The 70,039-nt window shown below is 45.4% G+C and overlaps 3 protein-coding genes and 1 non-coding gene across 10 annotated transcripts; 2 read left to right on the top strand and 2 right to left on the bottom strand.

Annotated features, from left to right (window-relative positions):
- Positions 1 to 21,095: 21,095 nt before the first annotated feature.
- Positions 21,096 to 21,167, bottom strand: TRNAE-UUC (transfer RNA glutamic acid (anticodon UUC)). The gene has a single exon. It is a non-coding gene; the product is annotated as a tRNA-Glu (tRNA).
- Positions 21,168 to 21,865: 698 nt separating this feature from the next.
- VMA22 (vacuolar ATPase assembly factor VMA22) lies at positions 21,866 to 26,160 on the bottom strand. Of its 2 annotated transcripts, none has more exons than XM_027082442.1 (5): positions 25,931 to 26,160; positions 25,756 to 25,859; positions 25,586 to 25,668; positions 24,802 to 24,948; positions 21,866 to 23,273 (listed from the first exon to the last, which is right to left on the bottom strand). In XM_027082442.1, the coding sequence occupies exons 1-5, from the start codon at positions 26,039 to 26,041 to the stop codon at positions 23,161 to 23,163; spliced, it is 558 nt and encodes a 185-aa protein (XP_026938243.1). In that variant the 5' UTR covers positions 26,042 to 26,160; the 3' UTR covers positions 21,866 to 23,160. The 2 variants fall into 2 exon arrangements, with proteins under 2 accessions (XP_026938243.1, XP_026938244.1); XM_027082443.1 differs by having other exon boundaries at positions 24,802 to 24,933.
- Positions 26,161 to 26,228: 68 nt separating this feature from the next.
- Positions 26,229 to 32,719, top strand: IMP4 (IMP U3 small nucleolar ribonucleoprotein 4). Of its 2 annotated transcripts, none has more exons than XM_027082441.1 (11): positions 26,229 to 26,345; positions 26,726 to 26,845; positions 26,991 to 27,099; positions 28,722 to 28,805; positions 29,520 to 29,629; positions 29,708 to 29,840; positions 29,926 to 30,080; positions 30,163 to 30,257; positions 30,377 to 30,450; positions 30,531 to 30,692; positions 32,491 to 32,719. In XM_027082441.1, exons 2-10 carry the CDS (start codon positions 26,843 to 26,845, stop codon positions 30,641 to 30,643), a joined length of 876 nt encoding a protein of 291 aa, XP_026938242.1. In that variant the 5' UTR covers positions 26,229 to 26,345; positions 26,726 to 26,842; the 3' UTR covers positions 30,644 to 30,692; positions 32,491 to 32,719. The 2 variants fall into 2 exon arrangements, with proteins under 2 accessions (XP_026938242.1, XP_026938241.1); XM_027082440.1 differs by having other exon boundaries at positions 26,231 to 26,345; positions 26,729 to 26,845.
- Positions 32,720 to 36,331: 3,612 nt separating this feature from the next.
- PTPN18 (protein tyrosine phosphatase non-receptor type 18) lies at positions 36,332 to 53,462 on the top strand. Of its 5 annotated transcripts, none has more exons than XM_027082436.1 (15): positions 36,332 to 36,493; positions 38,632 to 38,740; positions 39,028 to 39,104; positions 39,184 to 39,279; positions 39,393 to 39,431; positions 49,263 to 49,331; positions 50,068 to 50,130; positions 50,352 to 50,494; positions 50,882 to 50,948; positions 51,026 to 51,103; positions 51,196 to 51,285; positions 51,549 to 51,637; positions 52,310 to 52,518; positions 52,957 to 53,031; positions 53,257 to 53,462. In XM_027082436.1, exons 1-15 carry the CDS (start codon positions 36,401 to 36,403, stop codon positions 53,322 to 53,324), a joined length of 1,365 nt encoding a protein of 454 aa, XP_026938237.1. In that variant the 5' UTR covers positions 36,332 to 36,400; the 3' UTR covers positions 53,325 to 53,462. The 5 variants fall into 5 exon arrangements, with proteins under 5 accessions (XP_026938237.1, XP_026938236.1, XP_026938235.1 ...); XM_027082435.1 differs by having other exon boundaries at positions 36,363 to 36,493; positions 38,905 to 39,104; XM_027082434.1 differs by having other exon boundaries at positions 36,363 to 36,493; positions 38,902 to 39,104.
- The last annotated feature ends 16,577 nt before the right edge of the window (positions 53,463 to 70,039 follow it).

Here is a 70,039-nt window from a genome sequence, read left to right as displayed (position 1 = left end):
TTAAGCAATAGCCTCCCTCCTTTGAGGTTCATACTATTCAGCTCTACCTACCCTCCTGTGGGCTGCTGTCTGCCTCCTTGAGTCAAAAATGATGAGGCGACGTAGGGGTCAGTTATGGATAAGACAATGTACTGATAATGGAAACACAAAGAGTCAAAGTAGAGCCTATCTCCAAACATAATATTGCTGAAGCCAATGTAGTCATGAAAAAGAGTGATCATATGGAAAAGTTTCCATAGGATCATCATTATTTGTCATTAAAATGTTAATATATTATCTATATTTTTTAAATCTTAGAATATAGATGCTCATAACTTTACCAAAATATGAAATATGTTAGGCATTGAGGCTAAGAGATTAAATTTATCCAAGAACATTATCACCCAGAATTCATTGAACAGAGACATCGTAGAAAACTACTTAAAGGGACTGACGCTGACTGATTTCTGAGGGGTCTTCTAATTCTAATGAGGACCTCAGGGAGCAGAGCTGGGTATCCTTCCTCACTGTCCGCACCCAGGGCACAGAGCCACTCAGCAGGATTCTAGTCTACTCAGAAATCTTTCTACTTTGTGATGTTTGATGCTATTACAACAAGGAGAAAACTAGTAGTTTATTAGTATTCACAAGCCAAATAAAATTTGAATTGCTTTTTGTTATATTTTCCTGCCAAATTGCTGGTTCTTTGACTATGACAACCCCATCAAGTCTGGGTTGTGTGAACTCCCTGGTTTATATGTGTTGCATTTTAACACTGGCTTATCATATGAGAATGTGGATCTAAGATATGGTGTCCAAGTGTATCTTGGATTAAAATAATCACCATAGGCCCAATCTAAAAATGCATCTTTATTGCCAGATTGTTGGATTTATAGAGCTCTGGAGTCAAGTGCACCAGACACAAAGCATCATGGATTGGGACAACCACCAGAAAGACAAAGGAATTTTGTACAGATCTCAAGATTGGAATCACAATTTTAAGACATATACATGGTTTGAGAATATCAGCCTTATGTAACATTAGGTGAGTTCATAAAATTGAGAAGGTCTAAAAGTAGAGTGATCACCCATCCTGCTTTGCCTAAGGCTGATGGGTTTCCTGGGATGCAGGAAATTCGATGCTAACTGAGAAAGGGCTAGGCATTGATAATAGAAACACAAAGTATACTCTGAAATATGAGTGGTTACCCTATCTAAAATATGCCCTCATGAATTACCGATTAGAAGTTGACTTCTAACCTAATCTCAAAGGACACATAGTTTCATAAGAAATTAAGATTTTTTTTTTCTAGAATGGGAAAGGAGGTTGGTAGCAGATATGCCAAGAAGAGCTCACAACTTTTCCAGTGTTTTATAAGTTGAAACAAGCTCTCTGGGAACTTGGTTGTTGCTATGAAATTCACAATGAAGCAGGCTTTGAAGTCACTGCTGTAATACTGAATAAACTTGAAGGACTTCCCTGGTGGTCCATTGGTCCATTGGTAAAGAATCCACCTTCCGATGCAGGGGACATGGGTTCGATCCCTGGTCAGGGAACTAAGTTTCCACATGCCGCGGGGCAACTAAGCCCATGCACCACAACTACTGAGCTTGTGCCTCAACTAGAGAGCCTGACTGCGGCAAACTACAGAGCCCATGCACCCTGGAGCCTGTGCACCACAACTAGAGAGAGAAAACCTGCACGCCACACTAGAGAGAAGCCCGCACACCACAAGGAAGAGCCCGCGTGATGCAAATAAGATCTGATGCAGCCAAAAAAAAAGAGAATAAACTTGAGAAATCCCTGAGATGGATTGTGGTAGCTAGTCTCCAAATATGTCTCCCTGCCCTGTCAGTCCACACAACTCTGAGAAATAATAACAGAGTATAATTTTAAGCCAGTAAAAATTTAAAATTGTGGTAAAATATGCATAACATAAAATGTACTATCCTAACCATTTTAAAGTGTACAGTTCAGTGGCATTAAGTACATTCATAATGTTGTGCAGCCATCACCCATCCATCTCCAGAACTCTTTCACCTTGCAAAACTGCAACTTTAGACCCATTCAGCAATAATTTCCCATCCTCCCTCCTGCAAGGCTCTGGCAATCACTGTTCTCCTTTCTGTTTCTATGAATTTGACTCTTCTAGGTCTTCTGGAATCACTGTATTTGTCCTTTTTTTTTTTCTTTTTGTTTTTTGCGGTACGCGGGCCTCTCACCGCTGTGACTTCTCCCGCTGCGGGGCACAGGCTCCGGACGCGCAGGCTCAGCGGCCGTGGCTCACGGGCCCAGCCGCTCCGCGGCACATGGGATCCTCCCGGACGGGGGCATGAACCCGTGTCCCCTGCATCGACAGGCGGACTCTCAACCACTGTGCCACCAGGGAAGCCCTGTATTTGTTCTTTTGTGACTGGCTTATTTCACTTAGCATAATGTCCTCAAGGTTCATGCATGTTGTAGCATGTGTAGAATTTCCTTCCTTGTAAAGGCTCCGTTTTATGGATATACCACATTTTGTTTATCCATCCATCTGCCGATGGACACTTGGGTTGCTTCTAATTTTTGGCTATTGTGAATCATGCAGCTATGAATATGGGTACAGAAATATGTATTTGACACTCTATTTTCAATTCAAGCCACCAAATTTGGAGGTGGTTTGTTACATAACAATAGACAAACAGCATGCTGAGTCATGATTAGATCACACCATTGAAATGGTACAAGGATGATGATTGTTGAAGGAGAGAAATGTGTTTCTGTGTGAGTGGATGGAGGTCAGCCTGAAAACTGTGTGCTGACTTAGTGTCCCTAGGACCTCTGCTTTGGAACCCCTCACTTCCCTGGCTGCCCTGGTGAGAGGGTAAAGCGGGCTGCAAAGTAGCAGCATTTATATACTGTATTGAAAGCTGTGTGTCAACAGTACAGAAAGACTACTCCATGTTTGTACTCAGATTGGACAGTCTGCTAAGGTGCTTCCTCCACCAGGATGGTGCTAGAGCCCAGCTTGGAAGACAAAATAAACAAATTGTGACTGATTGGGTCAGTCAGTGCAGGAGAGGTGAGAACAAAGAATGTTGAATCAATCTTGGATTCCATCACAAGCCAGAGTGGCTAAAATCTCGCTCTTGTCCAGGTTAATCAGGGCTGAGGAAGCAAAAGAAGAAACCATAGGATTTTCCTGGAACAAGTTCGACAAATGAAGGTCAGATCTAGGTACCTAGGTGCACTTGGGGATCCTGATGTGATGCAGGTGAGCCGCACCTTCTTGAAGGTGGACCCCTGACACTGATAATAAAGATAAGTGGTTTTCCAACTGTTAAAAAATACAGTGTATTAGTAGAAAATTTGAGGGTTTTAGTAAGGGCAACAGATCAGGAGACAATTAGCATAGAAAAGATACTTGTTACTCACAGTTCCCAAAAGGAGGGGGCACACCCTGCCACAGGGAGTCACACGGGGAAGCACCAGCTTCAAGAGGCAGAGGGAGTGAGGAGAAAACATTTATTGTGGTTTCCATGGCAAGTAATGGGCAAGGCAGGGGAAGCAGGGTTAAGATTGACTACTTTGAATAATTTCAGTGGGCTCTGGGGCATAGAGGCTGTCCCTAGTTGTCTGGTACCTGGACCTGGGGTGATTAGGACAGGTGGATATTGGTATTGACCCAGATAAAGTAGATGGGCAGTGGTGAGTTGGTTGGTTTGCAAATGAAAGGTACACTTTGAAGAGAAGTCATTTACTATCTCTAGGAATTAGTGAGCCCTGAGAGAGGAGGCCATCCCTCCAGAGTCAGCAAGCCCCCAGATGTCAAAGCATCAGAAAACAGAAAATGAAAAACATGTTTAATACATGCTACAACATAGATGAAACTTAAAAACATTATGCTTAATTCATTTTGATATGAAATTCACAGTGAAGCAGGCTTTGAAATCACTGCCGTTAATAGTGAAGAAATCCGAGAAATTCCTGAGATGGATTCTTGAGCAAACACACAAAAGGCTACATAGTGTATGATTTCCATTTTGTGAAATGTCCATAACAGGGGACTTTACAGAGCCATAAAGTAGATTAGTGGTTGATAGAGGGAAGGGGGAGGGGGGAATGGGGACTGCTGATGGGTACAGAGCTTCTCTTTTGCGTTGATGAAAATGCTCTGGAATTAGATAAGAGTGATGGTTGCACAACATGGTGAAAATACTAAAAAACCACTGAATCAGCCACTTTAAAAGGATATATTGTGGTATGTAGACTATATTTCAATTAAAATAATGTGAAAAGAGAGAGGTGCTCCTACGGCTGCTGGAAACTGGAATAAAGGTACTAATGGTGATGGAGCAGGTTCTAGAACTTTTGAAACAGTGGAATAGAATTTGGTGACAGGTTGGGTATGGGGCAGGAGAGACAGGAGTGGAGGCTGGTTCTCAGGATCCCAGAAGTGGTAGCCTGTGTGGATGGGAGTGGCATTGGGCCAGGCGGGTGAGGAGCAGATTGAGTGGGCACTTCAGGAGGGGGCGCTGCATGTGCAGGGAAGACTCACGGATGCACTGCTTTGAGGTGGAACTTTGATGTGGCGGTGGCCGGTGGACAGAGGCAGCAGTCTGCCTGAAATGTGGATCTGGGTGCTGTTAGCAGGTGAGTGGAACCCAAGCCAGAGAGTCAGGGACATCTCCCAGGCCACCATCCTGTTTGTTCCTTTGTGTCTTAGGCATGTAGCCCCCTCCATCCTGAGCACCTTTCTCACCTTCTTTACTCCAATGCCGTATAATTCTAGCAAGCATGCCTTAAACCACTCTCCTGCCACGCCTCCCCCTCCCAGGCTGTGTCCTGTGCTTATCTTTATCTTTGCTGTGACTACTTGGTATTGAAAGTGAGTATTTTTTAGTCTGTATCCCCCACCAGGACAGGGATCCTTTTTTTTTTTTTAATTTTTGTATCCAGAACCAAGTGTCTCTGACTCCCAGGCTAGAGGTCTCACCCACCATCCTACACTACTCATTTGCCCATGCCAGAAACCTCAGGGTCGTCCTCAGTGCCTCCCTCTCACCACTTTTGCCCAACCCAATGCCAGAACCTGAAGATTTGAGTGGCTCTCATATTAGCTCCTGTTCAAACCTCTGCCCTGACTTACTTCATTAACTCCCATCCTCACCTGGATGCAACCATCTCCTAACCAGTCTTCCTCTTGTCAAGTCAGTCTTACATTTAGCAAAAGTGATTTTTCTACAACACAGGTCATGTCACTCCCATGCTAAAAGCTTTCAGTGACAATCCCCAGCTTTCAAGATAAGAGCAAGCCTTTTCACTGAGCAACAGGCCTCTGTTTCTCTAGCATTATTTTTTTAACATCTTTATTGGAGTATAATTGCTTTACAATGGTGTGTTAGTTTTTGCTGTATAACAAAGTGAAACAGCTATACATATACATATATCCCCATATCTCCTCCCTCTTGCATCTCCCTCCCACCCTCCCTATCCCACCCCTCTATGTGGTCACAAAGCACCGAGCTGATCTCCCTGTGCGATGCAGCTGCTTCCCACTAGCTATTTTACATTTGGTAGTGTATAGATGTCTATGACACTCTCTCACTTCATCCCAGCTTACCCTTCCCCCTCCCCGTGCCCTCAAGTCCATTCTCAACATCTGCGTCTTTATTCCTGTCCTGCCCCTAGGTTTGTCAGAACCATTTTTAGATTCCATATGTATGTGTTAGCATCCGGTATTTGTTTTTCTCTTTCTGACTTACTTCACTCTGTATGACAGACTCTAGGTCCATCTACCTCACTACAAATAACTCAATTTCATTTCTTTTTATGGCTGAGTAATAGTCCATTGTATATATGTGCCACATCTTCTTTATCCATTCATCTGTCGATGGACATTTAGGTTGCTTCCATGTCCTAGCTACTGTAAATAGTGCTGCAGTGAACATTGTGGTACATGACTCTTTTTGAATTATGGTTTTTTCAGGGTTTATGCCCAATAGTGGGATTGCTGCGTCGTATGGTAGTTCTATTTTTAGTTTTTGAAGGAACCTCCATACTGTTCTTCATAGTGGCTGTATCAATTTACATTCCCACCTACAGTGCAAGACGGTTCCCTTTTCTCCACACCCTCTCCAGCATTTATTATTTTATTTTTATTTTTTTTAAATTATTTTATTTCATTTATTTTTGGCTGCATTTGGGTCTTCGTTGCCGCGCGCGGGCTTTCTCTAGTTGTGGCGAGCGGGGGCTACTCTTCGTTGTGGTGCACGGGCTTCTCATTGCAGTGGCTTCTCTTGTTGTGGAGCACAGGCTCCAGGTGCATGGGATTCAGTAGTTGTGGCACATGGGCTCAGTAGTTGTGGCACACGGGCTTAGTTGCTCCACGGCATGTGGGATCTTCTCAGACCAGGGCTTGAACCCGTGTCCCCTGCATTGGCAGGTGGATTCTTAACCACTGCGCCACCAGGGAAGTCCCTCCAGCATTTATTGTTTGTAGATTTTTTGATGATGGCCATTCTGACTGGTGTGAGGTGATACCGCATTGTAGTTTTGATTTGCATTTCTCTAATGATTAGTGATGTTGACCCTTTCATGTATTTGTTGGCAATCTGTATATCATCTTTGGAGAAATGTCTGTTTAGGTCTTCTGCCCATTTTTGGATTGGGTTATTTGCTTTTTGACATTGAGCTGCATGAGCTGGTTGTAAATTTTAGAGATTAATCTTTGTCAGTTGCTTCATTAATGTAGGTATTAATCACTATAAACTTCCCTCTTAGAACTGCTTTTGTGGCATTCTATAGGTTGTGATATTTTTTGTTTCTATTTTTCATTTTTTCACGATATTTGACTTTTCCCTTGGATTTGTTCTTTGACCCATTCAGGGGTGTGTTGTTTAATTTCCAAGTATTTCAGAACTTTCCAGCTTTTGTTCTGTTATTGATTTCTAGTTTTATGCCATTGTGGTTGGAAAAGATACATTGTATGATTTCAATCTTCTTAAATTTTCTGAGACTTCTTTTGTGACCTATCACATGACTATCATAAAGAAGGCTCCATGTGCATTAAGAAGAATGTGTATTCTGGTGCTGTTGGATGGAATGTTCTGTACATGTCTGTTAGGTCCATTTGGTATAAAGTATAGATCACATTCAATGTTTACTTATTGATTTTCTGTCTGGATGACCTATCCATTGTTAAAAGTGAGGAATTGAAATCCCCTACTGTTGTTGTCTATTTCTCCCTTCAGCTCTGTTAGTATTTGTTTAATGTATTTGGGTGCTCTGACGTTGGGTGCACATATATTTACGAATGTTTTATATATATAATGATAAAGAGGTCAATTCATCAAGAATTTGTCTTTCTCTTGTTACTGTTTTTAGTTTAAGATCTATTTTTGTCTACATGTAGCTGCTTCTTCTCTCTTTTGTTTACCATTTGCATGGAATATCTTTTTTTCATCTCTTTAAGTTCTCTTCATCTCTGATAAATTACAATTTGGCCTTGCTGCTTTTAAGATTCTCTCTTTGTCTTTGTTTTTTGAGTTATGTTATAATGTGTCACTGAGAGGAACTCTTTAAGTTGATTTTGTTTGGTGACCTGTGAGCTTCATAAGCTTGGTTATCCAAATCTCTCCCCAGATTTGGGACATTCTCAGCTATTATTTCTTTAAATAAACTTTCTGTCTCCTTTTCCCTCTCCTCTCCCCTTGGAACTCTGATAATTTGCAAATTGGCTCTATTGATGTCATTCCATAGATCAAATAGGCTTTCCTCACTCGTTTTCAGTCTTTTTTTCTTATTTCTCCTCTGACTGGATAATTCCAAAGTTCTAGTCTTCTATCTCACAGATTCTATCTTCTGCTTGATCCATTCTGATGTTAATGTTCTCTATGGCATTTTTCATGTCATTCATTTTATTCTTCAGGTCCAGAATTTGTGTTTTTTTATGATTTCTATCTCTTTGTTAAACTTCTCATTTTGTTAATGTATTATTTTCCCTCTTTTGTTGAATTGTCTTCTGTGTTTTCTTGTAGCTCACTGAATTTCCTTAAAATAACTATTTTGAAATTGTATTTGGTAAATTGCAGATCTCCATGTCTTTGGTGCTGGTTACTGGAAGATTATTGTGTTCCTTTGGTGGTGTCATGTTTCTTTGTTTTTTTAAAATAAATTTATTTATTTATTTATGGCTGCATTGGGTCTTTGCTGCTGCACGCAGTCTTTCTCTAGTTGTGGTGAGCAGGAGCTACTCTTTGTTGTGGTGCTCAGGCTTCTCATTGTGGTGGTTTCTCTTGTTGTGGTGCACAGGTTCTACGCGCGCGGTCTTCAGTAGTTGTGGCACATGGGCTCAGTAATTGTGGCTTGCAGGCTCTAGAGTGCAGGCTCAGTAGTTGTGGCACATGGGCTTAGTTGCTCTGTGGCATGTGGGATCTTCCCAGACCAGGGCTTGACCCGTGTCCCCTGCAGCGGCAGGTGGATTCTTAAACACTGCGCCACCAGGGAAGTCCTGGTGTCATGTTTCTTTGATTTTTCATGTTCCTTGAAGTTTTTCATTGCTGTCTTTGCATTTGAAATAGCAGTCACCTCCTTCAGTCTTTACTGCCTTCAAGAGAGAAATACCTTCTATCAGTGCTGCTAGTGATTCTGAGGCTTTCTCGCACCTTTTGTGGTTACACCTTCACCACCCCTCTTGTTCCCTCTTGGTGGTAGAGGGAGTGTAAAATTCTTAAGATTGTATGCCTGCCCTCAATCCTGCAATGCACCAGCCTGGATTTTGACAGTCTTTGTTTTCCATAAGGTGGCACTAAAACTCAAGTTTGTGGTCTCTTCCTGGCCTGATCTGGTTCCATTATCTGTGCATGCCCACCAGCTGTCTGCCAAATCTCACTCTTGCTGCTGCTGTCTGGAGTGTGCCTGTGTTGGGAGCTAGCCCCAGGGGCGGAGGGGTGAAGGTAGAGGAAAAGTGATGCCTGTGGGCCATTCAGGGTATCTTCAGGTAAGGTGCTCCCAGAAGCTTGTGGGCAGGCTTCTCGATAGAACTTGTGATGCAGTTAGTAGGATCGGTGGCCCTTTAATTCTCTCAGAGAGTGCCATCTGCCACTCTCCTAGTCTTTTCCCACCGTCCATTCTTGCAGCTCATGATTCAGTACTCCTCTCCATTGCACCCAAACTCATATGTTTTTGTTTTTGTTCCAGTGGTGTGCTGGAACTTCTCTTCTGGAAACCTGGCTTTCCACAAAAGCTCTCTCATTCTTGGGTCATTGTCTAAAATATTGTTTTCCAGAGGGTACTGGACCATGGCCAAGAGCGGTTAGAGCTGATCCATGGGCTAGGACCACAGCTAGGACGGAGGTCTGTATGCCTATTACCCGATTCATGGGTGGGTGAGATTCTTCCCAGGTCTCTTGATATATGGTGCTGAATTCCATAGCTCCCTCAAAGGCACTTGCATCCATGGACAGATGCCAAATAATTCTTGTTGAGAGGGGCACAAAAATGAGACATTTTATTCTGCCATGATGCTGACATCACTCCACAGTAGAAATTTCTCAAGGTGCATATGGGTTAAAATGTACCATAGATGATTATACTAGAGTGACTGATCATTCTACTTTGCTTGGGACTTTCCCAGTTTTACTATTAAAATGAAAACTTTTAAATATTTTTATGTTATTTGATTTTTATTCATCTTGAATGGCTCGTAGTTTTAAATGGTAGTTTTCAACTGTACAGAAGGAAAATGTACCAGAATTAATAAGCTAACTTTTTAAAGTGCAGAAGACCCCACTCCCCACCCAACCCGGGTAATCCAATGTTTAGATCTACATGTGTGAAAAGGCTCCCTGTGGTTGTGCATACATTATTCATCCTCCAGCTCTGATCCTGCCCCCTTCCAACTCATACACATACACTCATGTACATTGGAGGTTACTAATAGTTTTGTGAAGGGATAAACTAACTTAAAAAAGTAAATTTGAGGCCCAAAGTGTTCAATCCATAACTATTATCATAATCATTACTATTTTAGTGATTATCTCAATTGGTTTTATTACATTAATGGGATGGAGTTTTGCTCTGAGAGGTCTAAGAGAAGTAAATTATCTTTTCCTTTCTGGTTTCAGATTATTACCATTACTGTCCAGTTCTTAGGGGAGAAAAAGAAAAGAATTGATAAAGTTGTGTTATGCAATTTATCTCCTTCTGTAGTATCCTGTTTTTTAAAAAAAATCAGGAGGGTTTTTTAACTGTAAAAAACTTTTATACATACCATAACTGAAAGATTTGTGTCTACTTTAATCTGAACTACATTGATTTTATTTCCATTAGAAAGTAGTTTTGTAAATTAAGGGAAAAGCATTAGTAAAGTGTATATGCATTGAAAGCCTTTTAGTCTCTAAGGCAATCATTCAGTTGGTCACATCATGTATTTTGAGACCATTTATTGAAATTCCAGAAACAATAAAAAATATCCAGAAAGTAATTCAAATATTGAGGCTTTCATCGTTTTAGACTTTCTTCCAAAGTAGAGGCTAGGCTCATGGTTCTCTACTCTGGCTGCAATGTAAAATACTCAGGGTAAATATTTAAATATGCTGCTATCCAGCCACACTGCTGGAGACTGCTCTAATTGTAATGTGATGTGATGTGATTTGATGGGATGTGATGGGATGGGATGGGATGGAGTCTTATATTAAGCTTTATTTGTTTGTTTGTCTGTTTTTGTTAGTTTCCCCTGGGTGATTCTAATGGGAAGACAGGGATGAGAACTACTAAACTTGGAGCGAGAGGATAAGAAAAGTGTAGCTGATCTCAACTTTTAAAACTATGTTTGTTATCTCTACTTTGTCCCTTCTGTCTCCAAAACATAAACACACAGACACAAACCTCTCCTATCCTCACCAAGAATCCTTCCTCTAGACTTCATTATATTTGAATGGCTGTATTCCAATCAGCAATCCTAGATTCTAATGGGTTTTCCTCTCTTGTCTCTCCCATCCATCTCTTGTTAGACTTTTCCCACTGAACCCCCCTCACAAATGTTTACCAGAGCACAGGGTCTGTGGCCACTCTTTTCAGGATTTCACACAGTGTCTAACAAAGGGACCTGCCCAGACGAAATCATAAATATTTGTTGCACTGAATTATTGAACTGTCTATTTGCAGGGTCTTGCTAGTTGTTTTTTCTCTGTGATGGGATGGCAGAGATATGTTCTCATTTTCTGGTTCACTCTTAACACATCCCTTAGTTTCAGGCACAGAGATGCTATGATCTCTCTTGCATACATACAGATATATATTCTCTTCCCTGTTTATGTTTTCTCTCTGTCTTTCAGCAGTAGAAAATAAATGTCTCTTTTCAAACCAATGCATGGGAAGAATATCATGGGATAAGAGAATGCATTATCCACAAATCCTTGATCATACCCTGCCTGATTTGTATCCTGTCTCTGCATCTCACCTTTTGACCCTCTCTCCATCGTTCACTATCCTCTGATCATGCCAACTTTCTTGCAGCTTCTTGAACACACCAAGTTCTTTCCTATCTCTGGTACTATCCTCTCTGCTTAGAATACTCTTTTTCCTGCTCATCACCTGCACATCCCGCAGGTGTTATCATTCCCTCAAAGAGAACTTCTACATACCCCTTATGTGGAAAGGAGGCTAATTTAAATGGAGAAGTCAGGATGGCCTCTGACCTTTTAGCTGATAGCTGTGCAGGTCCTCCCTCCACCTCAGTGCCTGATACAGTTTAGGTGCTCGACTGATGTTAGTTGAATGGATAAAAGACATGGACATTCTGTTGGAAAATTAGTCCCTATAGACATAGAGGAAAACCTGAACTCAGTGAAAATGTGAGTGTTGATTTTCTTTTTTTTCTTTTTTTTTTTTGTGGTACACGGGCCTCTCACTGTTGTGGCCTCTCCCGTTGCGGAGCACAGGCTCCGTGGCCATGACTCACAGGCAGGCCCGGCTGCTCCGCGGCATGTGGGGTCTTCCTGGACCGGGGTACGAACCCGTGTCGCCTGCATCGGCAGGCGGACTCTCAACCACTGCGCCACCAGGGAAGCCCTAAGTGTTGACTTTATAAGCCTTATCTTTAGTGTTCTAAAAGAGATCAAATGTAAGGGACTCAGCTATCCTTCAATCTAATTTTCAGATATATCAGTAAGCAAAGGGGAAAAAACAAAGTAAAGGCTATCAATATTTTGGATTGAAGGAAGGTCAATATTTTGGATGTAAAACAGTAGTTGGTGAACAATTTATGCTATGTTATTTCTTTTCTTTGAAACTTCATTACTTTATTATTGTTATTTCTTAATAGTAATTAAAAATGCCCTGTTAGAAACACTGACTGACCAAATGAGAAACTGAAATTTCATAAACTTATTATAAAGACTTGGGTTACCTGGAAATAAAAACACTTAGAAGGGAATTGTAATGTTAAAACATTACCTATTTAATGATCACTATGAATTAGTTAATTAATAATTAAGTTGGTTTGGCTACCACCTATATGTATTTATTGAATTTTAATAAGTATTGTTTACAGTTTAAAATTGTTTATGAAATTCCAAAGATGAGTTATATAATTTTAGTGAACTACTAACATGGAATATAAAAGTGTATATTGGAAAAGAAGTTGGAAGAATAAAATATATAATTAAAGTTTGCTGATAGAACATCTACACAAAAAATCAATATGTACATAGAAGGTTTCTGAATGACACTATTAATCTTGACACAATTGACTTTTATCGGCTATTCCACCTAACTACTGTAGAAAAAAATAACATTTTTTCATAGTAAACATGGAAAATTCACTGAGATATTCTGGGTCAATGTATACCAATATATTAAAATATTACAAATTATGTTCTCTGACCACACTGGAATTAAATTAGAAAACAGTAATAATAAGATGTCTAGAAAAGCCCTAAATATTTGGAAATTGAACAATACACTTTATAAAACTCCATGCTTTAGAGAAGAAATAACAAATTATATAATATTTCAAATAATGATAATAAAAAGGTAACATATCAAATTTGGTAAGATGTAGCTACAGTGGTGCTTAGAGGGAAATGTGTAGCTTTAAATACTTACATTAGAAAAAGAAAAAAGGTAAGTTTAAAACCAGTTATCCAAGTTTCCTCTTAAGAAGCTAGAAAAAAAAAGAGCAAATCAAACCCAATTAAGTGAAGTAAATAAAAAGAGCAGAAATTAGTTAAATAGAAAATGAATAACCATAGAGAAAATTAACAAAGCCCAAACTTGATTTATAAAATCAATAAACCCCTAGGAATAATGATCTGAAAAAAGAATGGTTGGTGTAGTGGTCACCTGCTGGAGTGCCCATGTACCAACTCCTTGGTCTCTAAGAACTTTCTCATTCTGACAGACCTTCCTGTTTTTGTAAATAGGTTAAACCAGTTGAACTAGTGATTTTAAGGAAACTATTTCCCCTTGTGTTTTCATATTCACTTGGAACCCAGGATAGTGACAAGGAACCAGAATGTAGACCAGAAAAAAAAGGAGTGTTATGTACTAAGGAACTGTACTTCACTGTTGCAGCAGTAAAGGGTACTTTTTGTGGTACGCGGACCTCTCAATGTCGCGGCCTCTCCCGCTGCAGAGCACAGGCTCCGGACGCGCAGGCCCAGCGGCCATGGCCCATGGGCCCAGCCGCTCCGCGGCATGCGGGCCGCGGAATGTTCCCGGACCGGGGCACGAACCCGTGTCCCCTGCATCGGCAAGCGGACCCTCAACCACTGCGCCACCAGGGAAGCCCTGGAAAGCCCTAAGGGTACTTTTTAAATAAGAATTCAAGTAAGCATCCGAATGTTTCTCGACCACCTCATATATGAGTCAGTGAGGTTGGATTTAAAGTCTAGGTGGACAGTGGTAGCATATCAAGTATCCAAGTGGCTGATGCATGCCTTTGAAAAAACCATAACTAGCTGGTTTCTTATTCTGGATCTGTTGACCTTGGACTCATCTCTCACACTTTCATTTACTCATCTATAAATTGCAGTTCAAATGATCTCTTGAACTGCAGTAATGATACTTAAAGTGTGACACTTCACAAAGTCCTCAGAGACTCATGGAACTGAAACAAAGAGAATCACACAGGGTCATTCTCCTTCATGACTAAATTGCCTGCACTTATCACTGCAATTATATGAGTCACATATGAACCATTTTATTCCCCTTAATTTGAAGATGTGGGATGGAGGTCACTTTCAGCACATGGAAACTACATACTTAATGGTAGTTGTAAGAAGTATTCCAAATTTCACGTCAGCCATTGGTCCATTTTGAGCATACAGTTTGCTAGCATTGAGTACTGTGTTCCAGTTCAGCTCAGACTTGCTCCACCCAATGGAAGCCAGCCAGGAAGTCCAGAGGGCAGTAGCCCAACCTTTCCTGCAAACCCACCATGCAGCCCACCCAGACCAGAACCCTGCCCACAGGTGGCCAAAAGAGGAGAGAGGAGGGGAGAGAGAGAGAGGGAGAGAGGGCAGGCTGTGGGGGAGAGGACAGCTCCCCGAGGGAGGGCTGTCTGCTCTAGCTGGGCCAGGAAGTGTTGTGGCTGCCCCTTACAGGGTGCCTGCCAGCCCCACCTGCTGCTCTGTAAGAACAACATCCATGAGCACGCCAGCGGGGCCTGAGGCCTCAGATAGGTCTTATGTCCTTGGGACCTAAGGGCACACAAAGTTTGTACTATGGGGTCCAGGTGCAAAAGGACATTCGTTCTCTTGGCTTGTCCCTGTCTTGCCAAGGGAACGTCTTTCCCTTGGGAAAGGGAATGACTGTGTTGGAGTCGGCTGTGGCCTGCAGCCCCTGCCTTGTGAATTTCTTGGAGCTCCCAGTATAGGAAGAACTCAAGGACGTAGGGAGCCTGCTGCCCGCACGTTAGGGGTCCCCTCAGTCAGTGCCCCCGCCCACCCCATTGCCCTGAGTCTGGGTGGGGCTGCAAACCAAGTAATAACCAGGTCAGTAACCCTGCTCCTGAGGTCAGGGGAGATTGGGCAGGTTCCAGGTGATATGTTCTGACGCCAGGGCCCCAGAAGCCCATGGCCTGCTCTGGCCACTCTGGCTCCCCACGTGGCTCTGGACCAGGCACAGCGAGGTCCCTGCTTGCCAGGTCTGGGCGCACCACCAGCTGGCCCAGGCGCTAGGCCTCGCTTCTGCTGCCCATGCCTCCTACTAGCTGCGTCTGGAAAGTAGGAGGCAGGCCAGCCTGCTGTGTGCCTGAGACCAGGGCCTCAAGCATTTCGAGGTCCTGGTGTTCTCCGTGCCCTCCCATCATGGGATACTCCAGATCCGGCCCTGCTGGGTTCCGAGAGCTCACGAGGTCCAGCTGCTGGGGCTGAGGGGGTAGGGACTTCAGGGCCTTGGGCCCTTGGTCATATGAGCATCCGCCGGGCCATCATGCAGCCCAGCCAGAGCCCTGACAGCCTCTACTGCAGGGCGCCACTTGCCCCAACCCACCTGGAGCCAGCAGGGCGCAGAGGGCACAGCCCAGCTCTAGGGCCCTTCCCCACTTTTCTTTTTCATTCCCTTCTTCTCTTTCCACCAGAACAGGCAAAAATGAATGATGAAGGAATGAGCAACCCCAGACCTTACATAACCTGGGTTACCTTGTCGACCTGTCCTTGCACAGTGTTCTGAGAGGCTGTTCTTCAAGAACCTTCTCTGCCTGAACTCTCACTCCCCTTCGAGGCTTATTGAAACCTAAGGAGCTCTGTGAACTCTGTCCAGTCCAGGCCTTTCTCTTGCTCTGGAAGCCTGTTTAGCACTTGGTCATTTTCTAGTTGTTCTATGAGTATTTGGCTGGTCTCTCCAGTAATGAAGTAGGACTCTCAGATGCAGGGAGCCCTGGGTATGCTGGTCCAAAATATGCCTCCACCCCAAACTGCTCACTCCTCTCCAAACATATTCAGAACTTTCTTTTTTAACCATATTTCTGATGAGTAGAAATGAAAGTGAAAAGTTATTTCTGGGTAAGCAAGATGTAGATGTACCTTAAAAAAAAAATTTTCCCCCCAGCTGGGTCCAAATTCTACTTTAGAAATTTCAGAGGCTAGTAGAAAACAGGGAGAAAAAGTTTTGAATTTTGAAAAAAATTGGAAACAAGAGTTTCCAGATGCTGGACCAAGGTCTGGTAAGGATTTTGAGGTGCCAAGGGCCACCCTCCAGGAGTTTGCTATGCCTCTATAGAGGATCCCGCTAACTTCACTGCCCACTTAATCTCATTCTCTTGAGCCCGGCATACATTCTCTAGGAGCATAGGCTGGGCTGAAAGTTCTGGCCCACCCAGAACAGCGCCAAACCTCCACAGAAGACAAGCCCACCAGTTCTGGGGACTGGTCCTGAAGATTTCCTGCTAATTATTAAAAAAATTAACATTGAGAGGGGGGCCAAAATGATTTCCTTCCTTTTTATTTAACTGGAATTACAGGCTGTTAGAGCTAGAAAGATCATTAGGGTCCTGGCATCTGTCCTTTCCACTCAAGCAAAGACCCAAGCTGAGGGAACTGAACACAGGCAAAACACTCTTTGACATAAATCATACCAATGTTTTCTTAGGTCAGTCTATGAAGGCAGTAGAAATAAAAGCAGAAATAAACAAATGGGACCTAATCAAACTTATAAGTTTTTGCACAGCAAAGGAAACCATAAACAAAATGAAAAGACAACCTACAGATTGGGAGAAAAATATTTGCAAACAATGTGACTGACAAGGGCTTAATTTCCAAAATATACAAACAGCTCATACAACTCAATAACATAAAACCAAACAACTCAATCAAAAAATGGGCAGAAGACCTAACTAGACATTTCTCCAAAGAAGACATACAGATGGCCAACAGGCACATGAAAAGATGCTCAACATCGTTAATTATTAGAGACATGCAAATCAAAACTACCATGAGGTACCACCTCACACTGGTCAGCATGGCCATCATTAAAAAGTCTACAAATAAATGCTGGAGAGGGTGTTGGAGAAAAGTGAACCCTGCTGCACTGTTGGTGGGAATGTAAACTGGTGCAGCCCCTATGGAAAACAGTATGGAGGTTCCTCAAAAAACTAAAAATAGAGTTACCATGTGATCCAGCAATCCCACTCCTGGGCATATATCTGGACAAGTCCAAACTCTAATTTGAAAAGATACATGCACCCCTATGTTCATAGCAGCACTATTTACAATAGCCAAGACATGGAAACAACCTAAACGTTCATTGACAGATGAATGGATAAAGAAGATGTGGCATACACACACACACACACACACACACACACACACACACACAATGGAATACTACTCAGCCATAAAAAAGAATGAAATAAGGCCATTTGCAGCAACATGGATGGACCCAGAGATTATCATACTAAGTGAAGTAAGTCAGAAAGAGAAAGACAAATACCATGTGATATCACTTATATATGGAATCTAAAATATGACATAAATGAACTTGTCTACAAAACAGAAATAGACTCAGAACAGACTTATGTTTGCCAAGCAGAAGGGGGGTGGGGGAGGGATGGATTGGGAGTTTGGGATTAGCAGATGCAAACTATTAAAATATATATATGTATAACTAGGGACTTCCCTGGTGGTCCAATGTCTAAGACTCTGCACTCCCAATGCAGGGGGCCCAGGTTCAATCCCTAATCAGGGAACTAGATCCCACCTGCCGCACCTAAGAGTTAGCATGCCGCAGCTAAAGATCCTGCACGCCACAACGAAGATCCCGCATGCCACAACTAAAACCTCACACGGCCAAATAAAATATAAATATTTAAAAATATTTTATATATGTATAACTGAATCACTTTGCTGTACACCAGAAACTAACACAACATTTAAAATCAACTATATTTCAATAAATTTTTTTTTTTTTTTTTTTGCGGTACGCGGGCCTCTCACCGCTGCGGCCTCTCCCGTTGCGGAGCGCAGGCTCTGGATGCGCAGGCTCAGCGGCCATGGCTCACGGGCCCAGCCGCTTCGCAGCATGCGGGATCCTCCCGGATCGGGGCACGAACCCGTGTCCCCTGCATCGGCAGGCGGACTCCCAACCACTGTGCCACCAGGGAAGCCCCTCAATAAATTTTTTAAAACAGAAAAAAAAATGGTTATGATAGTAAATTTTATGAAGTATATTTTATCTCAATAAAAATTTTTTTTAGGGCTTCCCTGGTGGCGCAGTGGTTGGGAGTCCGCCTGCCGATGCAGGGGACACGGGTTCGTGCCCTGGACTGGGAAGACCCCACATGCCGCGGAGTGGCTGGGCCCGTGAGCCATGGCGCTCCGCGAGCCATGGCCGCTGAGCCTGCGCGTCCGGAGCCTGTGCTCTGCAACGAGAGAGGCCGCAACAGTGAGAGGCCCGCGTACCGCAAAAAAGAAAATTTTTTGAAAGATTTCATTTCAAATTCTGGAAGGGCAAATACTCCACTGGGCAACACTTGGGGGTGTCATCGTAGCTGGGATGCCCTCACCCTGACCCCATGGAGACACAGTAGTCTCAGAGTAGTCCCTTGCCATCATGTGGAATAAGCCAAAGAAACCAACTCTGTTACAGAATATTATGACTCTGATGGCCCCCCCACTTCTCAGTGTTGCCCAGTGGGCTGCTCAGATCCATCCCATGGCACTTGGAAAGAGTTACCCCTCACTCTCCTTGGAGGAGCCTTTCAACTGTCACAAGTAGCCAATTAATTTGAACTACCCCCAGGTACTCTGTCCTGGACACTTGACACCTTGACCCAGATAGGAACTAGGGGAGGACTTTGTTTACTAGTTCCAAAATTTATGAACAGGATTCACAGCAACATCTGGTAGAGGCAACAAAAAGCAGCTTTGGGGCTTCCCTGGTGGCGCAGTGGTTGAGAGTCTGCCTACCGATGCAGGGGACGCGGGTTCGTGCTCCGGTCCGGGAAGATCCCACATGCCGCGGAGCGGCTGGGCCCGTGAGCCGTGGCCGCTGGGCCTGCGCGGATGGGAGAGGCCACAGCAGTGAGAAGCCCGCGTACCGCAAAAAAAAAAAAAAAGCAGCTTTGGCTACAGCAACAACATGCCAGCCAGCAGCGTGCCTGCTGCTGCTATCTGGAAGACCTGTTAGAAAGTCAAGATCAGTCATTCGGTCTGAGATCAAGCCATTCTGCTTGCTGGACCAATTGTTTCAATGTTTTATTATTATTACTTAGGTATTGTAAGGCCAACAGATCAGGAGACAATTACCACTGAAAACATAGTTTATTGTGCTCAACATTCCCAAGAGAGGGAGTAGGGACGCATGTGGAGGCATGGGACACAGAGAATGACCAAGGGGAAGTCAAGAGGCAGAGGCAGGGCAACGGGATATAGGATTGGCTAGTCTGAATAATTTCAGGGGCTCAAGGACATAGAAACGGTCCCTGTTTTATCATCTGTCTTTTAAATTTTTGTTAAGAGCTACACATGATGTATCAGGTAGAAAGAACTGAGGTAAATAGGCTTTTAGTGTGAGCTTTTGTATTTTTCTGGCTAGGAACCAGGCTGTATTTATTGTTTGCTCTAGTTGTAGGTGTCAGAGGCTAAAATTTCCTCCAGTGTTCTTATTTTTGTGTCTTGTGTTGTCTTTAGCTTTCCCATTAGACCTCTTACACAGATTCTGAGCCTAGCAGTTCCTTCGGCTATAGTCCCCTATTATTGTAACGCAGGAGCTTTAGTTATGTGGTGGTAAGAGCTGGGCGGAGGGGAAGTGTCTAGAATCCTATGGTTAGGGCTTAGTCTTTTACTGAGCATCTGCCCCTGGGCTGTGACCTTCACAAGTGTTTCTGAGCTTCTGTTCCTCCCTTTACGACAAGAGAGGGCTGGAGTTCAGTATCTCCCTTCCCCCAAGTTGGGTATGCTCTGGTAACTGTTTCCCTGAGGATGGGCCTTTGTTAAGGAGGACAGGCTGCGCTGGTTCGTTTCCGAACGGTTCCTTTCCCCCTCCCCTTGCCAGAAGCACCGGGGGCTTTTTCTCCAGTCCTGACCCGGAGCACCTGGTAGGGCTCCTGGAGTAAAACCCACAAGTGTGACGCTCAGTGAGCCTCCAAGTTTTCCTACAAGTTGCTGACTCTGGCAGCCGCTTCTGAGGCTGGTGAGGCCTGGCTCTCTGTCCTCACTCTTCTCTCCAGTTTTCGAGGCAGCAGTTGGCCCCGCGACCTCAATTTCCGCATGATCCAAGACGAGTGGCTAAACTGTAGTTTTCTCAGCTTTTTCCTTATTGTGAGGACAGAAATGGCTTCCAAGCTCTCTGCATGCCAGATCAGAAACCACTGTAACCTACTGTAACTTCCACGCTTAAAATTAATATGATTATAGAGATAATCCCCGCCCCCCCGCGCAGAAGTGCGAATGAATACACGCGTGTGGTGGTGCGCTACTGGGGACAGGGCCTCGGACCTGCGCGTAAGCTCCCTGGATTAACTGATCCGACAGGGTAAAGGGACGGAAAACGGAGGAAGGCGTTCTCTGACTCATGTTTGTGGCTTTGGCTCCCCTTTCGAAGGGAAGTGTGCCCGGTCTGGGATGCAGAGGGCGTGGCGTGCGGGCCCGGCCCGCAAGCCCGCGTTGCCCCCGTGAGAACCCAGGACCCCTAACCACTGGACCACAGGGCAAACACAGCGGCCGCCGGGACAAAGAGAGCTAAAACCGTCGGGGAACGCCCCGGTCCCCTCCGCAGCCTGCCGCTCGCCCCTCCGCGGACACAGCTCCGCAGCGGCGGCCCCACCCTCCCCGCAGGCCCGGGAGCCAGGCTGCGGCGGTACCGCCCTCGAGGGAGGGGCCGGGCCCGGGGCGCCCTTCACGGCGGTGGTCTAATACATACTGGAGTAAACATTTAACCTGTAACTACTACTATTACTCACACCTGTAGTGGATATGGTACCGCATGTAACTCACTGGTAGAACTAGTCAATGACGTGATGCAAAATCGACACTTCCGATTAATACGCTGACGGATGGGGCCCAGAGCTTCCCGGGCCTCAATTTCTCCAGGTTTAAATGGAGAGAGACATTTAATTTGACGTGAGGTGTGCTAGTGGAAAAAAACCAAACTGTGGCAAGTTGAAAGAGTAAGTAAGAAAAACAACTCAACGTTCCCATACCGGGAGTCGAACCCGGGCCGCCTGGGTGAAAACCAGGAATCCTAACCGCTAGACCATATGGGAACTTCCGAAAGTCTATCTTCCTCGATGCGACATATATTATTTGCGTCAGCTTGTCGTCACCACCACCACACCACATCAGCGCACCTCAGGCCTTACCCCGGCTGGTAGAAATCTGTGCTGACTGCGGCTGCGCGAGCCCGGACTTCACGGACCCGCCCGCCTACGCAGCGCCGGCCGGCACATCCGGGCCCCTCCCAGGAGCGGGAACTCCTCCTCCCGGAAGTGTTCCCAAGAACCGAAGCGAGGGTGGCGCTAGTCGTAGTCACCGTCCGCACTAGCACACCTCGCTGGGACCCTGGCCGCGCCGCCACCGAAACCCAACTTCAACAGTAAATAACGGAGGGCTATTGCTTGTCCTTCGATGTCAACTGACATCTAAAACAAAAGACACCTCTTCTCCCCCCGCCCCAATACCGGGTTCCCCGTGAAAAATCTTTTCCTCAAAAAGCAAAAACGGGGTGTTATCTTTAACTCATTTAAGCTTGAAGATCTCACAGGTTGGCACTTTGTCGGTAACAGGTTTTGGCCTGAAATTCAACCTTTTGTGTGGATGGAGGGATGCCCTTTTTTCCTCCGGTCACATCGTTTCCTTTTCAGTGCTTCGATTAGGCTGTTTCACAGACAACTCAAGCTCAATGTAGTGCCCCGCCCAGCCCCGGCCCGGCCAAAAAAAAAAAATTCCCTCCAACCAGAAAATGTGCGCTTACAGCGGTTAAAGTATGTATTAAAGGCTCAAGAATTGAAACGGTGTGGTTCCTGTGTCTGACATTAAGATCAATGAAACAGAATGGAACCGCCAGAACATGGTACGGGTATACAACATTGGGATTAATCGAAAGAAAAAGGTGGCATCACAAATCAGCGATAAGGGTGGTCCCCTGTATGTGGATCTGTGGTAGAAAATAGGAAGTTGAGTGCAGGACTCACCCCGTACCTCACCTGAAAACACAAAAGTTCTTGAGGAAAACACTGGCGAATTCCCTTACCGTCACATCAACTACAATCCCAAAGCAGGAAATCATAAAATAGCTGAGTGATAAATTCAACTGTACTAAGAAAACTGACATAAAAACACAAGAGCTGAGAGATGCTCATGATAGTTTTCACCTTGCTCTTTGAGCTATTCATTTGGTCTGTGCAGTTTAATGTAATGTGTTTTATTTTATAATAAAAAGTTTGCTTTTTTTTTTTTTAAACCACCATAAGCAAAATTAAAAGACAAACTGGGGAAAAAAATTTACATCTCATATTATGAACAAAAAACTAACATCCACCAAACATAACAATTAGCTCCTAGAAACTGCTAAAAATATCAACAAGCCAGTAGGAATATGAATTGACACAGAGTTCCTGGCCCTTCAACAAATTAAAAGACTCACTCTTGGAAAGATAAAGGCAAGTTTTTAAAAACCTGAATGGTCTCTTGAAAGATTTCCCTTGAAAATCTAGGTCCGATCCTTTTTACTTTCTGGCTTAAAACCTGCCAAGTGCTGCCCATCTACTTGGGTGTGTGTGTGTTTTATCGATGAGGAATCATTCTGTCCTCATCTGTTAGCTGTGTATGGTTTATTCCTCCACCAAAATCACTTTTAAGGATCTAGTGAAACCGAAGCACCTACTTCTTGTCCTTCCCTGCCATTAACTGTTCAATATTTCATCCTTTAATGAAAAACCACAGCTGATTTATGCATCAGGTTGTTACAGTTGTTCAGTGATACGAACTAACCTAACAGGTGTTTGTGCCTGCCCCACATGAATACATCCTGAGACAACAGAAGTCTAGAAGTGGTTTCAGAGTAGTGGCTTTCAACATTACTCACTTTGTCCCTTCAAACTTCCCCACCTAACAAAGTTGGAAACATGCAGACCAGAGAAGTATTAAGGAGGGAGGAATAGCTGGGGTGGGGGGCAATCTGTGAAGGAAGAAGGCCTGAGATAATGCAGCCACATCGAAGAACAGCTGTGCTCACTGCCTTGCTTCTGTGGTGGCAGGTCAGGGAGCCCCGGGCTCCAGCTGCTTGAGTTTCTCCTGCAGCCCCTGGAGCTGGCTTCGACCCCAGTCGATGCGGATCTGAAGGTTGGCCATGTCTGCAGCCAGCTGCAGACCTAGAAGAAGAGGAGAGACTGTCACCATGGTATCTGTGGTGACAAATGACTCAGGGGGCTCTGGACATCCCCAGGCCTCTCTGGCCTTCACACTCTTCCTAAAACATTCCAGGTATAGCCTTGCATTGGCTCCTCGAGAACCTCACTGGACCCATACCCTCATGTCCTTCAGGTCGTTGCTAAAATGTCACCTCCTCAGGATACTTCCTTGACCCCCTTATATCACCCACCAGGAACTAAAAATTCACAGATCATAATATAGTCTCATGCCCTTATTTCCTTCCTTGTTTTCTCCATTATCACAGCCCCTCACTGCTCTTGTCCTCTCTCCTTCTACCTGTTTTCTCTGCCCCCAAGATTGGTCCACACTCTGGATCCACCTCTACGTTGCTTTCACCTGATGCTTCTCCTGGAACAGCTGCTGTCAAGTCCTCTGGGCCATCCACACCACCCAGTCCACTGGCCAGTCCTGTCTTCAGCCTAACTGCCTGGCAGCAGAGCTGGCCACACACCTGATCACCTCCCTCCAGGGCACATCTTACCCTCTTGGTGTTGCTCCTGCCTCACTGTTGCTTCTAAGTCTCCTCGACTGGTTTCTTCCCTTCTTTTTTCTCTTACTTCCTGTCCACATTCCCAGGACCTCTGCTGATCTTATCTCATTTCAACTTTAATGCTGTGTCTGTTAGCAACTTGGGAATTTAAAACCAGTGTTATGCAGTGGGTTCCCAAATCTCTCTCTTCAGCCCAGTCCTCTTCCAAACTCCAGATGCATGCGGCCAACCATCTGATCAGAATCTCCACCACACAGTACCAGGAACACACCCCACACCACTCCTGACTTCCCCTCGGCTGTTGCTGCTCCGCAGCCCTCCCACTCCACCCTTTCAAGCATTCTGGCTAGAAACTGTGGGCTCATCCTTCACTCCACTCCTTCCCTTACTGCCCAGTTGATCTGTCAGCAAATCCTGTGGCTTTTACTTGAAAAAACATGCAGCTTTCCACCACTTACCCGATCCTCCACTGCCCTCCCCCCGCCCCCCTCCACTAGACCACTGGCCTCCTCTCTGCTATTCCAGATACAACCTTGCCTCAGAGCTCTGCCCTGGCTGGTCCCTGCACCTAGAACACTGTCCCCCAGATCACCAAAGCTCTCTCCTTCATCTCTTCAGAGGCCTTTCCAGGCTACCATTCAAAAAACAGCTTTCCCAGCCCACTCCATACTCTACCTTATTTTTTCATAGCAAGTCTCATTACCTGGTATTATATTTAGGGCCTACTTATTTGTTTGCATGTTGTTTTTCTGCCCTCAATAAAATAAACATCCCATGAAGCTGTCTGTCCCTTTTGTTTACTGCCAGCACCTAATATGAACCTGGAACTCTGCCAACAGCGAATAAACGCTCTTTGAAAAAACAGAAGGTGTGCAACTAAAGTCTGCAATGGAGAAAACCTGCAAAGCCCTTTGCAGACTAATCCCAGCCCTGGCATTAGTGCTCAAGTGCTCCCTGTAGATAGGGGGTCCACTCACCCTCCCGGAAGCTGGCTTGAGCTTGCCGTAGACTGTGAGGAACCAGGATTCCAAACCAGTTCAGAGGGTCCTGGGGAGCTGGGGAGGGGTCTGGCTCCGGGGTCCTCGTGAGACCCTTGCGCCTGCGCAGAACTGTAAAAAGAAAGGCTGGAGGTTGGGGGGATTGTTACCTGGCCTTTGTTTTCTCAGTGACACAATGTTAAACTTCATTTGAGCTCATGATCCTAGAAAATACCGATAGTTGGAATATCCTCTCAACCTTTTATGTTCTGGAAAACAGCGTACTACAAAGAACCACCCTTCCCCTTGTGGTTCATGTGAATCTGTCCACTCTTTCTCTTGACTATCATAAAACCAGCAAATGACACCCCTTGTTTACCCGTGAAAAAGCCACACACTGACTTTTCCCATTTCGCCTGAACATGCTGAAAGGCCAAACAGACCCTTCAACTCCCTGTTCTTTGTCTTACGAATGATTAACTGAGATTAGAAGCTTGTCCCGCTGAAACTAGCTAGACAAAAATATCTTCTGCGCAACTGAGACTTCCTCTGATTGCAAAACAATCCCAACTGTAAAGGACCTCACCTATAACTTTCTCTCTCTCCCTGTAAAAGTCTAAGGCAAAAAACCACTCTGCTGAGACATTCTACATTCTGATCTTCAGGTCTGGGGTGCCCTCTCTATCGTTAACAGCCTAAATAAAATCATCTCCTCTGTTGTCCCATGCCTTTTGTCTTTGACATCGGAAGGGGCCCTACGGGAAGAAGGGGCGGGGGGACTCACCTGCCTCGCGGGGTCCCACCTCCTCTGGAGTCTGGGTGCCGCCTCTCACCATCCAGAACTTCTGGGGTCCGTCCTGGGCCTCGCTAAAGAACGAGAAGGGAGGCTAGACCTTTGGCGGCCCCGACCTGGCCCCTGCCTGCCCACCCGCTGCAGCGTGAAAGGGACCTCACCTGGTGCAGACGCGGACCTGGGGCTCCATGCGGGAGGCATACTGCAGAGGCCCTACCGACTTCGCACCCATGGCGTAGCGAGCTTTGGAGAGCGAGAGCCAGCCCTGGGAAGAGAGAGGAGAGCGGTGAAACTCAGTAACCTTCACGTGCCGGCCCGCCCGCCCCAGGCTCCCACCTCCTCCACCCGGGCGTTCAGCGCCGCCCGCTTCGCCTCCAGTTCCTCCAGGTCCCCGAGCAGCTGCAGGAGAAGGGAGTCCAACTCGGCTCGCGGGTCCCGCGCCGCCATGGGCTCCACACACAGTCAGTAGCCGGCTCCCCAGGTCGCCCAATCAGCGTCCGCCGTGCCAGAAGGACAACCAGTAGGCGCGTGAGGTCCGTCCCCGAGGGGGCGTTCCCAACCTTGGGCCGAGACGCCCACTGGGTGGAGGCGACTCGCTGAGTTCCTTTCAGGATAAGCACCCTCAGAGCAGCGGCCCGGGGAGGTGATTAGCGCCTCGTCACGCGAGCACCGGAAGGGGATCAGCCACCCGGACAGTCGGCGAGAGCTGTGGGTGTCTCCGAATCGCTTTTGGAATCGGCCGTTTTTTAAAGTACGGCTGTCGCAGTGGCGATGGAAGGAGGCATAGCTGTTCGGCAACCATTTTAAGGGAGGAGCGGCTTTAAATTCAATTCTAGAACCGGCCGCTAGGCGATCATCCGGTCAATCGCTGTGCAGCTTTTACAGTTGCTGCACTATTTCGAGCCTACAATTATGATTATTTTAGCTGTTCGTCGTCTTCTAATTAACATCCCGTTCCGCACGTTAGGTAGTGAAACCACGGCCAACGCCTTTATTAACGGCCGTTCTAAGCCACGTGACAGCACCTTGACAACCCCCCCCCCCCCCCCCCCGCCTAGTGGTTGCTCCAGCTTCGGGCTGGCCAATCGCCTTGCGACTCCCAGCCATTTTAACTTTGGGCATTCTCGGCAGCAGCAGAGTCTAGTGAGGCCTCTAGCGGCCTTCTCGGTTGAGGGCGGAAGGGACGACTGCGTGGTGCCGGCGGCGCCAGAAGAGAACTCCTGGACTCACGTGGAAGTTGCGCCCAGCATGGTAGGAGGAATGTTGAAGCTCCTGTTTTGGAGGTCGGGGGCTCGCGGAGGCTGGGGATGTGGCCTGTGGGCTCGGGGCGGGTGTTTCCCGGGCCCGGTCTTGCGCGGCGAAAAAGGTTTGCCTGAGCGGATCTGCTGTTTCCCAGCTGCGCCGCGAGGCCCGCCTTCGCCGCGAGTACCTGTATCGCAAGGCCTGTGAGGAGGCTCGGCGAACAGCCCAGGAGAGGAAGGACAAGGTTCGGCGTGCGCTCGAGGGTACGTCTGTTCCCCCCTCCCCCAGTCACGGTAAAGACCCTTGGGCTTTCCTGTTAAAACCCAACGGGAAAAAGGCCAGTGGTGTCAAACGCTTTTAATTAGCATTTACTTGTGTTAGTATGGTGAGTATCTTTTCAAGTATTTACTGGTCATTTTCCTTTCCTGTTGGATCTTCCTGATGGGTTGCAAATGTCGCTTGCATGATGGTGTGAATTACTTGTCATTTATGCTGCAGTATCCAGATTTTACAACTTGCGTAGTGATTTTTATTTACAGTGTCTAGGTCTTCCCAAATTTAAACATTTCACGTGGTCCTATATTTATTTCCCCTCTGTCGTTTTTATTCTTGCTACTTTTTTTCACTACAAGATAACAAGAATATCTTATTGTCTTTTAGTGCTGTTATGACTGCCTTGTATTTTAAAACTGTTCACTCGTGTAGAACTGAATTTTATTTGCGTTGTAAATTAGGAATTTAACTTTGCAATATTTTCCCCGCTTTCCATTTGCCGTACTAATGAAGAGCCTGTCACACATGCCTGATTGGAAATGCCGTATTTATCTGTATTTTGTTGGTTCTCATGTTGGTGGAGCTCTGTTTCCTATCTGATAGTACATCAACTCCATATCTCTATTTTAGATTCACTTTGAATTTTTTAGGTTTTAGACATATAAAGTATATGAGGTATGTGTATGTAGTACTTATGTCAAGCATAAAGTTAAACACCTGTGACCTATCTGCCCGTGTAAAGAAATGAAAAATGATCAATATATTTAAATTCAGAAGGATTTCCCCCAATTTAGATAAACGCAGTATTGAGTATTGATTAAAAATGAACCATTTCCTTGCTGTTCTTTTTGAGGATTATCATGCTTGTTTGTATTCTTAAATCATATGGGTCGATTTTTAGTTGTAAAGGTAGTATTAGGTTGCGTGTATTCTTTTGCAGCTTTCTGTTTTGGTTCAGTGTTGTTTCTAAGATCCATTGAGTGTAGGTGGGGCTCCTGCAGGTTAATATTCCACGGGGTCTTCATCCATTTCCCTGTGGGTGGTGTTGAGCTTATTTTTAGTTTGGGGCAGGCCGGCTGCTGTGAACATTCTCTTCCATGTGCAAGAGTTAGTCCAGGGCATGTTGGAGGGACCTGCTGGGTTCAAGGGCATGCTCCAAAGTGGGCATGCCCACAGCCTAGCTCCTCTGCCAAGTCTAGCATTAGTTCACAGAGGAAACCTCTGACCCAGAGCATCACGATTAATGATTTTATTGTAAGAGGGTTTCAGGGTTTCTGGTCTACCTTTGTATAGAAAGAGCAGTTTCCATTTATTCTTTAAAAATTGTTAGTTTTTTTCTAACTACGAAGGGAGTGCATACTTGTGATTAAGTATTTTAGAAACCCTTCAAGTCTTGAGACTCAGGAACCATAGTAAATGAAATCTCCTATAACCACTGTTAGCAGGTTGGCATGTAGCCAAAAATAGTTTCATCCCTCTCCATCAGTTACGTATCACCTCTCTGCTCAGAAAGGAGTGAAAGGGGGTATTTTTCCATCAAGTTTGTTCAGTGTTGTATAAACTGAAGGCTCCATGCATGTGTCTCACTAGGCCCTCTGTCTTCCCTCTGCAGAGAACCGCCTGATTCCCACCGAGTTACGCAGGGAGGCTCTGGCCTTACAGGGTTCCCTGGAGTTTGACGATGCCGGCGGTGAAGGTGACCTTCCCTGACCCTGTGAGCCAGCCTCACTCCCTGCCGCTGAGCCCACTGGCTTCCATGTCATTCCTCAGACACCTTGAAGAAAGGTTGTGCAGCTCCCACTCCTGAAACTGTCCCCCAGGTGCCCTCGTGGCTCTGTACAGATGACACCTCAGGGGACCTCTCCCTGAGTGCTTCCAATTCCATTTACATGACACAGTATTACCCCACTTTCTGCATTGCTTTGTCTGTTGATTGTCTCCCTTACTAGGACGGTGGGCTCTGCTGGGGCAGAACAGTGTCCATTTTGTTGATTGCTGTGTCCTCAGCTGTCAGCACTTCATTGGCACTCAGGTGTCTCATTCACTGCATCATTCAACAAATACGAAAGGAATCACAAACATTATAAATATTTGTTATGAGAGAATGGAGCCTGATACCTTTGGCCTTAACAGAATCTGGACTTGTGCTAACGTGGTAGCTACTAGCTCCATGTGATTACTACAGCTTCAATGAACTAAAATTAAATCAAATATAAAGATTCAGTTCCTTGGTCACACCTGTGTTTGTAGCCAGTGTGGCTGGGGGCCACCCTGTTGGCCCAGAGCAGGTAGAGAGCCTTTCCATCCTTGAAGGTATCGTCAGTGCTGTTCTAGGTGGATTTGGCCACCCCAAGTTAGCATTTCACTTCTCTAGACAACGTCATGTTCTTGCGCCTCACACTCCTAACAGGTGTGACCAGCCACATGGATGATGAGTATCGATGGGCAGGGGTTGAGGATCCCAAGATCATGATCACTACTTCCCGAGATCCCAGTTCCCGCCTCAAGATGTTTGCAAAGGTACCAGTAGGTGGGAGTTAGTGGGAGATGCCCAGGCCCCAGAAGCCCCAATCCTAACCAGAGGGAGTTCATATGCAGGAGCTAAAGTTGGTGTTCCCAGGCGCCCAGCGCATGAACCGTGGCCGGCATGAGGTAGGGGCGCTGGTGCGAGCCTGCAAAGCCAACGGGGTCACTGACCTGCTGGTTGTCCATGAGCATCGAGGCACACCTGGTAAGACTGAAGGGAGGGAGCAGGGTGCTGCCATGATGGCTGGCTGGGAGCAGAGGGTCTCTGACGGCTTACCTGGCCCTGCCAGTGGGGCTCATTGTCAGCCACCTGCCCTTTGGCCCAACCGCGTACTTCACGCTGTGCAACGTGGTCATGCGGCATGACATCCCCGACCTGGGCACCGCGTCGGAGGCCAAGCCTCACCTGATTATGCATGGCTTCTCCTCCCGCCTGGGTAAGCGGGTGAGTCTGAGGCCGTGGGGTGAGGACTGGGGGCCTGGAGTGCCAGGCTGGGCATTTGCCACTTTTCTTCCTTCTGCCCCAGGTCTCTGACATACTCCGCTACCTGTTCCCTGTGCCCAAAGATGACAGCCGCCGGGTCATCACCTTCGCCAACCAGGACGACTACATCTCCTTCCGGTGGGTCAGTGGGCTGGGCCCGAATGGGGTCTTGACCTTTGTGTCCCTGTGCTGTTTGTTGTTGACCCCGAAGCTGCTCCCTGCCTCCCCTCACTCCTGCCCTGCCCCCCTTGCCCCAGGCACCATGTGTACAAGAAGACAGACCACCGCAATGTGGAGCTGACCGAGGTTGGGCCTCGCTTTGAGCTGAAGTGTGAGTTTGCGGCTTTATCCCACATCTGGTGAGGGGCATGCTGGCTGTGTAAGTGACCATATCTCATCCCCTTTCGCCAGTGTACATGATCCGTCTGGGCACGCTGGAGCAGGAGGCCACAGCAGACGTGGAGTGGCGCTGGCACCCCTACACCAACACTGCGCGCAAGAGGGTCTTCCTGAGTGCTGAGTGAGCCCACTCACCAGTCAGGATGTGGACCTGGACCCGGGAGCTGGGGAGAGGTCAGAATAAAGTCTGCTTGCCACAGCACCCTGCTAGCCTCTGAGTGGCCAGGACAGGGCTGTCAGGCTGAGCGTGAAGGATGCGGGGTCCCCTCAGCTGGGGACCTGATAGCTCTGGGACATTCTCAGGCCTGGTGGTGACATCGTGTCTAGGACAAGGCAGGCCTGATGTGCTTTCTTGCCCCTGGGCCACAGAGGGTTTGGTGCTGCCCTGGGAGATTTGGTGCTGCTCTCTGTCACTCAGGAGTCGGGGGCCTGTGACTTCATCATCTGGGAGTGGGGATAATAATGTGAGCACGGAAGTCTCACTTAGAGCAGGGCTTGGCGCTGGGGCCAGCTCTCAGCCAGAGACAGACAGAAAATAAACAAGAGGCAAACCATTTATTCACTTCATTGTGGCCTCCTTTGAGTGTAATTAAAGTTCCTCAGAGAACTCAGTGCACTTGGACTCACTAGCAGTGGAAAGCTTTATAATGACCATCTTTCCCTTTAAGGATCTCCTTAGGCTCTCCCTGGATTACCGAGGATATTTCTAGGTTATCTAGGATGTCTGGTATGTGTGGATTCACCACTCTTTGATGGTCGCACACTCAAGTTGTTTCCTATTTTTACTACCACAAACGTTGCTTCAAGAACATTGAACATACCTCTGTGCATATTTATGCGAGTATATCTGATGAGTAAACTACTGCAAGTGGAATTGTGTCTTGAAAATGATTATAGATGCTGCAGAATTGTCCTCCAGGAGGCTGTCTCTCCCAGCCACTATCATCAGATCTGAGTGTTTCCTGTGTCCTTGTAGGCACTGTGAACTGTCAGACTTTGCATCTTGCCCGAGCTCTAGGTGCAAAATGGGTCCTCAGTTGAATTTGCATTTCTTTAATTATGACAGAGGTTATGCATCTTCAAATACTCACTGACTATTAGTGTATGTGTATTCTCTGTGACCTGTTAGCTCTTTATAGAAACAGTTGTTCACCTCTATGTTGATTGATTGTTTTAAGTCTTTTAATTGTGGAGAATTCCAAACATAAGAGCTGAGAGGACTGTACAGTGAGTCCATGAGCTCATCTCAATGTTGACCAGTCTGGTTTCCTTCATAGCTCCACCCACTCCCTTTATCCACTCCATTCATTTATTTTGAAGCAAATCCCAGACACCATATCATTTCATCCATAAATATTTCCATATATCTCTGAAAGATAAGACTCAACAGGAATAATAATACCACTGTCGCACCTAAAAAATCAACAATTATTCCGAATTCTACATGTTAATGTTCAGTTTTCCCTGACTATGTTATGTTTGTTTGAACTAGGATCCAACTTGGGTCCATTCATTGCAAATGATTGACAAGTCTCTTGTCTTTTTAAAAACAGCTTTATTGAGATATAATGCACATGTCCCACACAGTTCACCTGTTTAAGGTGTACAATTAAATATTTTTTTTATCATATTCACAGGGTTGTATAACCATCACCACAGTCTAACTTTAGAGCATTTTTGTCCCTCCTAAAAGAAACTCCGTACTCTTTAGCTGTCACTTCCCATTCCTCTCCAACCATCTCCCAACTCCCAGCCCCCAGCCCCTTGTAGCCACTAATCTACTTTTGGTTTCTATAGACTTGCCTATTCTGGACATTCCATAGGAACTGTAATAGGAAAGAACCTTTTGTATTCTATTACAAGCTAATCACTAAAGGGATGTTGCCTATAAGCTTGAGTTATACATAATGGCTCATCTCTGGGAACCCTGCTTCCCAGGTAATGAGCTAAAATACCTTTGTTTAACCTACAGGAAACATCCTGACCAGGTCCACCTGTAAATGACTGCAGGGAAGAAGAAATTAACGCATCCTCTCCAGAGGCTGATGGGAACCAGGAAGTGTTTGATTTTACTTCCTCCTCTTTTAGTATAAAAGGAGCCTGAATTCTAACTCAGGCAAGATGTTTCTTTGGGGCATGAGCCCACCATCTTCTCGGTTTGCTGGCTTTCCAAATAAAGTCTTATTTCTTGTCCCAACAACTCGTCTCTCGATTATTGGCCTGTTGTGCGGCGAGCAGTATGAGCTTCAACTTGGAACGGAATCATACGATATGTGGTGTTACTTAGCATTGTTTTCAAAATTTATCCATGTTGTAGCATGTGTCAGTACTTCATTCCTTTTTTTATTGCTAAACAGTATTCTATTGCATGTGTATACCTTATTTATCCATCAGTTTATGAAATTTGGTTTGCTTTTCACTTTTGGGCTATTTTGATAATGCTGTTATGAGCATCTGTGTATAAGTTCTAAGTCTCTTTTATCCTATAGAATTCTCTCCTTTTAATTTTTTTTCTTTGTAATTTATTCAGTTAGGAAATTGGTTTGTCTTGTGGAGCTTCCAGAGTCTGGAACAAAAGCCCTCCCAAAGGCAGCTACCTCCAATCGCTGGTGGATGCAAGCTGCCACTTGTAACTGGAGAGACTGGCATTTTTCCTTTTTTGCCAAATGCCAGACTTGTAGGTGGGCCAACAGGTCAGCCCACACCCAATCCAAAAGTTTGTAAGAGTGGAGCAGTGGGAGAATTTTTTCAAATTTTTTGTTCCCTTTTGTGGCCTAGCAAAAAAGGAAGTCAGAAGAACTGTTCAATAGGGATGTCAGTAGTCTCAGACTATCTCCGCATAGGCCTTCTTGGTGAGGGTGGTGTCGGCCAGGTTTCTCCACTGTTTAAAAGTTACTATTTCCCCTTTGCAACATCAGCGCAGGCTGGGTTCTTCACAGTATTGCAAAAGCTTCTCCGAGTACCTTCCAGCACCCTGTCCACTTGGCTCTGTTGGGTGGCCTAGCACTCTGAGCTGGGAAGCAGGTGGCAGACTGGCATGTGGCATGTGGGCGCTGGGGTGCTCAGGATCTTCAGGACAGTGCCAGCTGCTCCCACTGCTTGGGACTGCCGCCAGTAGGGTGCGCAAGAGGGCCAGCAGCAGCAGTGAGTCCCACTGCAGGAACACAGCTTGCAGTTCTCTGGGACAATGGAGAGGGGTGAGCCAGGGCTGCTGGTGGAGGTCTTGGGGGGTCTTTCCATCCCCTACACCCAGCCTGAGCTGAGCAGAGGGAAAGCCAGGAGAATTTGGATGTTGGAGAGACATGGAGGGATGGTCAGTGTCAGGATGGTGGTCCGGTTAAACAAGAGGAGGGTGTGTAGTAGGAGGTGGACGTGCAGCTAGAAAGACAGACACCCAACCCTGGTGGAAGCATGGCAGGTGGACTAAAGTCTCAGCCACTCTGTTCACAGGCCAGATAGGCAGAAAGATTCCTAAACAGGCAGGCAAACAGACACATAGATCCCTGGCAAGACAGACTTCTAGAGTCCCAGGGAGAGAGAGACTACAGCAGGACAGCCAGACAAATGGACAGATTATTGGACAGGTGGGAAGGTGCTCAGCCAGGCATCCAGAAAGACCTGTGTCCAGACACATGGACACCCCTCCCTCCCCACTTCCAGCCAACCAAAAGACAGAATTCCTCAAGGGTAGACAGAGCCCCACAATTGTACAGAGAGACCATTAACTCAATGGAGAGACATTCCACTACCCAGTCAACTAGCCAGCCAGACCTTCAGCTTGACAGACTTACTCTTTGCCAGTAGGTCCCAGCCTATGAGAAAGGCAGGTGGGTCCTCAGGATAGACAGATATCTCCTAAGCCAGGGGGACAGATAGACATATACACCCCACCCTGTCAGACAAATAGACCCTCAGCCCCTAGTGGAACAGAAGATCCCAGAGTGCCAGAACCCAGTTGCTGGGTTAGTTGCCCTGCCTCCCAGTCATCACCATAGGTGATATGGATGGCTCACTGACCCTCAATGTTGCCTCTGCTCCCCAGGTAGCACTGGTTTCCAGTGATCATTGACATCCAATGACATTCACTACCAGCAGGGTCCATAAAGCCCTTTCTTGATCCCACAGTGGCTGTTCCCCCTTTACTCTGGTATCCACTATACCCAAATGACTGCCATTAGTATCCATGATTACTCAGGGACTTGAGTCTCTGTGACTCCTCCAGTGGGCCTCCATATTTTCTCAAAGTTCACTGATACTTCTGTATCCTGCCACCCTGAGTCTCCAAGAACCCATGACCATCCAAGAAATCTCAGTGATTCCACTGACATTCACTATTGAGCCCTGGTTAGGGGTCCTCAATGACCTTCCCTGACTCTTTTGACCCCTCAGTTATTTAGTAAACTAACACTCCAAGTCCCAATGGCTCCTCAGTTACTTTCAGTCTCTCACTGACCTCCCAGTGACTGCCATTGACGTCTACTGACAGTCTCCATGAACATCCAAGGAACTCTCACTGGCCTCCAATGAATTCACTATCAATGTCCATCCTCAGTGATCACTGCTGACCACCTTTGAACTCTCAAAGATGACAGTGATAAACACTGAGTCAACAGTGACTCCTACTGACCCCTCAATAAGTGAAACATCCCCACTAACTGGCTTTTTGACCTCTCAGTCACTTAAACTGGGGTCAGCAACCCACAGCCTGCAGGAAACACACACACAAATCGTGACACATGAAATTAAAATTTAAAGTCCACGAAGTTTGGGACAAAGCCATGCTCATTCCTTTACATGTTGCCTATGGTTGCTTTCACCCTGCATAGCGGAACTGAGTAGCTGGGACAAGGACCAGAGACCCAAGCCCTTTAAGAAACAGTTTGCCTGTTCTTGACTTAACTCTGATGAATTAGGTCCACATTCCTCACCCCCGAGGTGAAGGATGGGCTAGCCCATCTACACTGGCCAATCCTTGGCAGGGACCGTAGGCTTCTCTCTGCTCTCTCCAGCCTCCCCTTGGTAGCCCTGGGAGCTGGGACAGCAGCTGTCCTCCAGTCTTCTCCACATTTTCTGAAGACAAGGGACGAAAGAAAATAAGCCCCTTAAAAGCACTGAGAACACCTAGTCCCTTGGAACCCACTCCCAGAGCCTCGATTCTCAGTTTCCCAGAAGGTTTATGCGGGTTGAAATCCTCAAATTAGGACTGGATGCTGGCGCCCCCAGTTCATCCTAGCCCGACCCAGAAAAAGAAGGAGCCTCAGGAAATACACGGATTCAGTCTTTCTCACAGCCCAGGTGCCCGGGTGTCATTTTCCCCCGCGGCTACCTCCCCCGACCTCCCTCGGACCCCGCCGAAGCGCAAAGCGCGGGATGGTCCCCACCCGGGGTCCCCCAGGCAGGAGTTGCAGCTCGGTCTCGGCGACCGTCTTTACTCACAGCTGCCACGCCACCCCGGCTCGGATCCGGACACAGCCTAGCTCCCAGAAGACAGAGCCGGGGAGGCCGGGCGAGGGCATGCAGCCATCCGCCCTGCCCGGGCGCGGACCCCGGGTCCAAGAGAGAGGAAGTGGCCATGGGACCGTGCGGACTCAGCCAGCTCACGCGGAGGCCATAAAAAAGGGAAGAGCCAGAGCAAGATCCACGTCCCTGGCCCACCCCGGGTGAACCAAGCGCTCAGGCAGCCGCCCCGGTCCGGGAGCCTGTAGGCGAGGCTGGGGCGGGCTCTGAGTGTCATTGGCCGAGGGGAGCGCCCTGTCCGCCGCTGCGCACTTCCATTGGCTGGCGAGATCTGAGGCGGGGCCTCGGCAGCCTCCCACGGAGTCTACACTAGGTGGGAGCGCGGAGTGCCACAGGTGGACTGGGCATCGCTAGCCGGCAGCGCCATGAGCTGCAGCTTGGACGCGGCGAGGAGCTTCTTGAAGCAACTGGAGGCACGGGGAGTCCGGGAGGGGGCGGTCCTCGCCTACGAGTTCAGCGTGAGTGGCCGAGTTGGCCGGCAGCGCGCCGCGCTTCGGCTCCTTGCCCAGGATGGTCCAGACGTCTGTTCTCCTGTGCGCCCTGCTGCGCTTTGCCTCTCTCTCTCTGTCTCTCTCTCTGTCTCTCTCTGTCTCTCTGTCTCTCTCTCGACCTCCAGGGGCATCTCCTCGCCTAGAGATCTCTCTGTTTTTCTCTCCCCAGCACCTCTCTCTGTCGCCCTCTCTCCCTGTCTGTCTTCACCCTCTGCCAGTAGGTCCCAGAGGGCTATGTCCACGGCCGGGTCGGGCGGGGCCGCACACGCCCTCGGGTCCCTGCGCCCTTGCCGCGCTCCCAGAATCGTCCGGTTGCTGAGCAGGGCAGGCGCTCACCTGCGCTGGACACGCGACGCCCGGCCGCTCCAGGCGACCAGGCAGTCACTCCTGTGGTCCTGGGGAGGAAGGGGCTGGGGAAAGAGGAACCAAGAGGCCCCGCTGCGGCGAGTGTGTGGACGCCGGCTCTAATAGGCGCTGTGGCCTGTGGCGCTTTATCCGGTCCCTCTGGCCTCAGTTTCTCCTTGGGTGAAATGCGGACATTGATGACTCAACTGGCCTGAGGATTAAAACAACCGGTGTGGGTAAAAAGTGCTTAGCACATCTTGAGCTCTCACTTTGTAGGCGCCTTTGTCACTAGTTATAAATATTCTAAACTTTACAATGGGGTAGTGCAAGCTGTATGTAAAGAATGCTAACGCAGCAGCGTCGTAGGCATCGCATCTACATGTACTGAGGTATTTTAAATATAATAACATGGAAACGTGCTATGCAAATACAATATATGGTGACATCTCAAATTTAGAAATAAGTTTGGTAAATATATGTATGTATCTAATAAATGACTATATATCGTTGAGTATAATAAAAATAGATAACAAACATTTATGAAATAATTTTATTAATAAATAGAAAATATATAGTGAATATGTATAAATATGATTGTAAACTATAATATACACAATAACATTAGTTAACTTCTTAAAACAGTAGAATACACATAAATACAACATAGAATTATAATTTATCAAATAAGCAGTTATTGAAGTTCCTAAGTAATAAAATATGTAATAAATAGATAAAAGAAGTTTAAGATAAATCTAAATTTACACAAATATAAAAATAAATATCATATATAAGAAATGCATAATAAATGCAAAATATATAATTTATTCTATATGAAAATGTACATAATAAATGTAAACATAATATCCAGGTAGTACATGACATCATGTCCATCCGGGTCTGGGTCCAGTCTGGGACAGTAAGAAGTGCCAGCTGCTGGAGGCCACCCTCCTGCAGGCAGCCTCCTGTACTCACAGGAGTCTTTGGGTCTCTCTAGGCCTTGGTTTCCTCATCTATATAGTAAAAATATTAATAGTGGTACGAACTACACTAGTGTGTCCACGAGGATGTAAATGACTTGATGGGCATAGAACACTTAGAATAGTGGCTTGCACTCATCAGGGGGCTTGGTAGGTGTTACTTATTATCATCATGATTATGAATACTTGATGATGGTAATGCTATTCACTAATTATAATAATGGAACAGTAGTAAAGCACCTATAGTATCTAGTTACATAAGTAGTGTTATTCATTATAATTCATATGCATTGTATATTGTCTTATATATTGTGTATCACCATGTTTGTTATTTTAAATGCATAATATATTACAATTATTGTTCACAATACAATGTAAATACACATTGAGTGTACAGGGGGTAGATGCTCAGAGGTCTGAGTTCAATACTCACTCACTCACTGTGCCACTTCCTGGGTGGGACTTTCAGCAAGTCACTCAAACATGTGGTGCCTCAGCTTTCTCACCGGCATGATGGGGACGTCAATAATAGTACCCACTTTGGAGGGACCTTGCAGGTGGTTCAATGCCCTCACACAGAGCCTGGCACAGAGAAGGCACTCTGAGTCGCTACTATTATGGAATCATAATTAGCAGGCCCTGTGCTGTCTGGGCACTGCACTCACCTCTCACAGGCCACGTGCTGTGTATCCCTGTGAGAGTCTCAGTGTCCCAGGACCCTAACCTGTCTCCTCTCTTGCTCTCTCCTCCCTCTCCCGGGTCTTCTTTCTGTCCTCCCACCAGGACATCCGGGCCCGCTCAGCCTCCTGGAAGACAGACAGCGTGTGTTCCACTGAGGCTGGCAGTCGACCAGAAAATGTGAGGAAGAACCGCTACAAAGATGTGCTGCCGTGTAAGTTGGGGGTGGGAGTGGGGACCTTCTGGAGGGAGTCGGTGCTGCTTTGCATGCCCGCACCCCGAGGCAGTGCAGGTGTTAGCCCGGATCCCCGTGCCACCACTGGGCCCCCAGAACTCTCCCTCCCAGGGCCTTGCTGTGGCTGCATTTCTCTCCAGCAGTCTGCGAGTGCACCTCGATGGGATCCCTGCTAGGTATGCTGTCCCCTGCTGGCTTTCATCTGGGAGGCCGCCAAGGCCCCTGTCACCCACAAACTCCACGTTTCTCACCTCTCCCGCTGGCAGACGATAAGACACGAGTGATCCTTTCCCTGCTCCAGGAAGAGGGACATGGAGACTACATCAATGGCAACTTCATCAGGGTCAGGCTGGGCGTTAGGGAAGGGGCAGAGGTGGTGGAGGGGACAGCGGGATCTCCATAGTGAACTTAGCCTTTACCAGGGCACAGATGGAAGCCAGGCCTACATCGCCACGCAAGGACCCCTGCCTCACACCTTGCTAGACTTCTGGCGCCTGATCTGGGAGTTTGGGGTCAAGGTCAGCTTTGGGGGGGTGTGAGGTATGTCCAACATTCTGGGTCCTCCCTTGGCCCTGATAACCACACCCCCTAAACCAAATCTCCTCCCTTTCCCCTTACCCCTCTTGTCTAGGTGATCCTGATGGCCTGTCAGGAGATTGAAAATGGGCAGGTAGGTGTCCTCAGCCCCTAGAATGCATATCCTTGTGCAGAGAGGAGACAGGAGAAATCTTGCTAGCTCCTCTTCCCTGATGCCATGACTCAATGGCCCAGTTCTTGGTGTGACCCTCACTGTACCTCTGCTAAGCCCACTATTACTATCTTTAATTTTTTTGTTGATCTTTTACCTTTTATTCATGGGGCTCAACCCCTCTCCTGCTGATCTTCCCGCCCCATTCCATACCATAGACCATAAGGCCCTATAACTGTGGCTTCCCCAGTACAGCTCTGATCTCTCTTTCCACCTTTCTCCCCTTTATTCACTCCACTCCAACCACCCTGGCCTTTGTTCTGCCTCGGGTCCTATGCTTTGTTCCCACTGCCTGGGACATTTTCCCCTTGGCCTGCTCCATCACCACCTTCAGGTCTTGGCTCAAATGCTACTTCCTCAATGAGATCTTCCTGGATCTCACCCATTTGGAACTCCAAGCACTCTCACTCTCCTTCCCTTGTCCTACTTTCATTTTTTTCTTCACAGTTCTTACCAACTTCTAACATACAAGATAATCTACAAATGTGTTATGTATATTGTTTATTCTGTCTTCCTGATAAGAAGAAAAGTTCCATGAGGGCAGGGATCTTTGTTTTGCCCATTAGCATAAATTAGTTACTCAAAGAATGTATGTCAACATTGAAGGCACATGGTTTCTGCATCCTGGCGTGCTCCATGGACAGGGCTGGGGGTGGCGTAAGTACTGCCCCGGGATGGCTGGCTGATCATGGAGTCTGTACAATCTGTAGTGATGTACCTTCTTCATTCCTAATTTTGAGGGTTGGTCGTCTGTCTGTCTCTCTCTCCTACATTGGTCTGGCAAGAATAAAGACAAGCAAACTTTAGTTGTTGTACTAAATCTGTCCTGCTGCCTGTTTTTGTAAATAAAAATGTATAAGAACATAGCCACACTCATTTGTTTACATAGTGTGTATACCTGCTTTCATGCTACAATGGCCAAGTTCAGTAGTTGCAAGTTAAGTACATTGTATGGCTCACAAAGTCTAAACTATTATTATCTGGCCATTTATAGAAAGTTAGCCAATCTCTGGGCTAGAGGCTTATCAATTTTATTATTTTTTCAAAGAAGCAGCTTTGAGTTTTATTCATTTTCTCTATTTTTTCATGTTTATTTCATTAATTTCTTCCCTTTATCATTTCCTTCCTTCTGGTTTAGGTTTAACTTGCTCTTTTTTTTTCTAGTTCCTTAAGCTTAGATAATAGATTTGTGATTTTTTTTCACATATAAGTATTTTAAAAAATATTTATTTACTTTTTGGCTGCATGGGGTCTTAGTTGCGGCATTGGGGATCTTTTTGTTGCGGTGCGTGGGCTCTTAGTTGCGGTGCGCAAGCTTCTCTCTAGTTGTGGTGCGCGGGCTCAGTAGTTGCGGCATGCGGGCTCTGGAGCATGTGGGCTCTGTAGCTGTGGCACACGGGCTCCAAAGTGCGTGGGCTGTAGTTGTGGCACATGGGCTCTCTAGTTGCAGTACATGGGCTCTCTAGTTGCGGCATGTGGGCTTAGTTGCCCTGTGGTATGTGGGATTTTAGTTCCCCGACCAGGGATCAAACCGGCATCCCCTGCATTGCAAAATGGATTCTTAACCACTGGACCACCAGGGAAGTCCCCACATATAAGTATTTAATATCATTCATTTTTTTCTATGCAGTGCTCTAGCTACATCTCACAAACTGGTATGTAGTGTCTTTTTTTTCAGTTAGCTCAAAATATTTTCTACTTTCTCTTGTGATTTCTTCTTTGACCAATGGTATTTGACCATGGCTGTGCTTAAATTCCAAATATTTGGGGGCTTTTCCATATATCTTCCTGTTATTAATTTTCAGTTCCATTGTGGTCAAAGAACAACTTTATATGATTCAAATGTACTGAAACTTGTTTTGTGGCCATGAATGTGATCTATCTTGGTACATGTTTTGTGTGCACTTGAAAAGAATGTGTATTCTGCTTTGTTGAGTGGAGTGTTCTATAAATATCAGTTAGGTCAAATTGATTGTGTCTTTTTGAAAGACACTTTAATATCTTCTATATCTTTACTGTATCTTCTATATCCTTACTGATTTCTTTTCTCTAAATGTTCCATCAATTGCCAAGAGAGGAGTGTTGAAACTTCCAGCTGTTCTATAACTGTGAATTAGGACAAGTTTCTCAATAGTATTATTCAAATCTTATTATTCTTACCTTTTTTTTTTTTCTTTTTGGCCATGTGGCATGTGGGATCATAGTTCCCCTGACCAGGGACCGAACCTGTGCCCACTGCACTGGAAGGGTGCCCCCTGCAGTGGAAGGGCAGAGTCTTAACCACTGGACTACCAGGGAAGTCCCTATTCTTACTTTTTTTCATCTACTTGTCCTATTATTTGCTGAAAGAGGAGTGTTGAAATCTCTAACTCTGATTTTAGATTTATCTACTTCTCCTTTCAGTTCTGTCAGTTTTTGCTTCAGATATTTTACAACTCTATAATTGAGTGCTTATACAGTTAGGATTATGTCATCCTGATGAATCAATCCTGTTTTCAATATGTAATGTCCCTTTTATCTCTAAAAGGAAAAGGGTAATATCCCTTTCTCTAAAGTGTACTTTGATATTAATATAGCCATTTAAACTTCTTTAGATTAGAGTGTGCATGATATCTCTATTTTAATTCTTTTACTTTTTATCTGTGTTCATTTTTATTTATTTTATTTATTTTTTTGGCTGCACCACGGGGCTTGCAGCCTCTTAGTTCCCTGAGCAGGGATTGAACCCATGCCCCCTGCAATGGAAGTGCAGAGTCCTAACCACTGGACTTCCAGGGAATTCCCCATTTTTATTTTTAAACTGTGTTTGTTATAGCTGGCATATTGTGGGTACTTACTTTTTTATCCAGTCTGACAACCTCTGCCTTTAATTGGAGTATTTAGTCTTTAATGTGCCAATAATGTGTCTAAATCTATGATTTTGCTATTTGTTTTCTATTTGTTCCATCGGTTCTTTGTTCCTTTCTTATTTTCTGTCTTCTTTTTTACTGCGAATTTTTATGACTCTGTCTCACAGTCATTATTCACTTATTAGTTATACCTCTTTGTATTATGTGCTTGTGTTCTTAGTGGAATGTGTACTTATCACAGTCTATATTCAAATAATATTATATCATTTCATGTAAAATGTGAGAACTTTACAATAGCATATTTCAATTTTCTCTTTCCATGCTTCAAGCTATTGTTGCCCTAGGTTTGATTCCAAATTTAAAATATACTACACAACACACTGCTATTATTTTTCCTACAGATTATCTTTAAAAAAAACAACTTTATTGAGATACAATTCATCCATCTAAAGTGTGCAATTCAATTGTTGTTAATATATTCCTGAGTTATACAGTCATCACCACAATGAATTTCAGAACCTTTTCATTACCCCATAAAGAAGCCTTGTATCTATTAGCAGTCATGCTGCATTTCCTACCAAACTCCACCCTAGGCAACTACTAATCTATTTTTAGTCTCTGTAGATTTGCCCACTCTGGACTTTTCCTATAACTGGAATCATATGATATGTTGTCTTTCATGACTGGCTTCTTTCACTAAGGTTGTGTTTTAAGGCTAATATATATTGTAGCATGTATCAATACTTCACCCATTCTTATTGCTGAATAACATTCCATTGAATGGATCTACCACATTTTATATATCCATTAATCACTTCATAGAATTTGAGCTGTTTCCACTTTTTGGTGATTATGAATATTGCTGCTATAAACATTCATGTGAAAGTTTTTGTGTAGAAGTATGCTTTCATTTCTCTTGGATATATACCTAGAAGTGGAATTGCTGGGTCATATGGTAAACTCTATTTTTAACATTTTGAGGAACTACCAAACTGTTTTCCACAGTGGCTATATCATTTTACATTTCAACCAGCAATGTATGAAGGTTCCAATTTCTCCACATTCTTACCAACACTTGTTATTGTCTGTCTTTTTCATTTTTGCTATCCTGTTTGATGTGAAGTTGTACTCATTGGGTCTTTTTTTTTTTTCAGTTGTGGTAAAATATACATAACATAAATTTTGCCATTTTAATGATCTCAAGTGTACAATTTGGGAACATTAAGTACACTCACAGTGTTGCAAACCGTTACCACTGTCCAATTCCAGAACTTGTTCATCATCCCAAACAGAAACTCTGTATCCATTTAACAGTTTCTTCCCATTTCCCCTTCCTGCAGCTGTTGGTAGCCTTTATTCTACTTTCTGTCTCTATTAATTTGCCTCTTCTAGGTACCTCATATCAGTGGAGTCATACAATACTTGTTCTTTTGTGTCTGACTTATTTCATTTATCAGGTTTTCAAGGTTCATCCATGTTGTAGAGTGTATCAGAATTTCATTCTTTTTAAGGCTGAATAACATTTCATTGTATGTATGTACCACATTTTGTTTATCCATTCACCTATTGATGGACATTTGGGTTGTTTCTACCTTTTGGTTACTGTGATAGTGCTGCTATGAACATTAGTACATAAGTATCTGTTTTGAGTCCTTGTTTTCAATTCTTTTGGGTAGTAGAATTAATTACTGGATCATATGGCAATTCTGTGTTTAATTTTGTTGTTGTTGCTTTCCACAGTGGCTGGACCACCTTATATTCTCACCAGCAATGCACAAGTGTTCCATTTTTCCAAACACTCACCAAGACATGTTATTTTCTGTTTTCACTTTTGTTTTTATTAGCCATCCTAATGGATGGGAAGTGGTATCTCATTGCAGTTTTGGTTTGCATTTGCCTAATGAGGTGGATTTGTGGTTTACATTTACCAAACATCTTTTCATGTGCTTATTTTTCCATTTGTATGTCTTCTTTGGAGAAAATTTGTTTCGGTCCTTTGCCCATTTTTTAATTGGGTTATTTGTCTTTTTATTATTGGGTTGTAAGAATTCTTCTGAATACAAGTCCCTTATCAGTATATGATTTAGAAATATTTTTTTCCATTGTGTGGGTGTGTCTTTTCATTTTCTTTATAGTGTCCTTTGAAGCACAAACAATTTTTAATTTTGAAGACTTCCAATCTATTGTTTTGATGTGCTTTTGATGTTGTATCTAACAAGTCATTGTCTAACGAAAGGTCAAAAAGATTTACTCCTATGTTTTCTTCTAAGTGTTTTATAGTTTTCTCTCTTATGTTTAGGTCTCCGATTCATTTTGAGTTAATTTTTGTATATGGTGTAAGACAGCGGTCCAAATTCATTCTTTTGTTTATAGATACCCAGTTGTCCTAGCACCATTTGTTAAAAAGACTGTGCTTTCCCCATTGAATGGTCTTGGTACTTTGTTGAAAATCAATTGAGTGTACACGTAAAGGTTTATTTCTGGACTCTCAATTCTATTCCATTGATCGACATGTCTATCTTTGTGCCAGTACTACTCGGTATTGTAGGTTTGTGGTAAGTTTTGAAATCAGGAAGTGTGAGTCCTCCAAATTTGTTCTTCTTTTTGCAAGATTGTTTTGGCTATTCTGGGTCACTTGCCATGCAGAAAAGAGTTAACATATCAGGCATAAATGATTATGCTTAAAAAGAACTTCCTGCAAGGTTGGCTCTTGACTGGAAATTGGATTTCTAATAAGAGTGGCTCACCATGCCTAAACTGTTTATACAAACAACATGTCTATGTGACAGTAGGTTTATGTGAACATCTGCTTTCCCTCTGGGAGTCTGAAGTTTTGTCACATGCTAGTCAGAGGTGCCTACCTACCACATAGAGTCCCCCAGTAAAAACCCTGGGCACTGAATTCCTAAATGTCCCTGTGGACATTTCACATGTGTGGTCACAACTCATTCTGGAGGAATTAAGCACATTCTATGTGACTCCACTGGGAGAAGAACCTTGGAAGCTGGCACCCTGTTTCCTGCAGACTTCACCCTGTGCGCCTTCTCCCTTTGCTGTTTTATCCTGTAACCTTTCATTGCGATAAATTGTAGCCACAAGTACAACTCTATGCTGAGTCCTGTGAGCCCTCCTATTGAGTCATCAAACCTGAGGGCAGTCTTGGGAATCCATAACACATTTATTAATGTTAACATATTGTTTATATATTAATGTTAAGATCAGCTTGCCCATATCTTCAAAAAGCCTTCTAGGATTCTGATAAGGATTTCATTGAATCTATCAATTCTGGGGGTGGGTGGGAGGTATTGCAAATAATAGTTTTTTAAATATGAAAATACAGTTGATTTTTCTATATTGACTTTGTATCCTGCAACCTTGCCGAACTCGCTTATTAGTTCTAATAGTGTGTGTGTGTGTGTGTGTGTGCGCGCATTCTTTAGGGTTTTCTATATATAATATCATGCTATCTGCAAGTTGACATACTTTTGCTTCTTCCTTTCCAATCTGGGTAACCTCCCTTCCTTTCTTTCTTCTTCCTTCTCTCCCTATCTTTTTTTTTCTTTTCTTTCCTTTCCTTTCCTTTTCTTTTTTCTCTCTCTTGCTTCCTCCCTCCTACCTTCCCTCCTTTCCTTCCTTCATTTCTTTTTTCCTAATTGCACTGTCTACAACTTCCAGTACAAAAAAGTGCAAACATTCTTGTCTTGTTCCTGATCTTAAGCACAAAACATTCAGTCTTTCACCATTAAGTATTAGGTTAGTTGTAGGTTTTGGTAGATATTTTTTGTTGTTGTTGGTTTTGCTTTGTAAATCAAGATGGGGAATTTCCTTTCTATGTCTAGTTCCTTTCATATTTTTATATGAAAATGTATTGGATTTTGTTCAGATTTTTTTTCTGCATCTATTAAGTTGATCATGTGTTTTTGTTTCATTTTCTATTATTATGGTATATGATATTGATTGACCTTCATGTATTGATTTTCATATATGTGTTCCTGGGATTAATCCCACCTGATCCTGTGTAAAATCCTTTGTTAATATTGTGTTGAGGATTCTTCTGTCTATATTCTTGAGACGCTGCTTAGTAGTTTTCTTTTCTTGTGATATCTGTCTGGTTTTGGTAGCAGAGTAATACTGGTCTCATAAAATATGTTGGCAAATGTTCCTTCAATTTTTTGGAAAAGTTTGTGAAGGATTGCTATTAATTCCTCCTTTTTTGGTAAAATTCACTAGATTATCTTTTAAAGATGTTAAAAATGAGAAATACCTTTTACATTTAGCTACATATTTACCTTTTTCTTTACTTTTCATCCCTTTGTGTGGGTCTGTATTCCACCTGGTTCCTTTTGTATGAAAAGCTTATTATAATATTTCTCATAGTGCAGTTTTGCTTGTGACAAAGTCTCTCAGCTTTTGTCTGAAAGTTTTTTTAATTTCAGCATTTTTAGGGTGTCACAGCATTGATCTCTGGCTTGCAGAGTTTCTAACAAAATTCTGCTGTCATCCTTATTCCTCAGTATGTAATGTGTCTTTTTTATGTGTGATGCTTTTAAGATTTTTTTCTTTATCATTGTTTTTCAGCAATTTGATCATGAGCTACCTTGGTGTGGCTTTCTTTATGATTATTCTCCCTCTGGTTCATTGACCTTCTTGGATCTGTGGGTTCATAGTTTCATCAAATTTGGAAAATTTTCCAGCTATTGTTTATTCAAAAATAGCTTCTATTCTCCCCTCTCCTCTCCTTCTGGACTCCAGGTACACATACATTAGGCCACTTGATATATATTTCCACAGGTATCTGATTCTCTCTCTTAGTTTTTTTCCCCAGTTTTTCTCTCTCTTTTTCATTTTGAATAGTTTCTATTGCTATGCCTTTGTGTTCACTGATCTTCTGGTGTCTAATCTGCTATTAGAGAGTGAATTTTTTTTCATATTCTTTTCCATTATGGTTTATCACAGGATATTGAATACAGTTCCCTGTGCTATACAGTAGGACCTCGTTGTTTATCCATTCTATATATAATAGTTTGCATTTGCTAATCCCAAACTTCCAGTCCATCCCTCCCCACCCCCTTGCCCACAGCAACTACAAGTCTGTTCTGTATCTCTGTGAGTCTGTTTCTGTTTTGTAGATAAATTTATTTGTGTCATATGTTAGATATTTAGTGATATCCTATGGTATTTGTCTTTCTCTTTCTGACTTACTTCCCTTAGTATGATAATCTCTAGGTCCATCCATGTTGCTGCAAATGGCATTATTTCATTCTTTTTTATGGCTGAGTATATTGTATATATATACCTCATCTTCTTTACCCATTCATCTGTCGATAGACATTTAGGTTGTTTCCATGTCTTAGCTATTTTGAGTAGTGCTGCTATGAACACAGGGGTGCATGTATCTCTTCAAATTATAGCTTTGTCCGGATGTATGCCCAGGAGTGAGATTGCTGGATCATATGGTAACTCTATTTTTAGTTTTTTGAGGAACCTCCATACTGTTTTCCATAGTGGCTGCATCAATTTACATTCCCACCAGCAATGTGGGAGGTTCTCTTTTCTCCACACCCTCTCCAGCATTTGTTATTTGTAGACATTTTCATGATGGCCATTCTGACCAGTGTGAGGCGGTACCTCATTGTAGTTTTGATTTGCATTTCTCTAGTAATTACTGATGTTGAACATCTTTTCATGGGTCTTAGTGAATTTTTTATTTCATATATTTTATTTTTCCTCTCTAGAAGTTCCATTTAGGTCTTTTTTATATCTTTTATTTCACTTCCATCCCTTTTGTGGTTCCCTTTTCATTTTTGAACATATTTATAATATTTATAAAGGCTGTTTCAAAGTCTTTGTCTGCTTGTTTCCTCATCTCTATTGGGTCTTTTTCTGCTGCTTTTTCTCCTGGGTATAGGTTATATTTTCTTGCTTCTTTGTATGTCTAGTAAATTTTTATTGGATGCTCAATATTTTAAATTTTACAAAAGTAAATTTTGGATTTTTTACCTTCCTTTAAAAAGTGTTAGACTTTTTGTGGAAGGCAGTTTTAGATATTTTAGATATTTTAGATATTTGATCATTTTAAGGTTTGTTTCTAAGCTTTTGTAGGGCGAGTCTAGAGAAGCCTTTATTCTAGAACTAAGTTCTTTTACTTTCAATGTTTGATCCTTCAGGTTCCCTACTGAATGCCCCTTTTAATCACTCAGGTCTCTCCACTGTGGCTGGAGGAAATGTAAATTATTTCTGTCCCACTGTGAGCCCTAGGAAATGTTCATCTTATAGTTCCCTAGCTATTATTCCTTCAAGGGAAGTTATTCCTTCCTAGCTTCATGGGGTTTCGTGTCATATGTGCCCAGATCATTATTCAGCTAAAGACTTAAGGGGACCCCTATGCAGACTTCTGGAGTTCTTTGCTTTTGTTTGCATAGTGCTGTTCTCTCAAGACCTCTGCCTTGGCCTCCCCGAGCCAAGATCTCTGGTTCCTCAACTCAGTGGGCTCATCAAACTCTCCAGGTTCTGCAGCCTGGTTACTGCCTCTTGGCAGTAAGCTGGGGAGGTCATAAGGTTTGACTCATGTGTTTCCCGTTGTTCAGTGATCACAGTCCTGCAAGACTGTGGACCAGTGTCTGAAAATAGTGGCTCATATATTTTGTCCAGGTTTTCAGTTGCTTACAGAAGTAGAATATTCTGGACTGTCTTCCTCCTGCACAGTCAGAAGCTCACATCTCCATTGAGTCTGTCTGTGTTTACTCTGATAAGGTTCTGCTGCCTGGCCTCCTTTGAAGTTTCAGTTGTCTGTGCTTCCACCAGCAACCTGAGCTGTCCCATGCGGGGTGTGCACGTGTTGATCTGAACTTTGAGGCAGACTCCCCCTCTTCACTCTCTGCCCTTTTCCCCTTGCCTTTTGCAGAAAAAGTGTGAGCGTTATTGGGCCCAAGAACAGGAGCCACTGCAGATTGGGCTTTTCTGCATCACTCTGGTGAGCTGGGGCAGAGGTGGGAACAGCACTTTATGAAGTCTCGGATGTTGTGGAAGATTTCACAGATGATTCTGAGTGGAAAGCTTTTGGGCTGGGCCTGAACAGTTTTCCCACAGTCCCACTCACACTGCAGGGAGCGCTCTGGTATTAGCATTGCAAATAGTCAGAACTCATTATATACTGTTTTTGCATTTTAACTACTATCATGGTTATCTCTGTAAATGTTCATGTGCCTGGTTAGGTTCTTAAAATTCTTATTTCCCTTACCCTTTCAAAAGAACTCAGGAAAATCTCTCATAAGTCATAAATACAATTGGTATTGAATAAATACAATGAAACTTGTTTTAGAACAAAAGACGTTTCTTTGTTTCACTGTAAATGAGCTTGTTGGATATTTAATCATAGTTCCTCTTTCTCCCCTTTGTGAAATGTTTCCTTCACAAAAGCCATGGGAGATATTCGGGCTAAATTAATTTTTAAAAATATGTTGTTTGTATTTGATTTTTCTTTTGTTTTTTTGGGGGGGCCATGCTGCATGGCTTGCAGGATCTCAGTTCCCTGACCAGGGATTGAACCCAGGCCATGGCAGTGAAAGCCCAGAATTCTAACCACTAGGGCACCAGGGAACTCCCTGTATTTGATTTTTAATCAGAAATGCTTTGTTTTTTGTAAATATGTCTTTTGGCACCTGTGATCTTTGTTCTCTGCCCTCTTCTCACATGCCCCATATCCACAGACAAGGGAGACATGGCTGAATGCAGACATTACGCTCAGGACTCTTCAGGTCACCTTCCAGAAGGTACTGAAAGGGGAGGAGGAGACTCCTACATAGGGAGAGCTGTTTCCTGTCTCTGTTTTCTCATCTGTAAAATGTGCATTAACAATAGTACCCATCTCTTCAGTTATTATCTGTTGCATTTAAACGGAGGATGTAGAGAACTAGGGCTGACATGTAACAGGGGCTCAATAAATGCATTTCTTTCTTTTTTTATTCTTTGCCCCTCATTTCCTATGTTTCAGGAATCCCGCTCTGTGTACCAGCTGCAGTATATGTCCTGGCCAGACAGAGGGGTCCCTAGCAATCCCGACCACGTGCTCGCCATGGTGGAGGAAGCCCGGCGCCTCCAGGGATCTGGCCCCAGCCCCCTCTGTGTCCACTGCAGGTTTAGGAAAATGGGCTTTATGGGGGTCTGGTGAGACAGAGGGGATGGTGGTGGAGAGGGGACAGGGAGGATAGTGCAGGGCTTGGAGCCAGTCTTACAGTCTGAGTGCCTGTTTCAAGAAACCTGAGGCCACACTTGCTCAAGTTGCAGCTGAAATGGTTAGTATTTATTGAGCACAGACTGCTAGGGAGTAAGTACACAGTTGATGCTCAACAAATATAAGCAATTAGAAAGGTTTTCCTTTCAAATTATAATCTGGGATTCTGGGAATCAAAAAGTGCTGCAGGGGACACTCCATTAAGGCCCTCACCCCCAGCCCCAAATGCCCCCTTTAAAAGGGGTTGCAGGCAGGCCCTGACCAAGCTCACTCTGATTCTCACTTGTCAGCGCGGGCTGTGGGCGAACAGGTGTCCTGTGCACCCTGGATTATGTGAGACAGCTGCTTCTGACCCAGGTATGAAGAGGGCATACAGCGCAGTGTGGGTCCTGTGCCTATGAGGTCCTGCTCAAGTGCCCATCTCTCTGCCCTAGATGATCCCACCTAACTTCAGCCTCTTCAATGTGGTCCTCGAGATTCGGAGGCAGCGGCCTGCAGCCATACAGACAGAGGTGGGAGCCGGGTCTCCTCGTTCCAAGGACATATCCCTCCTGTTCTGGTCTTTCCTTCTCGATGACCCCTCTTCCCTCCCCCACCCCTTCAGGAGCAGTACAGGTTCCTGTACCACACAGTGGCTCAGATGTTCTTCTCAGCGCTCCAAAATGCCAGCCCTCACTACCAGAACCTCAAGGAGGTACCAAGGTCCCCTTCCAATCCTCAGAGACCAGGACCCAGAGCAGAGGTCTATGGCCACCACCAGCGCCAGCATCCAGCCCTTGGACTCCCTCCGGGAGCAGGGACTGACGCACTATGATATCTACCTTTGTCCTCCTCCTTGCTCCCTTATCACTGTCCCCTCTTAAGCTTCCCCCACAGAGCCCACAGTGACCTTGCACCACTAGGAGCCTGGATAGCGTCCTCCGAAGCCTCATGCCTTTCCCTCCTGCCTTTCCCCAGAATTGTGCCCCACTCTACGATGATGCCTTCTCCCTCCGGACTTCCCACACCCTTCCTGCCACAGCCCGCCCATCCGGCAGGGTTCTCAGGTACCCAGCCCCCTCCCCTCAGTCTTCCATTTTCACTTTCTCGTCCTTGGAGGCTGGCCCTTTCCTCACCCTTGAAACACCAGCCCCTTCCTTGCCGTTCAGTTCACCAAATATTCACTGGCCCTTTCTTGCAGCTGACCTCTGGGAACCCTCCACAAGATGATTCTTTAATCCCAGAGATCCATTGCCTCTGCCTCTCAGGCTAGCTCCCGATGTTAGTTCTCTCCTCGCTTTTCCACTCGTTAATTCAGCAGATATTTTTTGAGGCCACCCAACTGTAAGGCCTCATGTCGGGTGCAGCAGAGACTTCAGCCCTTGGTCCCTGAGACCAGCCCTCCATTTTGAGACTCTCCCTTGCTTCTCTTTAGATGTCACTTCCTCATTCATTTATTCAACAGACAACTACACAGAAATGACCAATCCTCAATACCAATATCTTGCCCCATTCACCTGCCAGGCTGGCCCCTTCCTTCCTTCATCCACCCAACCTGCTGGGCGCTAGGGACACAGAGACGAGACCCCTTTCCCCAGAGACGCTGCCACCTCCACCTCCTCGCTCCGTAACTGCGCGCCGCCTCGGGCGGGAAGGAAGCCGGTGGTTTGCGCGCCGAGCGCGCTGCCCCCTCCCTCCCCAGCCTCGGCGCCGCCGCTTCACTTCCTCCCCACCCGCAGGAGCATCTCGGTACCCGGGCCCCCGGGCCTCGCCATGGCCGACACGTACGCTGTGGTGCAGAAGCGCGCGGCCCCCGCGGGCACCGGGACAGGGGCGGGCGCGCGGGCGCGCGGCGCGGAGGAGACGCCCCTCTACAGCCAGGTGACGCCGCGCGCCCGGCGGCCCCAGGCGCACGCGGAGGACGGGCGCGGGCCGCTGCCCGGCCGCGGTAAGTCGACGCGGCCCGGGCGCGGGGCTGGGGAGGGCTGGCCCCGACCTGCTCCGTCTCCCGACCCCCTGTGGCTGCGGTCTGGAGGGTCTGGAGGCCACGAGGACCCCCACCCCCCCTCCACCGAGTCCGGCCCGGTCACGCCCCGGAGGCTGACGTCCTGGCTTCCCCGGCCACGCCTCTGGGACAACCGCCCGTCCTCTGGTCACGCCCGGAAGCGTCCCGGGCCAAACCGCGGTCTCTGGCCCGACCACCTAGTCTGGGCGGAGGTCTCCGATTTGGTCACGCCCCTGGCCACGCACCCTCCTGCTGGGCCCCGGCGCCCGGTCCCCAGCCTGCCTTCTCTGGCCTGGGAGGATGCGCATTTGCCTCCGAGTGGCTCTCCGGAACTTCGAGGGGCGGCCTGAGCCGATCTGTTAGGTGGTTTTCTGCCCGCAGTTCCTGTTGACCAAAGCCCAGCAGGGCCTGGCGCCTACGAGGACGTGGTAGATGGAGCTCAGACTGGTGGGCTAGGTAAGTCAGACAGCCTGGGTCGCTGGGACTCTCTACAGTTTTAACTGAATCCCAGGCATTTGGGGCTTTAAGATGGTGTTAGGAAAACACACGCCCTCGGAGTCCTGTGGATGTGTCAGCAGCAAACCGTGAGGGCCTGGAGGCTTGGGGGTGACTTTCCACGAGTTGCCTACCTCTCTGCACCTCAGCTTCTCCGTGATCCCTACGGTGCCCTTCCTTTTCCAGGCTTCAACCTGCGCATTGGAAGGCCTAAAGGACCCCGGGACCCGCCTGCCGAGTGGACCCGCGTGTGAGTGCAGCGCCCTTGCCTGCCTGTTGGGTGCCTGGTCCACGTGGGTTCCTGGACTGCTGAGGGCCGTGCTCTACTCTGTGACGTGCTGGGAATGGGGTTGCTGGGCTGAATCAAAATAAAAGTTTCTCAGTGTGGAAAATATGGGGGCTTTGCCTCAGTGATCATAACGTTCAAGGCGTGAGGCTTGGGGAGGTAGTTGGTTGACGATGGCTGGTGAGGTTACACTGAGCATATTCAAGAATAAATTCAACCCCAAGAGTCTGGGCAGGGCTCCCGGCTGTGAAGGGAAGGATGGACAGATACGCTTCTGGAGACTGTCCCCTTCACCACTTGAAGGACTGGTTCATCTCAGTATCTGAGCCTCCCTCACTCAGACACTCAGCTTATAACACAGGGAGATGGATGGACCCCCGTTGACCTCCACCATTCAGACAGATGGAAGCCAGGCATAACAACAGCCAAGCAGACTGATTTCAGACAGGTGAAAAGATCCCCAGATGGGCAGGCAGACAGATGGAATCCCAACCTGGACAGGCATATAGCAATTCCCTTAGACAGCCAGACCTTCAGAGGGACAGTCCATGGGTGGACCTCCAGCCAGAGAGAGTGACCCACTGACAGCCTAACAGACCACTCCATGCAAAACAGACCACCCAAAAGACAGACCACTTCCCCCAGCTAAGCAGCTAGACGGACATCAGCCAGATAAACCCTTGGCTAGACAGACTCCCAGGCAGATGTAAAGAGATACCCAGCTGAATAGACACAGATGTCCTCTCAGCTAGACAGACCTCCCAGCTACACAGACCCACTCCCATGGCAGACAGGCCTGACAGACCTGGTCACACAGACTCCCAACTAGCCAACTGGACTCCAGCCAGGCAGATACTAGCCACACGGACCCTTGATTACACAGACACCCCACCCAGCCAGCCAGACTTCCAACTAGGCAGACAGGTGGGCAGACCCCCCATTTTGGCAGAGAAATTGATATATCTTCTGCTGGGAAGACACCCAGGTGGACACTCAGGCAGTCAACTGGTCACATAGGCAGATGGACCCTCATATAGAAAAAGCATCATGAGCCAGACAGATCCTCCACTACCCAGACCATCTGCCAGTTGGACACACACTGCAAATCTTCAGGTAGATGGAATCCCTGCTAGCCAGATGGGCTCCTAGCCCTCAGATACATAGGACCCCATTGGATGGGTGGACTCCTAGTCGGACAGATAGATTCCTAGCCACAATGACACACCATCCTCAGCCAGAGAAATAAATGGACCCCAAGCCAACTGGCCAGCTAGATCCCAAGTTGGATGAACAGACCCCCAAACCAGATGAACGCGTAGACCCCCATCTGGACAGATGACTGGACCCCAACAAGTCAGACCCCTAGCTGTTCACACAGGCTTCTAGCCAGACAAGCCTCCAGCCCTTGAGCTGGACAGCAGATGCACACAGACCACCAGCTTGGCAGACAAATCTGCAGCCAGCAAGACAGCCCTCTAGCCTCACAGTCACGTGGACTGACCTCATACTGATAGACTGGTAAACCTCCAAGTAGACTCAGCTGGAAAAATAAACTCCGGACAGACCGACTCCTAACTTGAAAAGATCCTCAGACAAACCCATGACTGGACAGACATGCAGACCCCCAGCCAGAAAGCAGCCAGACAGACCCCATCTAGACAGGTAGATACTCAGTGAGCCACACAGATCTCCAGCTGGACAGACAGACACTGGGCCACCTAGCCATATAACCTTCAAATGAGATGGAACGCCAGGTAGACAAAAAGATGAGTAAATTTACACTTGATGCTTCAAAATCCTGATCCTGCTCTGTAAGCCTCCCTCCCGACGTGATCTTCCTTCTGGCAGTGTCTGTCTGACAATGTCAGGTTTATCTAGGAGGACTCCCAGTCATTCCTCCCCAACACAGTGCCTTCTCCAGGCTGTTGGAAAGCTGGCCTGTGCCTGTGACGAGCGTGGACCACCAAGGCCTCCACCTGCTCAGCCAGGCCACATCCCTCACACAGTTACTGTGAGAATTCAGTGAAAGAGAATATAAAGAGCCTACCATCTGCTCAATAAGTGTTTGGCCATAATTAGCTCCAGGGCCCTGCATTCAATACAGGTCCTGAGACAAATCATTTGCCCTTTGAATGTTGGTAGAAGGAGGGTGAAACTTGCCTTCCCTGACCACAAAGTGCTTGGTGACAGTGACTTAATTTTTCAAGTATGTAAAGTCTCTGCACAAGAAGCAGTTCGACCAGCAGAAACCAGGAATTGCAGAGAAACTAGAGATTCCCCAGTTCAATGGGAAACAGGTGAAAGTTGGAGCAGATCTTGATGGAAAGAGGCAGGAAGGAGGCCCCGGGGCTGCTGATAGCAGAGGAGGCTGGAGGTGTCATTGAGAGTGTAAACCAACCTGAAAGCCAGAAATATTAAGTCATTGCACTCCGGAGACCAGAGGGGAAAAGCAGTAGTGTCTCAGAGTAGAGGGGGCTAATGGTAGAAGGAAGAGGCAACTTTCCATCATTTGATGTTTCTTTAAGCAGGTCTGTATCATAATGGTGAATAGCTTGGACTCAGTCACTTACTAGTGTGATATTGAGCAACTTTCTTAATTTCTCACTGCTTCAGTTTTCCAGTCTATAAAATGGGACAATAAAGTTATATTTATCATAGCGTTGCCACATATATGACTGTGAATCTGGATTTTTACAATGGACATAGAAAGGAAGATTTCTTATTTTTTCAGGGCTTATCCCCAGAATAAAACAGAATTCCGTATAGTTGAAATAATTATATCAAAAGCTCTAACTAAGACATGGGACTTCCCTGGTTGTCCAGAGGATAGGACTCCATGTTTCCACTGCAGTGGGCACAGGTTTGATCCCTGGTGGGGGAACTAAGATTCCAGAAAAAAAACCTGAAAGCCAACCAGACAAACAAAAAAACCACAAAAAACAAAACAATAAAGCACCCTTTACCCAAGACAAAAATAAATGAAAGCAAATTTAATTATACATTCTCCTGCTTAAAATCTAGTGGCTCCAGTCTTTGATTACTGTTGCATTTTAAATCAGTGGGCAGAAAAATGTTTTATTCAACATAGGTTATTGAGATGATAAGTAGTCATTTAGGAAAAAAGAAGTTTGAGCCATATACCTTACAGCAAGATAAATTCCAAATGCATCAAAGATTTAAATGTAAAATATTAACCCATGTTACACCATGTTATTCACTGTAGTAGCAGAAGACTGGAAACATTAAATTAAATCAATTAATTAATTAATTAATTAATGGATGCATTGTGTCTTTATTTCTGTGCGAGTTTTCTCTAGTTGCGGCGAGTGGGGGCTACTTTTCGTTGTGGTGCGCAGGCTTCTCATTGCGGTGGCTTCTTTTCAGGCTCTAGGCGTGCAGGCCTTAGTAGTTGTGGCATGTGGGCTCAGTAGTTGTGGCACACGAGCTTAGTTGCTCCTTGGCAGATGGGATCTTCCCAGACCAGGGCTCGAACCCATGTTCCCTGCATTGGCAGGTGGATTCTTAACCACTGCGCCACCAGAGAAGTCCTGGAAACATTTTAAATGTTCTCCTTGGGATCCTGGTTAAATAAATGCTGTGATGGAATCTTATGCAGCTGTTTAAAAAAGGAAGAACTCCTCTATGCACTGGTGTGGACGAATCTCCAAATCACATGGAAAAATGAAAAAAAAGGGACTTACCTGGTGGCACAGTGGTTAAGAATCCCCCTGCCAATGCAAGGGACATGGGTTCAATCCCTGGTCCAGGAAGATCCCACATGCCATGGAGCAACTAAGCTCGTGCACCACAACTGCTGAGCCTGCGCTCTAGAGCCCGCAAGCCACAACTGCTGATCCCACGCACCATAACTACTGAAGCCTGTGCATCTAGAGCTGGTGCTCCGCAACAAGAGAAGCCACCAAAATGAGAAGCCCGTGCACCAGAACGAAGAGTAGACCCCACTCACCGCAACTAGAGAAAAAGCCTGTGCACAGCAATGAAAACCCAAAGCAGCTAAAAAATAAATAAATATATATTTTTTGAATTTTATTTTATTTATTTTTTAGACAGCAGGTTCTTATTAGTTATCTATTTTATACATGTTAGTATATATATGTCAATCCCAATCTCCCAGTTCATCACACACACACACACACACACACACACACACACACACACCCCTGCCGTTTTCCCCCCTTGGTGCCCATACATTTGTTCTCTACATCTGTGTCTCAGTTTCTGCCCTGCAAACCAGTTCATTTGTACCATTTATCTAGGTTCCACATATATGCATTGATATACGATATTTGTTTTTCTCTTTCTGACTTACTTCACTCTGTATGACAGTCTCTAGATCCATCCATGTCTCTACAAATGACCCAGTTTTGTTCCTTTTTATGGCTGAGTAATATTCCATAGTATATATGTGCCACATCTTCTTTATCCATTCGTCTGTCGATGGGCATTTAGGTTGCTTCCACGACCTGGCTATTGTAAATAGTGCTGCACTGACCACTGGGGTGCATGTGTCTTTTTGAATTATGGTTTTCTCTGGGTATATGCCCAGTAGTGGGATTGCTGGGTCATATGGTAATTCTATTTTTAGTTTGTTTTTTTTTTTTTTTTTTGCGGTAGGCGGGCCTCTCACTGTTGTGGCCTCTCCCGTTGTGGAGCACAGGCTCCGGACACGCAGGCTCAGCGGCCATGGCTCACGGGCCCAGCCGCTCCACGGCATGTGGGATCTTCCTGGACTGGGGCATGAACCCGTGTCCCCTGCATCGGCAGGCGGACTCTCAACCACTGCGCCACCAGGGAAGCCCTGTTGGAAGATTTTAAATCACAGTTTCAATTTCTTTACTTGTGATTGGTCTGTGCATATTTTCTATTTCTTCCTGGTTCAGTCTTGGAAGGTTATATCTTTCTAAGAATTTGTCCATTTCTTCCACGTTGTCCATTTCATTGGCATAGAGTTGCTTGTAGTAGTCTCTTAGGATGCTTTGTATTTCTGCAGTGTCTGTTGTAACTTCTCCTTTTTAATTTCTAATTTTATTGATTTGAGTCCTCTCCCTCCTTTTCTTGATGAGTCTGGCTAATGGTTTATCAATTTTGTTTATCTTCTCAAAGAACCAGCTTTTAGTTTTATTGATCTTTGCTATTGTTTTCTTTGTTTCTATTTCATTTATTTCTGCTCTGATCTTTATGATTTCTTTCCTTCTACTAACTTTGAGTTTTGTTTGTTCTTCTTTCTCTAGTTCCTTTAGGTGTAAGGTTAGATTGTTTATTTGAGATGTTTGTTGTTTCATGAGGTACGATTGTATTGCTATAAACTTCCCTCTTAGTTCTGCTTTTGCTGCATTCCATAGGTTTTGGATTATCGTGTTTTCGTTGTCATTTGTCTCTAGGTATTTTTTGATTTCCTCTTTGATTTCTTCAGTGATCTCTTGGTTATTTAGTAACATATTGTTTAGCTTCCATGTGTTTGTCTTTCTTACATTTTTTTCCCTGTAATTCATTTCTAATCTCATAGCGTTGTGGTCAGGAAAGATGCTTGATATGATTTCAATTTTCTTAAATTTACTGAGGCTTGATTTGTGACCCAGGATGTGATCTATCCTGCAGAATGTTCCATGCGCACTTGAGAAGAAAGTGTAATCTGCTGTTTTTGGATGGAATGTTCTATAAATATCAATTAAATCTATCTGGTCTATTATGTCATTTAAAGATTCTGTTTCCTTATTTATTTTCATTTTGGATGATCTGTCCATTGGTGTAAGTGAGGTGTTAAAGTCCCCCACTATTATTGTGTTACTGTCGATTTCCTCTTTTATAGCTGTTAGCAGTTGCCTTATGTATTGTGGTGCTCCTCTGTTGGGTGCATACATATTTGTAATTGTTATATCTTCTTCTTGGATTGATCCCTTGATCATTATGTAGTGTCCTTCCTTGTCTCTTGTAACATTATTTTAAAGTGTATTTTATCAGCTATGAGTATTGCTACTCCAGCTTTCTTTTGATTTCCATTTGCATGGAATATCTTTTTCCATCCCCTCACTTTCAGTCTGTATGTGTCCCTAGGTCTGAAGTGGGTCTCTTGTAGACAGCATATATATGGGTCTTGTTTTTGTATCCATTCAGTGAGCCTGTGTCTTTTGATTGGAGCATTTAATCCATTCATGTTTAAGGTAATTATTGATATGTATGTTCCTGTTACCATTTTCTTAATTGTTTCAGGTTTGTTTTTGTAGGTCCTTTTCTTCTCTTGTGTTTTCCACTTAGAGAAGTTCCTTTAGCATTTGTTGTAGAGCTGGTTTGGTGGTGCTGAATTCTCTTAGCTTTTGCTTGTCTGTAAAGCTTTTAATTTCTCCATCAAATCTGAATGAGATCCTTGCTGGGTAGAGTAATCTTGGTTGCAGGTTTTTCTCCTTCATCACTTTAAATATGTCATGCAACTCCATTCTGGCTTGTAGGGTTTCTGCTGAGAAATCAGCTCTTAACCTTATGGGTTATGTCATTTGTCATATGTCATTTGTCATTTTTCCCTTGCTGCTTTCAATAATTTTTCTTTGTCTTTAATTTTTGCCAGTTTGATTATTATGTGTATTGGTGTGTTTCTCCTTGGGTTTGTCCTGTATGGGACTCTCTGCGCTTCCTGGACTTGAGTGGCTATTTCCTTTCCCATGTTAGGGAAGTTTTCGACTATAATCTCTTCAAATATTTTCTCGGGTCCTTTCTCTCTCTCTTCTCCTTCTGGGACCCCTATAATGTGAGTGTTGTTGCGTTTAATATTGTCCCAGAGGTCTCTTAGTCTGTCTTCATTTCTTTTCATTCTTTTTTCTTTATTCTTTTCCACAGTAGTGAATTCCACCATTCTGTCTTCCAGGTCACTTATCCGTTCTTCTGCCTCAGTTATTCTGCTATTGAGTCCTTTTAGTGTATTTTTCATTTCAGTTATTGTATTGTTCATCTCTGTTTGTTTGTTCTTTAATTCTTCTAGGTCTTTGTTAAACATTTCTTGCATCTTCTCGATCTTTGCCTCTATTCGTTTTCCGAGGTCCTGGGTCATCTTCATTATCATTATTCTTTATTCTTTTCCTGGAAAGTTTCCTATCTCCACTTCATTTAGTTGTTTTTCCTGGGTTTTATCTTGTTCCTTCATCTGGTACATAGCCCTCTTCCTTTTCATCTTGTCTATCTTTCTGTGAATGTGTTTTTTGTTCCACAGGCTGCAGGATTGTAGTTCTTCTTGCTTCTGCTGTCTGCCCTCTGGTGGATGAGGCTGTCTAAGAGACTTGTGCAAGTTTCCTGATGGGAGGGACTGGTGGTGGGTAGAGCTGACTGCTGCTCTCGTGGGCAGAGCTCAGTAAAAGTTTAATCCATTTATCTGCTGATGGGTGGGGCTGGGTTCCCTCCCTGTTGGTTGTTTGGCCTGAGGCAACGCAACACTGGAGCCTACTCCAGCTCTTTGGTGGAGCTAATGGCAGACTCTGGGAGGGCTCACACCAAGGAGTACTTCCCAGAACTTCTGCTGCCACTGTCCTTGTCCTCATGGTGAGACACAGCCACCTCCGCCTCTACAGGAGACCCTCCAGCACTAGCAGGTAGGTCTGGTTCAGTGTGCTGTGTGGTCACTCCTCCTTCCCCTTGGTCCCAATGCACTCACTACTTTGTGTGTGCCCTCCAAGAGTGGAGTCTCTGTTTCCCCCAGTCCTGTTGAAGTCCTGCAATCAAATCCCACAAGCTTCAAAGTCTGATTCTCTAGGAATTCCTCCTCCCGTTGCCGGACCCCCAGGTTGAGAAGCCTGACATGGGGCTCAGAACCTTCACTCCAGTCGGTGGACTTCTGTGGTATAAGTGTTCTTCAGTTTGTGAGTCACCCACCCAGCAGTTATGGGATTTGATTTTATTGTGATTGCGCCCCTCCTACCGTCTCATTGTGGCTTCTCCTTTGTCTTTGGATGTGGGGTAGCTTTTTTGGTGAGTTCCAGTGTCTTCCTGTCAATGAATGTTCAGCATTTAGTTGTGATAGAGGGAGTGAGAGCATGTCCTTCTACTCCGCCATCTTGAACGAATCTCGATAATTTTTTTTAAAATAAAGAAAAGCGTATGCAATTTAACTTACATTAAAAAAAGAAAAAAATACTTGTATATTTTTATATATAGATATGTTTTCCTTGGATATGCAAAAAGTGTGATTGAAAAAAAGCACAAGAAACTTGACAGAGGACTGACTATCTGGGGGCCAGGTGCTCCCACCCACCACTCTGCCTTCCTTTCACGTTCTCAGACCTTCCACGCTTAGGTATTTGTGTATGGTGGGCTCAGGTCCTACTGGCACTGCTGTGGTGCCCCAGGGTCCCACATCCAGCACAGTTATGCCCTGTTCTGAGTGAGGGCTGGCCTTCCTGCCTCCACCTGCCCACATCCTTGGGGAGAAAAAGTGCCTTGGAGTGAATCCCCACCCTGCCACCTTCCACCCAGCTGTCCAGGAGGGAAGTCCTCTTTCCTTGGGTAATATATATGTATCCCAGTGTAATATGCTGAGAGACCCTTTTCTCTCTTTCCCAAAGATACTTACATCACAGGACAGTGAATGAGTTCTTTTTGGGGGAGAGGATGGGCAGGTCAGCAGCAGCCCTCTTGATAAAATCTCAAAGCCTCCTTAGTTCAGGGTTTCTGTCCTGTGATGCAAACCCCTGGCATGCACAGATGACACCGGCATCCCCTTGTGGGGAGCAGGGGCGTGGGAAACTGACTCAAGATGCTTATTCAGGCTGCTGTTTTTACTGCGAGTGATAAGATGTTTCTCTGATTCAGAGGTCTGATGTCACATATAGATGAAACTGGGGCAGCTAACCTGATAGCTCGCAAGGAAGGGCCACCCTCAGAGGCTTCATGGATTCACCACTGGCCTCCTTCCTTGTCTGTTCACAAGCGCACTCCTGTCTCAGGTGTTTGCACTGGCTATTCTCTTTGCCAGGGAAGATTTTCTCTCACATTCCACTTTTAGTATTTTAGAAATTTTACCTCTTTTTGTTGTTTTCTATCTGTCTCTCCTGACCAGAATGTAAACTCCATGAGGACAGGAATTTTTGTTTTGTTAACAGCTCTATGCCTGGTTCCTAGAACAGTGTGTAGCACTCAGTAGGTGTGCAAGTTAATTTATGTCACACTATTCCTAGGCTTCCCAATTTCTAGGAAAATATCACACTTTGTTTCAAATGTGCCCTTAGCCTTTCCATGTTAGTGACTGCCTCAGGCTGACACACAGCCCTCCTCTTGTTGAGAAGGTACTCAGCATTGGGAGAGCCATCCTCTGTGGGCCTCTTCCTTTCCTGAACATCTTTGCTAGCTGTGAGTGGAATATTGCCCCTCCCCTGTCCCAGATGTCTAAATCCTAACTCTGGGAACGTGTGAAGGTGACCTTATTTGGAAAAAGGGTCTTTGCAGGTGTAATTAAGTTAAGTGCCCTGAGATCATCCTGGATTTAGGATGCGCCCTAAACCCACTGACTGATGTCTTTACAAGAGAAAGGGGAGGGAGATTTGAGACACAGAGACAGAGAGAAAAGGCTATTGAAGATGGAGACAGATTGAACTGAGGCATCTACAAGCCAAGCAACACCAAAGAAAACAGCAGGAGCTGGCAGAGAGGCCTGGAACAGATTCTCCCATGGAGCCTCCAGAAGAAACCAGCCCTGCTGACACCTCCAGTAAAGACCTCTGGACCCCAGACCTGTTGTTTTAAACCACCGGTTTATGGTCATGTGTTATGGCAGCCACAGGAAACTCATATATTGGGTGTGCCAAGAATAGCCCTTCTCAGAGCTATGTTTGCAGCAGGAAAATTTCAGGGAGGCAGTGGCTCCCACTGAGCTCAGTGTTCCTCAGCTGGGATACAGCCCTTTGTGTGAGTGGTACCTGTCTCTCACATGCCTCAGTGGGATCTGGGGTCAGGGGATGCAAGCATGATGGGGGCCCCTTGGTCTCTCATCGGTAGTCTCATGTCTTCTGCCAGCACCCATGAAACAGGGATGCACTGTGGTCAGTGTATAAGTAGGGTGGTATCAGGTGACACCTCCTCCACACACCCCGCGGTGATTCCTCCCTCCTTTCTGTGTTCAACATCTTCTGACTTGACTTCTTCTCTATATAAGGTGTTTGTTTCTTATTTTAGATTGTGACGTCTCTGAGAAAAAAAACGAGGCCCTATCTGTGGCTACACGTGTTGTTTTTAATCCCAGTGGTGCAGAGGTGTTTTACACAGTGTTGGAAACTTTGTTTTGGTTTCCTAACTCTTAATTCAATGCTCTTTTCAGTCACCCCCTATGCACATGTATCTCATTACCTTCAGAAGCAAAACATGGTACTAAAAGATGCTGCCAGACTTTGGGCAGTGGATATCTGATCTCATGCAGCCAAAAGAAAGAGGTGAAGAATTTCTGTTTAGCCCTTGGGTCCTCAGCGAACTTCTCAAATCTTAACATAGAAGGGGGTTGCTGAGGTCTGGAGCTGCTGAGAGTCTAAAAGTCTCTCGTAACTGGGCTGGCCTGGGCCCGGTCCCACTTCCTCTTCTCACCTTCTACTCACCCTCACACGCAAAGCCAGCACTTCCGGCAAAATGCACTGTCTCCCCAGGGCTCCCTACTCTCCTCCTTCAGTCACAGTTTCTCTCATCCCATAGGACCCAGCTCCCATTTCACCTGCCCAGTGAAGGATGGAGCATTCTCTCACCCTACCCCTCGGCTTCTATCCCCCAGAGCACCTGGTGTCAGCCCTTGTCATATCCCTCCCTGGGCTGGCAGGATCCTGGGGATGCAGGACAGTTCTGTGTGTCAGGGATGTGTCTTGCTCCTCTTTGCTGCCTACGTGTTTGGAGCATACCCTGCACAGAGCAGTGCTCAGTAAGTGTGGATTTCTATTCAGTAAGTGGAATTGCTCAATCATGTTCCTGCAAATTGGCCTTGTTGGAAAGCTTGCAGAATGCCAATAGCAGCCTCAGTGAAAGTCATGGAAGAAATCACTAGGCAGCTATTGTTCATTGGTCAGTGTTTGATAATAGCTAAATTTAGTCCAAAAACAAGGTCAACATATGAATAAATTATCTAGTAAGTGGGAATTGTTCTATTTACTTACTTTACGGCACATTTCTTTTAAAATATACAAACTGGTCCAGGGGACATGAATCCCTAAGAAAATATGAGAAAGACAAGTGTTTGTGAAGCCACACCAGCATTCTGATCAATTTCATAGGCTTTAAGAGCTAAGAAGAGTGTCCAAACATAAATACAAAATGCACTTGAAAAGGGATTGCAATGGATTCCACAGGTCTCAAGCAAACCTATGGCCCTGCAGCCTTCCTTCTGAGGACGACTTCTCCAAGAAGTCTATCTATCTGGCTGGCTATCTGGGGATTGATGACTACTGACAACGTTAACAGGCTGACTACCATGACTTTTTTCCGAGTGGCAGACATAGGAATTTTACTTTATCTTGTTAAACTTATTGTGGTGAGCAAGACCCCGGTTTTAAAAGTCTTTGGGTTCCCCCACAGGTTTAGCAGAGTTTGGGGTCAATAAATATTTACTGAATTTAGTAAGAGCTGTTGGTGAGGAAGAACTCTACAGTGTAGTCATGCCTAAAAACCTAAAGTTGAACTTTCTCCACCCTGACCTTGGAATAGGTCAAGGGCCCCAGTGAGAGTGTGGGATCAGCAGCTCTACAGCTACCAAAAAATGGTTCAAGTTTGCATTGTCACGTGTACACTGGATGCTTTAAAATCAAGGAACATCAAAATGATCAACAGTGTGACATTGTGATTTGTAATAAATATTTATTTTGGACTTCTCTATTGTTTCTGGCTCCCAGCTCCCCAAACTCTTGGAATTTCCTAAGCAATAAGAGCAAGGGAAGCACCTTTTATTATAACATTTGGTCTTTTGCCCTCAGTTCCTGAAAGTGCTTCAGGGCCATAAAGGTGAAATAGGTGTCATGTTACTCATAGCAAGCCCCTTTCTACTACACCTGAGTTTAGATTAATGAGGTGACTTTTGGAAAACCCCTAGGTAACTAAGGTTGGAGGCTGGTTGCCATGGAAACCAATCAGATGATTAGAGGGTTGGGACATTCAGCACCAACCTCTCACCTGGGAAGGCGGTGTGGGGGGATAGGGGGTGACTGGAAATTGAGTTCAATCGTTAGTGGTCAATGATATAACCAATTATGCCCACATAATGAAGCCTCCATAAAAATCCCTGAACTTCTGGCTTTGGAGAGCTTCCAGACTGGTTACCCAGAATGCATCCCCATGCTGGGAGAGTGGCACACCTCAAACTCCACAGGGACAGAAGCTCCTGTGTTCAGGACCCTTTCAGATCTCACCCTATGTATCTCTTTGTTTTGGCTGTTTATTCCTATCCTTTCGTATCCTTTGTAATAAATCAGTAATCTAGTAAGTAAACTGTTTCCCTGAGTTCTGTGAGCCACTCTAGCAAATTAAATGAGCCCGAGTAGGGGGTTTGGGGAACCTCCAGCTGATCGCCGGTTGGTCAGAAGCACGGGTAACAGCCTGGACTTGCGGTTGGCATTTCAAGTGGGGGGCAGTCTCGGTAAGACTGAGCCCTTAACCTGTGGGGTCTGATGCCATCTGCAGGTTGATGTCAGAATTGAGCTTAATTTGTGGGACACCTAATCAGTGTCGGCTGAGAATTGCAGAATTGTTTGGTGGTATTGGAAAAAACACATCGGAAACAATTGCTTTGAATATTCTAGTTGGCTTCTTGTTTCTCAGTTTGGGTTTGTTCTGGGGGGTGGAAGAAATCTTCATGATCAATACATCCCAGCTTAGGAGAGAATACTCAGCCATATTTTTGTTTCCCCCAAATACGTATTTAGATGTGAGGAAAGGGACAACTAACATGGGTCCTATGTGGGGGAAACCTCTACAGTGTCCACAGGACAGAGGGAGGAGGGGAGGAGAAAGACAAGGAAGCACTTTCCATTCTGTATGAAAAGTACAATAAACAATGCAGGGGAGCAAGGGTGAGTGTATCTTGGTCCAGTAAAAAATGAGAAAGGAGGGGTGGGTCAGGAAGGGACTCCTGAGGAAATGACACCTGGGCTGAGCTATACTCACTGAGTTCAGTTACTCGTGGGCTAAGTTAATTACCAGTGAAAGCTGGTCATTGAAACGGCACCACAGGGACCCCATAACATGTGAATTGGTCCTTTCATATATTGCCAACAGGAAAATATATTGAGGTAACTGTTTTCAATAATTATTAGATAATGCCTACCCTTTAACAAACCAGTTCACTAGGAGTCTACTCTCTGGATGTATTCTCAAAAGTTAACTAAAAATGGTTTTCTCTGGAGTTGAGGTGTGGGGAGGGTCTGGCCGTGAAGGGGGTCACTCTCTGGGACAGTGCTGTGTGATTGCTAAAAGCAGCCGAATAAAACACTCTCCTGGAAGTATCATGAAAGGCAGACTTGTCTGTGTGAGCTGGCGGCCCACTGGGGAGACTCAGGTGTGCACTGGATCAGCCGTCACCCGTGCCCCCCTTTCCTGTTTCAGAGGAGAAGCTAAAACCTACAGAGCTCCCGCACAGCGTCCTTCTGAGGCCATGCCATACCTTTGTGGGCAGCTATTTCTGCATTTTCCCCAAATTCTAAGTTTCTTGATATGTTCAGTTTTTCAAAGAGACCCATGTTATTTTCTTTTAAGCAACTGAGTTTTGTGATTCTAAGATGAATTGGTAATTTTAGCTCTAATGTGGAATTGAGGGCATGGTGTTTGGGGAAGGGAAAGATAAAAAATCATGGTATGTTCGAACTAGCAACAACCATGTTTTCTGGATGAGGGAACTGGGAGAGAAGGAGGCAGGTAGAGGTGACAAAGACATCATTTGGGAGACAGGCATCAGTGGATGTGAATGAGGATGAGGGCACAGCAATGGGAGTGCAGTTGCAGTCTGGAAAGGAGCCTGGTTGCCTTACTCGGGATGGTCGCTTGTAGGCAATCAGGTTCATGAGTTGAGTTCCTGGCAGCTGACACTGATAGAGGCAGAGTGCATTTTTCACAGAGCATCTTTGCCCCTCAGGGCAGAAAGAGCAGGAGGTATTGTCCTGTGGGTCTAGGGCTAGCAGGACTGACTGATTAATCAGTCTCATTTATACTGCAATTCGTATGTGTTTTGAGGATGACCAGGGAAGATGTTCCCAGCATGTGGGCAGGAAACAAGCCCACATCCTTGGCGGCCTGTTGCAGTACGCCCAGCGAGGCTGCACCTGAGTCCTGGCTGAGGGAGAGCAGAGCAGAGGCGGGAGGCTTCCAGTGTCAGAGTTGCCAGCCTTGTTTCTGGTTCCACGGGGTGTACTCTAGGTTAAGGAATAGAATTGGCTTCAGCGCCTTTGGCCACGCTGAGTCTTGTCCCCACGTTCACACTCACAGGGCCAGCGCCTCAGATGTGTGAAGGGAAGAGCACGGGGCGTGAGGCAGTGGTGCATGGAGGGGTGGGGGGAGTGACTGTGCTCAGCCTCTGCCCCAGTCTGGCCTCTGGACTGTAAGACAGGGTTTTGGCACTAAGAGATACAGGCCTCAAGCACTAGGCACCCTCCAGGAGCAAGACGCTCTACCGTCTGAGCGAGGCTTGGGAGGAAGGGAGTGCTGTGCAGGGTGCTGGGAGAGCCCACTCAGCCCACCCACACCGACCCCCCTGGCCAGACTGCGGCCAGGGTGCTAACCTGCCACGTGCATGGTCGGATCTCATCGAATCCACTGGGCGGGTCAGGAATTATTTGAATACTCAGACTTTAAAAGCTAGCGTTGATACTTCCGGTGCTTCGATGTCTAGTCACGGAAAGGCTTTGCTGGAAATAAGTATGCAAAGTATAAAATATACATCGTAGATGATGTATGGACACAGACCCAAGGTTGTGGCCTGAGCCACTGGAGCCGCTTTGTCCTGGAGGAGCCAGCAATGCTACACCCAGATTCCTGACTCAGGGAAACTGAGATAGGGAGTGTTACTGTTTACGTTTCTAAGTTTGGATGATTTGCTTTACACAGCAGAGGTAAAACACACAATGTGTTACCTGATAGGACATGGTCTGTTTGCAGCCCCCTCAAAGTGGATCTTTTAGATCAGGAGCCCTGCCACGGGGCTTGATCTCTCTTCCACTGGGGCCTGCGTGGCTTTCCTCCATGACACTCATTTGGCTCCAGTTCAGGGTCAGCCAGGTCTCTTCCAAGGCTGAGTTAGGTTATTCTGGGACCAGAAATCTCCTGAGGAATCACTGAGTTCTCCACTTTTTGGAGAATTCAGTCCCCATTAGCATTGAAGAAAGTGATACACAAGCCATCTTGGCAATTATTGACTTATGAGTTTACCATCATTATTTGGTCCTCAGAAGCCTCATCAATTTTGGGTACCTGGGGAAAAAAAATCCAGTTTCTGGACCTGAACAGCTGGTGGTGACACCTCACAAAGCCTTGTCCAGGAGCTTAGCTAGCCTCTCCTTAAGGACATTCTGTGCCATCTCCATTTAATATCACCATAAGTCACCGAGAAAAAGATGGACTAGGAGTGGATCCCTCCCCTAGAGAGTCAATACTCAAGAAATATTTATTGAATGAATAAATAAGTTCCTTTTACATTGTTGATATGATTATATATGTTTATATATTTATACCTATAGCTGTATGCCTCACTTTTCTATTTAACATTATTCTTGAAGTGTCTCCAGGCCATCTGCAGTCTTTGTAGACATCACTATGAGGGCAGCACCAAGGTCCATATGACAGTGGCCACTTATGGCTGAGCACTCCACCGGCTGGTCCATACTTGGTCTGCCCAGCATGGCTAGTGGCATATATTTGCTTCACAGGACATCTTTACTGTGCCTATGTTTAGGGGGTATTTTCTCTATTAATAATGTTGAGGTGTACATACATGTTCACTTGCATGAATATGTATTTGCTTAGGATCGATCCCCAAAAGTGGCCTCCTTGGGTTAAAAGGCAGCAAGAAAGACCACAGCAGCCATGACATGCAGGGGCTGGCCTGGCGTCACAGCGGGGCCCTGATGTCCTCCTGTGGAACACAGGGTGAGTAGAAACAGGATGTGCTCTGCGTGAGGAGTGCTGTTCTCTGCTAGCGATGTGTGGTGTGTCAGGGTCAGCAGGAGGCTGTGTGGAAATGGTGGTTGGTAGGAGAGGAGGAGGCAAGATCCATGGTGACCTTTAGCTTCCCACCATATTGTTTTCTTTGTAGGCTTAGAAAATGCTACATCACCAATCAAATTACCTAAAGGATTTTAAAATTAAACTTGACAAACTGATACTAATATTCATCTGGGAGAGAAAATGAACTAGGAGAATTTGAGGAATTTTGAAAACTATATCAATTAAATTGGCAGAGATAGATGGAGCAATGGAACAAAAATCTTAGATCTAGAAAAAGCCTGTGTACATCTGGGAATATGGTAAATGTTGAAGGAGGTGTCTTATATGGGTGGAAAAAAAGGAATAGATTAATGTTTAGAGAACTGATTACAAATTTGGGGAAAAGAATTGGCAGCTCTCTTTCCCACCATTAACAAATATAAATTTCACAAATATTAAAAAATTAAACATTAAAAAAATTATAAAGGTAGAAAATGGCTACCTATATACCTATCATCTACCTTA

Source organism: Aethalodelphis obliquidens, unplaced genomic scaffold (genome assembly GCF_003676395.1).
Source record: "Aethalodelphis obliquidens isolate GAN/ISIS:26980383/991018 unplaced genomic scaffold, ASM367639v1 scaffold47, whole genome shotgun sequence".
NCBI classification, from domain to species: domain Eukaryota; kingdom Metazoa; phylum Chordata; class Mammalia; order Artiodactyla; family Delphinidae; genus Aethalodelphis; species Aethalodelphis obliquidens.
Note: the sequence above shows the minus strand (reverse complement) of the source record. Positions and strands in the feature narration are given on the sequence as shown.

Coding starts and splice junctions, on each gene's coding strand:
- VMA22 (XM_027082442.1), bottom strand. CDS start 26,041: ATGGCGGCGCGGGACCCGCGAGCCGAGTTGGACTCCCTTCTCCTGCAG. Junction 24,949..25,585: donor GGTGGGACCCCGCGAGGCAG/GTGAGTCCCCCC, acceptor CCCAACCTCCAG/CCTTTCTTTTTACAGTTCTG. Junction 23,274..24,801: donor TCAAGCCAGCTTCCGGGAGG/GTGAGTGGACCC, acceptor CTCTTCTTCTAG/GTCTGCAGCTGGCTGCAGAC.
- IMP4 (XM_027082441.1), top strand. Junction 29,630..29,707: donor GCCTCAAGATGTTTGCAAAG/GTACCAGTAGGT, acceptor GTTCATATGCAG/GAGCTAAAGTTGGTGTTCCC. Junction 30,258..30,376: donor GACGACTACATCTCCTTCCG/GTGGGTCAGTGG, acceptor CCCTTGCCCCAG/GCACCATGTGTACAAGAAGA.
- PTPN18 (XM_027082434.1), top strand. CDS start 36,401: ATGAGCTGCAGCTTGGACGCGGCGAGGAGCTTCTTGAAGCAACTGGAG. Junction 50,949..51,025: donor GACAGCTGCTTCTGACCCAG/GTATGAAGAGGG, acceptor TCTCTGCCCTAG/ATGATCCCACCTAACTTCAG. Junction 52,519..52,956: donor CGGGCCGCTGCCCGGCCGCG/GTAAGTCGACGC, acceptor TTCTGCCCGCAG/TTCCTGTTGACCAAAGCCCA.